Source organism: Glycine max, chromosome 20 (genome assembly GCF_000004515.6).
Source record: "Glycine max cultivar Williams 82 chromosome 20, Glycine_max_v4.0, whole genome shotgun sequence".
In the NCBI taxonomy this organism is placed as follows: domain Eukaryota; kingdom Viridiplantae; phylum Streptophyta; class Magnoliopsida; order Fabales; family Fabaceae; genus Glycine; species Glycine max.
In genome coordinates this window covers 46,854,577-46,906,611 of record NC_038256.2, presented here as the reverse complement: position 1 = coordinate 46,906,611, position 52,035 = coordinate 46,854,577, and the positions used below count along the sequence as shown (strand labels likewise).

The 52,035-nt window shown below is 31.9% G+C and overlaps 7 protein-coding genes, 1 long non-coding RNA gene, 2 other non-coding genes and 1 pseudogene across 12 annotated transcripts; 6 read left to right on the top strand and 5 right to left on the bottom strand.

Annotated features, from left to right (window-relative positions):
* Positions 1-3,502: 3,502 nt before the first annotated feature.
* On the top strand, positions 3,503-7,542 carry LOC100795865 (uncharacterized). Of its 2 annotated transcripts, none has more exons than XR_003266060.2 (8): positions 3,503-3,990; positions 4,073-4,190; positions 4,267-4,674; positions 4,820-5,098; positions 5,543-6,063; positions 6,157-6,281; positions 6,567-6,732; positions 6,826-6,881. XR_003266060.2 is itself a non-coding variant. In XM_006606479.4 (8 exons), the coding sequence occupies exons 1-8, from the start codon at positions 3,794-3,796 to the stop codon at positions 7,366-7,368; spliced, it is 2,352 nt and encodes a 783-aa protein (XP_006606542.1). In that variant the 5' UTR covers positions 3,511-3,793; the 3' UTR covers positions 7,369-7,542. The 2 variants fall into 2 exon arrangements, 1 of the variants encoding a protein (XP_006606542.1); XM_006606479.4 differs by having other exon boundaries at positions 3,511-3,990; positions 6,572-6,732; positions 6,826-7,542.
* A 4,223-nt stretch (positions 7,543-11,765) lies between these two features.
* Positions 11,766-13,220, top strand: LOC100795333 (probable pectinesterase/pectinesterase inhibitor 41; annotated as a pseudogene).
* Positions 13,221-14,033: 813 nt separating this feature from the next.
* Positions 14,034-16,771, top strand: LOC100794799 (probable pectinesterase/pectinesterase inhibitor 21). Its single transcript, XM_003555565.4, has 2 exons — positions 14,034-15,490; positions 15,893-16,771. The coding sequence occupies exons 1-2, from the start codon at positions 14,440-14,442 to the stop codon at positions 16,597-16,599; spliced, it is 1,758 nt and encodes a 585-aa protein (XP_003555613.2). The 5' UTR covers positions 14,034-14,439; the 3' UTR covers positions 16,600-16,771.
* A 1,638-nt stretch (positions 16,772-18,409) lies between these two features.
* On the bottom strand, positions 18,410-18,840 carry LOC106797713 (soluble epoxide hydrolase). Its single transcript, XM_014772568.1, has 2 exons — positions 18,649-18,840; positions 18,410-18,562 (listed from the first exon to the last, which is right to left on the bottom strand). Exons 1-2 carry the CDS (start codon positions 18,838-18,840, stop codon positions 18,410-18,412), a joined length of 345 nt encoding a protein of 114 aa, XP_014628054.1.
* A 7,097-nt stretch (positions 18,841-25,937) lies between these two features.
* LOC100791126 (epoxide hydrolase A) lies at positions 25,938-27,743 on the top strand. Its single transcript, XM_041013483.1, has 3 exons — positions 25,938-26,705; positions 26,985-27,229; positions 27,304-27,743. Exons 1-3 carry the CDS (start codon positions 26,232-26,234, stop codon positions 27,551-27,553), a joined length of 969 nt encoding a protein of 322 aa, XP_040869417.1. The 5' UTR covers positions 25,938-26,231; the 3' UTR covers positions 27,554-27,743.
* A 2,937-nt stretch (positions 27,744-30,680) lies between these two features.
* Positions 30,681-33,170, bottom strand: LOC100791657 (60S ribosomal protein L18). Its single transcript, XM_003556475.5, has 5 exons — positions 32,994-33,170; positions 32,808-32,897; positions 32,036-32,164; positions 31,767-31,949; positions 30,681-31,005 (listed from the first exon to the last, which is right to left on the bottom strand). Exons 1-5 carry the CDS (start codon positions 32,994-32,996, stop codon positions 30,847-30,849), a joined length of 564 nt encoding a protein of 187 aa, XP_003556523.1. The 5' UTR covers positions 32,997-33,170; the 3' UTR covers positions 30,681-30,846.
* LOC113000848 (small nucleolar RNA snoR53Y) lies at positions 32,352-32,436 on the bottom strand. Its single transcript, XR_003266169.1, has one exon. It is a non-coding gene; the product is annotated as a small nucleolar RNA snoR53Y (small nucleolar RNA).
* A 1,959-nt stretch (positions 33,171-35,129) lies between the features above and the next one.
* Positions 35,130-39,064, bottom strand: LOC100792179 (uncharacterized). The gene is made up of 4 exons (XM_003556476.5): positions 38,811-39,064; positions 37,262-37,611; positions 36,577-36,911; positions 35,130-35,410 (listed from the first exon to the last, which is right to left on the bottom strand). The coding sequence occupies exons 1-4, from the start codon at positions 38,905-38,907 to the stop codon at positions 35,284-35,286; spliced, it is 909 nt and encodes a 302-aa protein (XP_003556524.1). The 5' UTR covers positions 38,908-39,064; the 3' UTR covers positions 35,130-35,283.
* Positions 39,065-40,912: 1,848 nt separating this feature from the next.
* Positions 40,913-43,044, bottom strand: LOC100500140 (auxin-repressed superfamily protein). 2 transcript variants are annotated; one of them, XM_026127265.2, is made up of 3 exons: positions 42,822-43,044; positions 42,433-42,602; positions 40,913-41,370 (listed from the first exon to the last, which is right to left on the bottom strand). In XM_026127265.2, exons 1-3 carry the CDS (start codon positions 42,934-42,936, stop codon positions 41,263-41,265), a joined length of 393 nt encoding a protein of 130 aa, XP_025983050.1. In that variant the 5' UTR covers positions 42,937-43,044; the 3' UTR covers positions 40,913-41,262. The 2 variants fall into 2 exon arrangements, with proteins under 2 accessions (XP_025983050.1, NP_001336719.1); NM_001349790.1 differs by having other exon boundaries at positions 42,438-42,602; positions 42,822-42,987.
* A 4,855-nt stretch (positions 43,045-47,899) lies between these two features.
* On the top strand, positions 47,900-49,066 carry LOC106797545 (uncharacterized). Its single transcript, XR_001386787.2, has 2 exons — positions 47,900-47,970; positions 48,160-49,066. It is a non-coding gene; the product is annotated as an uncharacterized lncRNA (long non-coding RNA).
* A 2,311-nt stretch (positions 49,067-51,377) lies between these two features.
* MIR164K (microRNA MIR164k) lies at positions 51,378-51,486 on the top strand. The gene has a single exon (NR_126720.1). It is a non-coding gene; the product is annotated as a microRNA MIR164k (primary transcript).
* Positions 51,487-52,035: the final 549 nt, after the last annotated feature.

Here is a 52,035-nt window from a genome sequence, read left to right as displayed (position 1 = left end):
AAAAATAAACTAATAATCATAAGATTAATTTTATAAAATTATTATTCTCTTTTATCAATTTATTAATTTTTCTTAATATGTATAAAATAATATAGGACCATAATTATTATAATAAGATGAAGGGAGTATGAAATAAAAAAATAATAATATCCGAAGAACGTAGGCATTGAAGTTTCGCGGCAAATTAAATAATACCATACCAAAAATAGATTTTTGGGTTAATTAATAATTCTAAAAAACAATGTGTTAGATTAGTTTTGGGGTCATCGTCACGCACAATTATTTAACCCAATTTGAATTTGGGCATCCGCAAAATATAAAAATAATTAACGTGGAAAGGATCAAAGCACAATTATATAGAGGTTTTAAAGTTTGTTAATATACAAAATTATCTGGGCTGCTTTTAGATTAAGTCTAGTTATTAACATTTAATGAGTCAATTATTAATTAACGACAGAGAGGTCTGTGTGTTGACAAATCAAGAGCCTTGCTGCTCTAAAACACAAACATTTTGTTTTGTTCTACACATTCTCTATATATGCTCTCTTCTATGCTCTTTGCCATCCACTTCTCCTAGATAACAAAGTGAAGCAGAGTGGTGTCCAAATTAACCATACATGCATGCATGCGCTTGGGGGTTGGGGGTTGGCGATAATCCCGCAAAAGTTTCATATGCGTATTATAGAGTTTAAGTTATATCCCAGTCCTTCTCACGCATAATGTGTTTCAGGACTCATTTGTGATGTCAAACTAGGTACCATAGAACAATATGACAGAATATATACATTATAATTTTGTTGAAATTTGTGTATGAGTGCCGTATCTTATTAACTTGGAATATAATTTAGATGTGCTCACGTCACATGGTAAAAGATTTCTATATTTTTGTTTAATAATAGATTACTTTTTGATTCGTTATGTTGCCTAACATGTACCTACGATTAGTTAAATAATTTTTATAATAATTACTTAAAAATATATGTAATATATTTTTGATTGGTTAACATCTAAAAATATTTAAAGTGATAAAGAAAAAAAATTAACATGATAATCTATGAAAATTAAATTCAAAAACATATTCTACAATTTACGTCATAAAAAAAGTCATCCAAATTCATTTTGCTTATTAAAATGGTCCACTGGGACTTTAAGGTTAAGCTGTCCCAAAACGTGTAAAACACTCTTTTTTGCATTAAAAAAATGTTTTTACTTCGTAATAGATTTTTAAAATATTTAATATTAATAATTACTACATAATAAATAAATTTAATTTATTAAGAGTGATTAAATATTGTTTTTCCCAAATAAGCCTCATCATATTAAATTTTCTCTCTTTCCATAAATAGTGATATTGATTACTCGTTAGATAGTAAGAGTTTAAAGAAAAATATCTTAACCTTAAAATTATCTTGAAACAAAGTAATTGCTCAATATTGATGAATTAAATTTATTTTTAGAAATACAATTTTTAGAAGAAAAAAATATATACAAACAGAAAAATGATACACCACATATACTTAATTACATAAAAAAATAGTTTTTAATTTAGAATTTTACTCCACCTAAACAAGTCATCATCAGATTATTAATCATCATATACGTTTCGTCTCACGTCAAATAATAGTTATATCAGTTTACAATGCTTGTCATCACCACGACTTCACGCACCCATTAGCATCTTCATTTTAAATTAATTTGAGTAAATTATGTTTTTCTCTTTTTTCAAGCATATTCAAATTAGGTTTTTGTGTCAGGGGATTTAGCTCTTGGTTGGGTAGGATACGTAAGTTAACCGTCACTGTCTTTAATTTTTATGGATAAAAAAAATTAAGTTTTTGTTTTAAAAAAATATTATTCTTTAGAAAAAAAATATTATATTTAAGTTTATTTTAATATTTTTTTACTTATTGTATACATTAATAATGAGTCATGAACAAATATATAAGTAAATATTGATATTACATATTAATTAAAAACTTTAAGACTCAAGTTTCAATTTTTTTTAGTATGTTTAACCTTTTCATTTTTATTATGAAACTTCACCACATCTTATCTTAAAATCTTAAAATTTTAAAATATTAATTTATGAATTTTCTCCAATGTTAAACCTTTTCATTCTTATAATCTAATATAAAACTTTATGATACACTTATAGTCCAACATCTAACATATAACATCTCAGTCCATCATTAATGTTTATGGACGATGGCATTATATCAATCAACTATTTCTTGTGTGCTTATTCGTCGGATGCCAATTACTCATATCTTACCAACTTATTATTCAATTCGAACTGATCAAATACTCGAATTGCTGTTGGTTTACGTATTTGGGCTTACCCGTAATGAAACCTTTATTTATGTAAGTGACGTGAGAGCAGAGCAGTTAGCAAAAATGGCAGCATGATGCTAATAAAACAAAGACATCCCCATCGTATGTACGTGGGCCAAATGCACGGTGAATAATCGATTGATCACCCGAATATAGTGGTATCTTGCTCCTGTGCCTTTATCCACGTGCTGACATGTGGATTGCATTATAATTTTGCGATACCAGGGGTTGGGACCACGAGACCACAATGACCAGCACACAGAATTTTATCTCCCCGGTTAGCTAGTTTTACTTACAAGTACTCATATGATTAATAGTTCTTTAATTTTATGTTTTGAATGTAATTTTTTTTTTTAATGTTTGGAATGTGGTTTTTGAAAGACTTAAGAAAGTAAATTTGTTAACAGGACAATACTTTTATTGGTATCCTTTTGCTAGTTATCACAGGTATTTTTTATGAAACACAATTCAGCTTGAATTGAATAGGACTATCATAAATAATATAAATTTTAAACCAAACTAGACGAGAAGCCCAAGCTTTGAATGGGAAAACAAAAACAAAATAGAGTCAGTATTTTAAAATGCAAACAAAAGAAAGATAAAAGGTGTAAATTAAATAATACAATATGACAGATAGAGTTTTTGGTTGAAAGTTAGACAAATATATTATATCTATTGATTATATATTCATGATTTAAACTCGAAACAACTACATGTAAATAGTCATAGTTGATCTTTGATTAATATTTTTTTTTATAAAGCACTAAAATACTGATATTTTTTTAACCTCTTTCTTTCTACAATTGACAAACTATCTTACCAAAAACAAATATTCTATTCCTCCTTCCATTCCAATGTCTCATTATAATAAATAAAAGAAAATAATAATTTTATAAATTTAATTTTATGATCATTAATTAAATTTAGTTTTATTGCACTAATAAAGGGCCTTTAAAAAAATAATGTTATAAGTGATAAAAAATTTTATTCTGACACAATGATTATTATGGTAAAAAAGGAAATATTATTTTTTCAATGTGTATGCATTGGAGCTATTTATACCATAAATCTTTAACGTAACTGATCGCACAAACTATAGCAAACAGAAAACCCAAAAGTTAGGTATAATATAATTATCTTGGTTAGAATTTAAATGAAAACTACAGTAGTACTAATGGAGTGGAATTGCAGATGCATCCATGAATGACCATGCCACGGGATCGTCACACGTGGTCAAACAGGGTTACCTTAAATTGCAGTCATTCTTGTCTTCCTTAACTCCATCTCTGCTTTCCGTTCATTCTCTTTGTTCCAATCTCCGACAAAACAAACAACGTCTTGATCCATTTCAACACATCCTAATACCTCTCATTAAAGACGCAACCATCTTTCTCTCTCTGCACTCAACTCAATCATGCGCCTAACTTACTAACAACTCTTCAACTTTACAGCCACCAAAACGATGTCGGAGAATCTCGACGGTTCCGAAATCTCGCCGAGTACTTCCTCCCAAAGTCTCGGCGAGTTACCGGAAATCGCCGCGATACCATTCGGAATCGATCTCGTGTCGGCGGCCAGGCGAAATATCTGGTTCCTGAGGACAGTGGCAGATTCTGTGTGGCTTCACCACACCCCCATTATGGTGGAAGCCGTGAGAAGGTCAACTCTTTACACTAATAGCGCTTCCCTCGTGTGTTTTCTTGGTACAGTAATCTCATCTGACGGTGGAGCGTTTTCACAGGTACCATGATTTCTGGATGCCGTTGATTGCTGATCTCACGCTGCCCTACTCTTCCCCTCCCACGATTCTTCCTCCCCTTGACATCCACTGGGTTTGGTTCTGTCACACTTTAAACCCCGTAAGTTCGTTAGTTATCCTTGAAAAATAAAAAAGTAAAATTTATTCAGTATTTAATGCTGTTTATTTATTTTTAGGTAAGTTACAGGGAATACTGTGAAACGAGATTCTCGAAGCTGATTGGGAAAGCGGGAATCTTTGATGAAGAGAACAGAGAGTACGCGTTGATGCGGTGCAGGGAGATTTGGAGCAGTAGATACCCGTTGGAGTCGTTTGAGAACGAGGCGAGTTCGGATTCGCAGGATTTGGATACTGTGGTTGTTGTTGGGGGGTGTTTGAAGGAGAGTGTGTTTAAGGAAGTTGAAAAGCAGAGGGTGTTGCTGTGTTCCATGTTTGTAGAGCCGTACAGGTCCGAGGTGGTCTACTTGATAGCTGCGAGACAGCGATACAAGGCTTTCTTGTTTATGCTGCTGAGGTTCGCGCGTGACTTCTCTTCGCGTTTGGTTCCTACTTCGGACATCCTCTTAATGTGGTTGACCCACCAGGTGTGTTTCACCTTGTACTTCAATTTCGTTTGAACCAAGTTTACTTACCTATTTATTCTTTTGGTGACTTTCTTCCTTGCTTAATTTTCTCAATTCCCATTTTCTGATTCTATATTACATATATATATATATATTATTGGAGTAGAGCTACCCAACAGTGTATTGTGAAGATTTGAAAGCATTAGCTATAGAAGGTGATCTGGAGAAGGTGGCAACTCTGTCTGAAAAGGTGAAGGAAAAGGAGTTTGAAGAAACCAAGAAGTTGTGGGATAGGGCGTTCAATCAACCTTATGAGAAAGCTGGTGGAGAGGTGCCTTTGACGTTGGAGGGTGTTATCTCAATCAAATCCCCTGTCTATTGGGAGGATTCGGGCACCGATGTAAATACAAAATACAGGTCCATGCTTCCAAGATTTTTACTGGAGGTCAATTTCATATTCTCTTTTTCTATATGCTTCTTTTGTTATCTTTTCTTTTATACTTGCTAGAATGTTGAGTACTGGGTTGCTCTTTTCTGTTCAGTCTTTGTTGTAAATGACCTAAAGTTGTTTTGTGTGGTTAATGTTAGGGAACAACATCATCAGCTTGGTTGTAGAAACAATAGAATCCGAAACCATATTCTTTTGCTTTAGTTTTCCTAAACACGAGGATTTTCTTTAATACTCCATTCAATTGTGTTTGTTTGTAATATTTTCATACATGTATGAGGAAACTACCCCCATAGCTTCTATGTCATAGTGTATAAGTGGTGGTGTTGCAACAATATCTAACATATTTCAAACAGTTCTAGAATATCACGGATATCATGGACATATATCGCAGTGACAGTATTGCAAAAGAATGAAGTGTCTCTAATTTTTACAATGCAGGCCTGTGTGTTTGTGAGGCTTAAGCAAAGAATAACAACATCGCAGAAGGATGTAAACCGTGATTTTCTACGTCTCCAAATAATTAGGTGTCATAGTGAACTAAAGTTAGATAAAGCCTTCTCCAATTTCACCAATGATTCGTGGAAAAAAGCTTGGCACTTTTACTGTGAGTTTGGGACTAAGGGAGTTATGTTTGACTATCGTCGTCATGGTGGTAACTGTCTAAGAGGAAGTAGCCTGCTAGATACTGTGTCGTTCCGCTGGAATGATTTATTGAGAGCAGATTCTTTAACTTTGGAAAAGGAAGTTAGTCAACAGGTTAATGTTGTTACGTCAATAACCCCACCAGTTCAAGCACCATACTTGTTGAAATGTGTGCCTGATCGAGTCACTGATGATTCTGGGGCTATGATATCTGATGTGATTCTGAAGATGAATAGTTATCGTCCACAAGAAGGCCGATGGTTGTCTCGCACAGTTCTTGATCATGCAGGGAGAGTGTGTTTTGTTATTAGAATTAGGTGAAGTTCATGAACTCTACCTTGATATACTTGGTACAGTTAATACTACAATACCATTTTGTACTTGTTAACAGGCAAATATTTGAACTACAGGGTAGGAGGAGGATTTTGGAGAAGAGGGGGTGAAGCTCCTTCAGCTGTAAAATGGGAAGATAGGATTATAGAGATACGCGAAGGATCTTGGTCTTATGTTGCCGGTTACATTGGTAGAGCCCCTGGTATGTTTTATGAACATGTTACATAAATTTAATCACGGTAGATCTTTGTCTTAACTTCCTTGCAGGCATGTGGTCACGAGTAGGAGGAGAAACTAGAGAGTAGGAACTTAAGTTTTTGGTGTGAATAGTTAAAAAACTATACTTCTGCTCAGAAAATATCTTGCTCTCATGTCTTATTTCTTTTATTTTTTTATATTAGTTCAGATTCAGAAGTTGTCTGAAGGTAGTTTTTGCTCCTATCCTTGTGAAACAAATCTCAAATATTCTTTTTTTGTTTCTGTCTAGTACAGAAAAGGTGGTGGCCACTGCAACACCAAAGGAACCTACTGAACAATGTAAAGCTGCATGGTGCTTTTCAACAGGAGATGAACTGACAATACAATGGGACTCATCACAATCAGTGTCAGGTCTCACCTTTAGCTTGCTAAATCAAACATCTCCAGAGTCATCGGTAGTGTCAACTTCTCTACACATTATCTTGAAATCAAACACAAATTTTGCTTTTTAATCAGGCTAACTCCTAAGTTGCAATCATCAATTGTAGGTACTGCTATTGAGAGGGAGGCAGATGCAATATCAAGTAAAGAAAACAAAGTCAAAGAGAAAAGGTGAAGACATGAAAACCGAGTTAGAGGAGAAAGAGGTTGACGAAGAGGAAGACGAGGAGAGTTTTATAACAGTAGTACGTTTCACAGAAGATAACCCAGATGGAAAAGCAACTGCTCTTCTAAATTGGAGGCTATTGGTTGTTGAAGTATTGCCAGAAGAAGATGCAGTACTGATGCTTCTTCTTTGCCTTTCAATACTCAAAAGCGTATCAGAAATGAAGAAACAAGACGTGGGAGGGTTGTTGGTGAGGAGAAGATTAAAAGAAGCAAGGCTTGGAAGTAGGGATTGGGGTTCTGTGATACTTCATCCATCTTCATGGTCCTCGTCCATTGATTCAACTTATCTTCAACCTTGGCATTGGAATGCTGGGGTTTTGATGAAATCTGATGCAGTAGATCAGCTTAAAAGGTATCCAACATTAAGTCAATCGCCAGTGGAAGGTAGTGACAAGTTATACAAACATGGAATTTTAAGTTAAGTCTCTTTAATTTTAGCAAATACTAGTACTATCATTGTTTGCACAAAATTTAGCTTTCTTCAAGTTTACATTTTTTCCGGAATTCAAAATTATGAGCCAGAAAAGTGTGTAGGAGTACAAATGTCAACCTAAAGTTCCAAATTAGGTAAAAAGGAGAACATGTAAGTTTTAAGATCCTTAACGTCTTAAATTTTTTGAAAAAAATGTGGTGTGAGTTCTCTTGTGTAGTGTGGCACTAAACAAATTTTTTCCAATTTTACTCATACACAAATTTTATTCAAATTCAATTGAGTTTAATTGAATTTAGTTATGTAATTTTTTAAATAAAAAAACTAAATATACAACTTCTATATAGTTGAATCAAAATTTTAATGTTTGAGAAATACTGAATTCAATTGAAAGAAAAATTCCATTGATTTGGTATTTTGTTAAATAATATTTTCATTTTTTTTCTTAGTTTCTACTTATATTAAATAATAATTTCTCTCATAACTTATATATGAAAATTGAGGATTTAAAATCAAGGATAAATAGTGCATGCACTACAATGTAAAGTTTTTTTTTTTAGTTTAATTATAAATTATTATGTACAGTAACTTAATTGATTTTTCAATATAACTTCCTTTGTATATTAATTGCCTTTCTGATTAACTTCCTTAAAAGTTATATTTAACTTTGATTTATGGTTTATTAACACTTTTACACATACAATTTACTCTACAACCAATTCTTTGCGGCACATGTTTCTTATTGTGACAGTGCAGCCAATTATTGAACGTTGCAGGCTTTCAGCACATGTTATTTAACGTGATAGTGTAGTCATTTGCATATATATAGTTATGGAGAAATATTAATCACACAATCTAATATTCTTTTGTGATTGATTGAAATTTATTAAGAATAATTAATTTTAATAGGTTTAATTTATCAATTAATATTTTTTTTTCTCCTGATTTAGATATGAGATCTATCAAAATTGATCATTTTAAAAAATTAAGTCAATCACAAAAAGGATCTTGAAAAAAGAGTGTGAGAGTATAGCTAGCATTTCTCATAATTGTTTTTATATTATAGGTCCTTATTTTCCATCACATGTTTTTTTTTAGAGAATTTTATGTGTGTGTATATATATATATATATTTTTTTTCCTCTAATATTATTTATTGAATTTAATTAATCTCAAATTAATTATTAAATCTTGATACTCTTGAAATTGTTATTTATCTCTAAATTTTAAATTTGATGCATTATACCAAATTAATAAATATAGAAACGTTGCATCTTAATTTAAATAATTTATTTTCATAATATCTTCTTTAAATTTAAGTCCTATATTTATTTATATACATAAAATAGAATATTTACTATTATCAATGAAGACATTTACTATTATACTAGTATTTTAGCCAAGATAAATTTTGTTTGCATATAATTTAAATTCATTATAAATCAATGTTTTTAATATATAAATTAAATTATATTCAGTAAACATCTTTGAATATAGAATTTATATTTTAGATTTATAATGAAAACTTAAATTGTCATATATAATTATTTTTTAACTATTAAAAAATTCTTTTAAAAAACTATTAAGTGTATAAATAAAGATAAAAGGATCAATTTGAGATAACGGAGAGTGAAATTTTTGGCTAGTTGTAAGGGTAATGTGTGAAATGCATATATGAAGGAAAAAAGAGAAAAAAAAATATAGAGATTGTCTAATTAAGATAGTGTAGCTAGTTCATGCCTTAGAGATAGATCTAGCCAAGAAACATTCAAGTGTGAAGTGAAATCTATCTTTCTAGGTCAAACGCTAATGTTTATATAGGACTATACAATAACTGATCAATCCGATATTCTCACAAGAGTATATCACAATATTCTATTCGTTGCCCTAAGACCCTTGGACATGTATCAAGAGTGATTAAAGTTGCTTAACGACTAAGCAACACAAAAAGTAGGATGTTAAACTCACAATCATGAACACTCTGTTAGTACCTAAGGATAGTAAACAATGAAAGCCCGACTGGATTCGATAATGGAGATCAACCAAAGTCTCAAGTGCATAAGTACGAAGAGATTAAGCGTGAAAATGATCATCCATTAAACGATCAAGAAGATACACAGTTTTATCGTCTTGAGTATGTAAGCACAAAAAGAGCATGAAAGTGGTTGCCCTTTAAACTATCGAGGAGAAGAGACTCAAGGGATATGCAGTTTTGCAGTTGTGTGCGTAAACACAAAAAGATTAAGCATGAAGTGATCGGCCATTAGATGACCGAGGGATATTAGTGAGAAGAAAGAAAGTCCTATGCTTCAAGTTCTGCATTCTAATTTATATTATAGAATTAAATTTATTTTAATTAAAAAAAACTATTGAAGTTCAATTTGGAGATTGAAAGAGATTGATGGTTAAGAAATCAAGTATGTGAATAAAGATAAATAGAAGGTTGTTTGAGATTATTGAAACATAATTTTTTGACTAGTTACAAAGGTAGTATATTTAATACACTTATAAAAGACAGAAGAATGAGAATATATTATTGATGATGTCTAGTTAAGGGATAAGGAAAGAGAGAGATATCACAATAATAATTTATGTAAATTATAATTTATAATGTAGAATTAGATTTTATTTCTTTTCAACATACATAATTTCATTTTTGTTGAAATGATATATGTATATTTTTATTTTTAAATCTTAATAACCATACAATGGGTGAGTACGTTAGTTTAATCTAATAATGTGTAATTAGAAAAACAAAATAATGGTATTATATATTCAGAAAAAAAAACTAAGTACTACTATATTTAAAAAGTTTAAGTGACTATCGTAGATTAACTTTCTTCTACTACTTGTTAAGTTAAACAATTCTCTGACACAATAATGAGGATATGGCTAACTTTATACTATTTTGTCAATTTTTCTGTGTTAAAGGCTTGGTCGTTATCGTTATAGCTGATGATAATCTTTACAACTTGAGAGTAAAAAAGAGAAATATATTTTGTCATTGAGAGCTGACAATGTTAATTAACAATTGAATAGGGACTGCTGATTGTTAAATGATTGATTGAATTAATAAAGATGTACGCTGATACGCATAGAATCTATCCATTTGTGAATTGTGAATCTGTGATGGTTGTGAAGGCCATGAAATGGAGACGTATCACGTAAGTAAAATATTTACTCCTACGCATTTTGGAATTTAAACATGCCTTCCACTAACTCAAGCTTTTGTTCGTTTTGTTGATTGAAATCAAGTTACAGCGAGAACCATAACTATGTGGCCAATTGGCCATGTCCATTCGTACAATACGACACCGTTTGTTCCTCTCGACCAGATTTTATACCCTGAAGATGTAGTCAAGTTAATGCAGCTTATAAATATAAATGTGCAATAATAGCATAAGTTAATTCTTCACAAGCATCAACCCATAGCTATGGCCACAAACATGTAAACATGGACTACCTTGTACACCCTTGTTTTTCTCGTCACCCTCTTTCTTTCTTCATCTCATGCAGCTTTCTCCTCCACTCCAAATGACACATGCGACACTACACCCTACCCATCATTCTGCAAAACTACTCTGCCAGCAGCTTCTCAATATTTATCCATACAAGACCAATGCCGTTTCTTCCTTCAGCAATCCTTATCAATCACAAAATCCATTTTCAATTTGGTCTCTTCTTATCTCAGAGACCACTACACCATTCCTCATTCAACAGTACACGCCCTTGAAGATTGTCTCAATCTTTCAGAACTTAATACTGATTTCTTGTTCAGTGTCCTCCAAGCCATTGAAAACACCGTGACTGACTAGTTATCAGGTCTATGACTTGCAAACCTTGCTTAGTGCCATTTGAACCAACCAACAAACATGCTTGGATGGACCAGTTTCCAATCTGCGACTTTCGGTAAGCTAGGTCGAAAGCTCGCGTTAGATATCATGTTCTAAAATTTCACATATTATCTGTTAATGCATGCGCATTAATTCCAGCACTTGGGTCTGATAAGGACTGAAATCAAGTTAGTTAGATATTATTCTTAACACAAAGGTCTCAAATCCAACACTGATATATATGAGCGGGCGATTTTTCAGAGTAAAATGTTAAGAAATCCCAGCCTCAATTCTCGAGATGCTTTATATATCTGTTAAATAACTTTACTCAATTATTTGTTTGTTTAACACTGAAATCTAACATAAAAAAGTGAAACTTAACTACTTAAAAAATGATGACTTTTAAAAATCTCATGATGAATGATCAATATTTTTTTCTTTGACTCTAACTGGATACTTTCTATACATAGTCTTATTAGAGACTATTTTCCTATGAGACATTCAATTCGACCTTCTGTACTTAACTTTTAACTTTTTCTTATGCCAATTCATAAAATTGTCACATATTAGACCAATCTGCTTGCTACAACCGAGTTGTGTGTTGTGCAGCTGTAGTTGGAAAAGGTTTTGTTGCAGTGAACATAACATTTCGCAACACTGCGGCGTCCAGCAAGCATCAAGCGGTGGCTGTGAGAAACGGGGCAGACATGTCCACGTTCTACAGTTGTAGTTTTGAGGGTTACCAAGACACATTGTACAAACATTCCCTAAGAGTATGTTTGGATAAAGAATTTTAACTAAGGAAAATAATTTATCAGATAATTTAAATTTTTGTAATCTAGAATTCATTGTTTGAATGTTTTTTGTGAAGAATTTAAAATTTTAGAATTTTAAAATAGAATTTTAAACAACTAAAAATCTGGAATTTCAATTTACTTCTAAAATGTGAGAAATTGAAATTCTCTTTTTACCGTCTTCTTCAAGAAACACCGTCTGAGATTGTGAAACATCGTTCGGGCCTGAGAACGTAAAGGAACACGTATAACTAGTACACCAATTATATCTTTTCTTTTTTTCATTCATTTTTTTCACCCTCATAATTTTGACTTTTTTTATCCAAACACAAAATTTTGAAAATAAAATAATTTCAATTATTTGAAATTTTTAAAATTTAAAATTTCTCAAAATTTTAAATTCCTCCATCCAAACACACTCTAAGGCAATTCTACAAAAGCTGTGACATTTATGGCACAGTGGATTTCATATTTGGCAATGCAGCGGCAGTACTCCAGGATTGTAACATGTATCCAAGACTTCCTATGCAAAACCAATTCAATGCAATCACAGCACAAGGCCGAACCGATCCAAACCAAAACACCGGCGTCTCCATACAAAACTGTTGCACAATAGCAGCCAGTGACTTGGGTGATGCTACTAACAATTATAATGGTATAAAGACATATTTGGGTCGGCCTTGGAAGGAGTATTCGAGGACTGTTTACATGCAATCTTTCACGGATGGCCTAATTGATCCAAAGGGTGGAGCGAATGGTCAGGGGATTTTGCTTTGAGCACGCTGTATTATGCAGAGTTTGCTAACTGGGGACCTGGTTCTAACACTAGCAATAGGGTAACATGGGAAGGGTACCATCTCATTGATGAAAAGGATGCAGATGATTTCACGGTGCACAAGTTTATTCAAGGTGACAAATGGCTGCCCCAGACAGGAGTGCCTTTCAAAGCTGGGTTTCAGTGAATTTTTTCGTGCTGCTTACGCATTTCTACTTGTATTCTGATTGAATTTATTGTATCAACGAGATACCTTATGCATCTATTAATACCGTTATATGTATGAATGCATTTTTTTTATGTATGCCAAGAAAATTAAAAATAATACTACTAATAAATCAAGTACCAAGTTTTTAAGAAAAGTAGAAAGATCATTTTGTTAGTATTTTAGGGGAATAGGAAATTGGTTAGTTGTTGGATAGTAGTTAGTAGCGTGGGATTTAAGGAGGTGTAGTTAGAAATATTTGAAGAGAAGTAATAGATGATTTAGTGGCTTGTAGCTCTTTTGACAGTGCAAAGTGTTATTGATTTTCTCACAAGTGATTATTAGATGATGTAAATCTTTTTATAGGCTAGTAAGGTCGGTGATATGATATTTCTAGAGATAAATTTTTTTAGATTTACACATTTGTTTAGAATATTATTATCTATTAAGTCCCAAATATTTTTAGATTTTTCTTAAGAATACCCTTATATTTTTGTAGTACATTTGACTTCTAGATAAATCATGACACGAGCTTTTAGGACTTTCTTTTTTTTTCTATAATTTGTATCATCATTCAACACATTTTTTTTATTTAAAAAAATTCAAATTTCATATCAATTAAAGATAATGTAAGATAGAATATATAAATGTGGAACAACCCTTATTATATAGGATGATTTTATAGATTGAGTTAAGCCTAATTCAAATTTTAAAATGATATAAATGTTTATCCTAAATATGAAGGCATTTTTTAGACTCTCCTTATCACCTTATTATTTTGTTAGATATCTGGGCACATTTTTGTCCTTTTTATTTGCATAAGGTTGCCCAAACTAACACATAATACAAGATGCTAAATCCGTGCTCGCCCAAAGTTACGCATGAACGAGAGAAAAAGGAAAGGCCGTGGACTAACGATGGTGTGATTGAGATGAAGAATTCAAATAGGCTTCTAATATGCTAAAATTAGCATGATCCAAGATAAAAACACAAACATCACTTTCTATATATTGTGCGGCTTCTGCGCTTCATTTCTTTTAGAAAAGATATATTGCTAATCTAGTATGTGACTCCAAACGTCACTTTGAGCATTACCAACTTTTCAACCATTCATTCATTTATATATAAAGAAATTTCTATTTTGCCCGCCAATCACACAGATTCACGCTCCAAAAGGGTTTGACTGAGGATTGCCACAGCTTCACTGGCCCTATCCCAGTTTCCCTTCACTTCTTTGCGTGGCTCCTTTTGCACAATACGCGAGGAATCAAAATACAAGTTAAGACATATAAAAAAAAAAAACCCACAAAGTTCAATTATATTTGATTTGCATGTAATTCTTCTTGTCATTTAATTACTCTAATTTGTTTTAAAAAAAATGTTATTCACAATGCGTTACTCTTATGGTATTGCATAGATTTAATTTGAAGGTGTTGATAGGGGGCGCTTAATAAAAAATGATGGAGGAAAACGGACAAAAGAAGAGGAGAATCGTCATCATCGGCGTCTCTGCCATCTTCCTAGTGGCTGTGGTCGTAGCGGTCGCAGTTGGTGTCAACCTAAATATAAAAGGTGGTTCCAACGATGATGCACAAGATAACAAGTCCCACGTTGCTTCCTCTGTGAAAGCGGTGAAAACCCTTTGCAAACCCACGGATTACCCGAAAGAATGCGAGAAAAGCCTGAGTGCAGAAGCTGGGAACACCACGGACCCAAGAGAACTCATTAAAATTGCCTTCAACATAACCATTAAGAAAATAGGTAACGGGCTCAAGAAAACGGATATCATGCACAAGGTTGAGAATGACCCTATATCCAAGATGGCACTTGACACATGCAAGCAACTCATGGATCTTTCCATTGATGAATTCAAGAGGTCACTCGAGAGAATGGGAAAGTTTGATCTCAACAACCTCGACAACATCCTCAATAGTTTAAGGGTGTGGCTTAGCGGTGCAATCACGTACCAAGACACATGCTTGGATGGCTTCAAGAACACCACCAACGAAGCAGGGAACAAGATGAAGAACCTGTTAACGAGTTCCATGCACATGAGTAGCAATGCCCTTGCCATCATCTCAGAGGTTGCAGACATTGTTGCGAAAATGAATGTGAACAAAGATGGGCATCGCGAGCTTGTTGAGGATTCTCGTGGGGGTGAACATGTTTTTGGTCACGAGGAGGTTATTCCCTCGTGGGTTGAGGAGGATGGTGTTGGTGTTCGTAGATTACTTCATGAAAGTCCTCACAAAGTCAAGCCTAATGTGGTTGTGGCAAAAGATGGTAGTGGAAAGTACAAGAGCATCAACCAGGCATTGAAGAAGGTGCCTGCGAGGAACCAAAAGCCATTCGTGATTTATATTAAGGAAGGTGTTTACCATGAGTACGTTGAAGTCACTAAGAAAATGACCCATGTGGTGTTTGTGGGTGATGGTGGCAGCAAGACACGAATCACCGGCAACAAAAACTTCGTAGATGGAATTAATACTTACAGAACAGCCTCTGTCGGTACGTACATATATCCACCTTTCGTTCTTATATATGGAGCTAATAGCATCTAGCTACTACTATTTACCAAAAATGAAAAATGATACTAGCTACTATATATTCCCCCCCTTAATTTGCAGCCGACTCAGAATATGTAAACAAAAGAAGAAGAAAAAAATTAGATTCAGTTTCAAATATATATAGTTCTATTGATATTTATTCTTGTTCTACAATTTATGTCAACCTTTAATGAAAACTTTTATTACAGAGATTAATAAGATAAAATTCTAATTCTGATTGAAAATAGTACCAAAAGTATCAATGTAAGAAACAGCAAATCATTTATTAGGAGATTTTTGTAAATATATTAAATTACTTGGGGAGTGATCATGGATTGCAATTAATGTTGATTAATTTATGCAGCAATTCTAGGAGATTACTTTATAGCCATCAATATAGGGTTTGAGAACTCTGCTGGCCCCGAAAAACATCAAGCAGTAGCCATAAGGGTCCAAGCAGACAGATCAATTTTCTATAAATGCTCAATGGATGGGTACCAGGACACATTGTATGCTCATGCCATGCGTCAATTCTATCGGGATTGCACCATTTCAGGCACAATAGACTTCGTGTTTGGTGATGCGGTGGTTGTTTTCCAAAACTGCACTTTCGTGGTCAGAAAGGCATTGGAAAACCAACAATGCATTGTGACGGCACAAGGCAGAAAAGAGAGGCACCAACCATCAGGAACAGTGATCCAAGGGAGTTCCATTGTGTCAAATCATACAGAGAAGTTTGATAACAAGGTTTACCTAGCGCGTCCATGGAAGAATCACTCGAGAACCATCTTCATGGACACTTACATTGGGGATTTGATTCAACCCGAAGGGTATATGCCATGGCAAGGACCAAGTGGCCTTTCGGGTATGGATAGTTGTTTCTATGCCGAGTACAATAACACTGGTCCTGGCTCAAACAAATCCAAGCGTGTAAAATGGCGCGGGATCATGACCCTCACCTTAGAATCCGTAAGCCATTACTTACCATACAAATTTTTTCATGGAGATGATTGGATTAAAGTCACTGGGATTCCTTACTCCTCTGCTGTCACAGCCCCCAATAAGCACTAATTATCTTTCTTAGGGAGGAGCATCCGTGCTAATATGCATCCAGAGACTAGTTATTTTTAATGCTTGTGTCTTTCACATTTATTTTATTTGTTTCAAGTCTTGTATATACTGTAATTTTGCCACAGTTCCCACACTGCAGATAGATGCTTATCTTCCTGCAGGATACATAGAATACTAGGACTCTTTGGTATATTTACATTTAACAATTAAATTAAATTCTTCTTTCTGAGATTTTATTGTTAACGAACTCAATACTAGCTAGGTCTCTTTCGTATCTTAAAAATCTTTTTTTAAAAATAAACACTGAAAAATGATTTAAAAATAATCAAATCTCAAAATTTATAGTTAAAACTCTATAAATTAATAATGTAAGGACGGGATAAATTTATTAATTTAGAGAGTTATTAATTTATTGATAAATTAATAATTATTAATTTAAAGAGTTTTTAAGTAATTATACTGTACATATCAAACAAAAAGGTAAATTAGTCTATGTCTCTTAGAATTACGTTGCAGCGAACCTTGGACGATAGATGTTCGAAAAAAAACAATAGTGAATTGCTTTCGACACTGTAAAATTTGTTCAGCTAGTGACGTTGCAAGAAATTTGGATGAATCCACTTTTGATGAAGAAACTCAAGACCTCGAGACTATGATCAATCAATGTGACTATCGTAATAAGATGGATATCGGCAATCTAATGAACTACTCAGGTGAAAATGAAGTATGTTTGGAGGTTTAGAGTTTAAAAGATATTGTGGGTACTATCATTGAGAACAATGCAGAGGATGACGGCGAAGATGATACGGTGTCTTTAAAGCCTGTTACGCGAAAGGAAGCACTTATGACGTCGAACACTCTTCACAACTTTATGATACAATACAAAAATACAACACTTGAGCTATTGGATGCAATAAGAAAAGTTAGAGATGAGTTCCAAATAGACTTAAACTTTAAAGGAAAATAGACAACTATTGAATCATATTTCGATAGAGTGTAATATATTTTGTTCAGTTCTATGAATTATTAATTTATGATTTTTTTGGGACCGAAAATTATAAAAGAATCTCACGAAAAATTATTATCTTATTATTTTATTAAGTTTTTCAATTTTTTACATTGGCCCAAGTCTGGACAAATTTATTATTTTAGAGAGTTTATTAATTTACCGAGTATTAATTTAAAGAGTTTCTAGTGTACGTGATTTTTTAGACTATCAAAAAATCTAAAAAATATGTAAAATATTGTATGGGATTATTGGTTAGATTTTGTTAGTTGTTTTAGATTTTAAATACTAGCCGGCCGGGTCTGTTTTGTATACGGTAAATAATGATTTTGATCACAATTTTTTTTTCATGTAACAAATATAATATTATGCGGATTGGATTGGTTCAAGTTTGATAACAAGATTTGAAAAAATGAATCAAAACATGTGATTTTTTAGATTTTTTTTAAAATGTTTTAGATTTAAAAAAAAAATTGACAAATCACTAAGTATCTGGTTCAATTTTAAACATTCTCAGTTCTGTTGTAGCTAGATAGATGAATGGTGAGACAAAATGCAATTGGCACACAGTCATATTAATTTATATTATTCAAATTCCAAACAACATTTTTTTATAAAAAAGTACTTGACGAAAGTTCACAACTATAATAACTTGTAACTTGACTCAAACTCCATGTTGACCAAATTAAGTTTACAACCATAAGTTGAGTCAAACACAGAACACGAGCGCACACACAAAGGTGTGATTTTATTCGAGTTTCAACGTAAAACACTCGGTTGCGGAGAGAAAGAAACGATGATCGATCAGTTTGGGAACTTGTGAATAAAGTTATAAATTTCAGTGTTGACTCTGTCTGCTGCCTCTGCTGCGATGCTGAAGTGTCCAACCCCAGGAAGCACTTTCACTTCCTCCAAAGATGGCACATCTTGCTTGAAACCACCGTTGAAGATATAGTCCTGCGTTGTCTCGAGTGAGTATAACAAGCCAAGGTTACCTGTAATGAACTTAACCGGCACTTGGTCGACTCCACCAGCTCTAGAACTGTGTATCTGCTCGCTTTATCATGATCGTGGCCTAGGACTTGGGTGTCACCGTAGCCTCGGAGATCGGGGGCCACTGCATGGTAACCCAGTTCGCTCAGATTCAGAATCTGGTTGCGCCAGCAGTACCAGAGATCAGGGAAGCCATGCAAGAACAACACCACTGGCCCTTCCCCTTTCTCCGCAAAATGCATCTTTATCCCATTCACTTCCACCCATCTCTCTCTCTTTAATTAGTTATCTTCTGCTAGCTCCCGTCGCAATTCAACAATCCAAATACACTTATTTATATTCAATTTTCCGATACCTTAACCTCCGTTAGTTAAACATGATATATTTATTTATTGAGTATAATTTGTGATGTCCCTTGTCATTTAGCGGGACGTAATACCCCGGAATTCTAGCTTCCAACCAACTACAAATTTCTTTTTTAATTTGGTCAATTCCAAGAAACTAATCGGTTCACACTAATTAATTGTGTCAATTCCAATAACTTGTTGGGTTGATTCACATAAGTTATGTATATGATCACATAATAATCGTATTATAATGTAAGAACGAAGGAGCACTCGTCACTTATAAATTCGATGCTAATTATAACTTATATATATAAACAAAGACGACTTCTACAGTTATACGCATATAATTATAATTTTACTCTCCTACTACTAAAATAAAATAAGTGTGGTACTAAATTATTTTATACAAACAAAATAATAATAAATAAATGAAAGATAATAATATTAATATTATATTTAAAAATTAAAATTACATTTATTGGGAGTATTAATGAAAAAAATAATACTTATTTTGGGACAATTTTTTTCCCAAACTAATGCAGTAACTTAGATCCCATCTCATGTGTTGGATATGCTGTCCAAGTAAATGAAGTACTTAAGAATTCCATGTTTGGTTGGGAGAAAGGAAAAAGCTACTTTGAAGGAGAGAGTCTGGAAGTGTATTGGATGGCATGGGAAGTCCATATCTAATCTGGATGCATGCTCTGACATTCATGGGGGTTGCTGAGTCCTCCAGTTTGGAGGAGAATTGCTGATGGCTCCAAAATCTAGACCCTTTACTCCTCCCCCTAATGAGTTTGCATAATTGAAAATGCAGGATCTTATCAATCTCTGGTTGAAAACATCACACTTTCAACAGCTTAATTCATTTGTGTGACGGTTAAAATATCCTTAGGTACTATAATATTAAAAATTTTCAAAATAATTAACGTTAATAGATCAATAAAGTAATGGTTAAAATAAATAATTTAATATTAAACTGTTAAAAAAATAAAATAATAAAAAAACCTATCATCCAACAATATTATATAATATCTTGAAGTATAAGTTGTTATAATAAAATAAATATTTTGAATAATATAATGGTTAAAATAAATAGTATAATATGAAAATATCCAAATAATAATTATTATAATAAAATGAAAATAATTTTATTATCTATCATTATTAATATTTTATATAATAAAAAGCTAAAAGTGAGAATAATATAATGAACATTATCTTATATATATCATCAAATTAAGAATAATATAATGGACATTATCTTCTTCTTATACTTACAAGAAGCAATCCACTTCCTTTTTTCCCGTAAAAAACAACAACTAGCTCCTTTTTCCGGTTCTCCTTTTAATCTCATTTTTCTCAAAAGTACTTATAAATACTAATTTTACGAATATTAATTTTACGGATCATCCCATCATAAATTATTATCGGTATGATTTTAAGATAATTTTATAAAAATTAATAAATATACAATTTATAATTAAATGTTTAAAATTATTTTACAAAGTTATTTTATTTTTCACAATTGGAAAAATATACATAACATTCAAAAATTTATTCAACACCTAATAAAACATATATAGGTATAATAAATTATATACTATTATAAGACGAGGGATAAAAAAAATATTGATAAAATATTTAAAATAATAAAATATCCACATATTATTACTTTACAATTCAACACTAATAATCTCATCTCTAGCACCTAAATTTTTTTCACCATTGCGTAGTTTATCCTCTACATCTTTTTGTTTTTTAGGAAAGTCTATTCGCTACATCTAACTATATATACTATCATTTTCATTTCTTCACTATTTTGATTTCTTCACTATTTTAGAAAATTATAAGAGTTTAAAATTTACTAAAAAAAAAATAAAATTATAACTATTGCAAAGTATATTTTTTTTCAATTAAGTAAAATTAAAATTTATATAAAATATCATATAAATATGTCCATATCAATTGCTTTAACAAATAATTTTATTAAATATTTATAATTTAATAAATTAACTTAACAATATTCTTAATTTTTTAAATTTCAATTACTAAACCTTTTTTTTTTCAATTTCCAACTAACTTTTAAACTTTTAATTAGATCAAACATACTCTTGTTTCATAATTTGGAGAATAGAAGGAGCAAGTGTGCGTGCAGTTTTTATTTTTTATTTTTTGTGCTAACAAAATTTTAAGGAAAAGGAAATAATGTCTAAGTACAAGTTTGAGTGCAACTTTTGTTTTTGTAATTTAAATCCGGGAAAAACCTTATATTAAAAAAGCAATTGTAGGGAATTTTCATTTATGTTAATATATAGAAACCGGGAAAAGTATGAAAACATGCAACTTAATTATGAAACTAACATAGTATCTTTTGCTGCATCTCATTGCGTTGTCTGCTTGCAGGTTCTAACAAGAGGTCGGCGTCCCATTCATTATTATAATTTGTTATACTCGACTTTATCACAAACTATATTATATTAGCAAAATGATAAGCGACTGATAGAACAAGAACAACACACCAAAGACTTTATTAAAAGGTAAAATATTTTAATTTTAGATATAGGAATATCAAAATTTTAAAATTATATTTATATTTTAAAGTTTATTCCATTTTATTATTTAGATAAAATAGTTTTTAAATTTCTTTATCTTTTTCCATACAGATATTTTTTTTAAAGAAACTAATTCTTTCGCTAGCAACTTTTTAAAATAAAAATCGTTAAACGATGCATGTTTATGGATTTTCATGTAAAAAGGTCCAAACTATGGTGTGAACGAAAGCTTATCTATTTTTGTAAGCTAAATTATGAACCATAACCTGATCTCAAATCCATGAATTTAATTGGTCACAAACGAAATAGTCTACATTCTAAAACATGTGATTTCATACTGGCTTCGAAAACTTATTCACATAATACGAAAATCCTCTAAAGATTTAACAAGCTCCGGCCAACTTTTGTTGAGGCAGTAAAACTAGCAAAATTCATTTTTGTTTAATATCCTTTTGGTCCCTAGTATTTTTGGATTTTTGCTTTTAATCTCAAATAATATTTTAACATTTTTTGTATATATACTTTTCCTATATTAATCGTTTTAGATCTCAATGCCAAGTAACATTATTACTTGATGTAATAATGACACCAGGAGTCTCATGACTCATTACATTATCAAGAAATTTAAAGAAAAAATTACATTTATAAATCATATTTTTAATTTTTCTTCAACTGATTTAGACAAATAAAAAATTAAAAACACAACTTATCAAAAAGACCTACATGCGTCTATCTCTTTAAATTTTTTAAAGATAGTGATAAGTAGAGGTGGGTAAGCCCCGACCGCATAAGACCCGACCGCATAAGTTCGCATTGGCAGCGATCCGGGTTAGTCCGTCCCGCTTCTTACACGGACCAAATAAATTGGTCCATCCCCGACCCGCGGGTCAAATAGGCCGGTCCGCGGGCCTAATTTTAAAACAAAATTGAATTTTAATAAAAATACAATACAATCAAATTAAGTTCAATATAAATGTAAATAAAAATTTCAATAATTAATCAATTACATTAATAAAATAAATAATGTCTTAACAAAAGAAAATTCAAGTAATAAATCTAAAATATGAAATTTAAACATCTCCAGTAACAAATGATTCCATATTTGAAGTAAGTTGAGCTTTCTCCATCTCCACATCTTCATCTTCTTTTCCTAAAACTCAAAATAATAATAAATATTAGAATAAAGTCAAGTTAAGTGATTAAAAGACAATAATTATTACATATTATTTACCTTGCATATCAAATCCTAGTAACTAATTTTTAATACATTTCAAGACTTGTACGTTGTCAACAAGAAACCTAATTCAATATTTGTTAAGTACCCGTAAGCCAATACTAAATGCTGATTCGAAAGTCATCGTTGTAATTTTGATGCTTAAAATATCAGAAGCCAATAATGAAAGATCCAGAAACTGAGCTTGATTATCCTTCCAATATTGCAAAACATCAAGATTGGGATGATATTTATTTGAAAGATTTGCCTCTTCCAAATATGTATCTAGTTGAGATTTACCCATTTGTGACACATCTTCATCTTCAAATTTTATAAACTCCTACATTAATTCCACAAAAATAAAAAATAGTTAGACAAAGTAAATAAGAATAAATGATTGGTAGTTAAAAAAATTAAGAGAAACCTTGACTTACATCCATAACATCAACTTGAGCAATACTACTAGTAGTAGTCATAGTCTCTTGTGATGAACCTTGACTTAAACCAGCATTGCTTCTTGTTTCTTTGGAATACATTTGAACATACTCATTATATAGAATATACAACTCGTGTTCCACAACTTTCAACTTTGCTTGACAAGATATTGGATCAAGATTTGAATAACAATACTTCAAAAGTTTGATTTTACAATGTGAATCTAGAATGCACCCAAAGGAAAGCACATTGTTATAATCACTCCAATATTTATCAAACTTTGTTTTCATATCAATTGCCATTGTTCTAATCAACTCATCTTCATTACTCAAATTTTGAAGCAATAAACATTCAATTTTCCACACTTGCATGAAATACAAATTAGACGTTGAGTAAGAGGAACTAGATATCAACTCTGTGATTTGAAAAAAAAGGACGCAAAAAATCACACATTTTTTGTCCTCTCTCCCATTCTTCATTAGTAGGGCAACTTGAATAGCTCCTATCATCAAATGCAAGACTACAAAAAGCACGTTGATATATAAGGGCACTCTCAAGCATCAGAAAAGTAGAATTCCACCTAGTAATGACATCTAAGCGCAAACCCATCTTTGTATGAATACCACCAACTTTTGCAACACAAGTTTTAAAAACTTGCATTCTACCCTCTAATCCCTTAACATACTTAATGCTTTCTCTAATTTTGTTTACAGCAGGAACGATTACTTTCAACTCCTCTTGAACAATAAGGTTTAAAATGTGAGCACAACATCGTATATGAAAAATTCACCACCACTTACTAAACAATGCATGCAAAAAAAAAAAATTCCTCAAATAGTCTTGCATTTTATCATTCAAAGAAACATTATCTAGAGTTAATGAAAATATTTTCTGCTCAATCCCCCATTCTTCCAAAAAAACCATATATAACTTTAGTCATCTCACGCCCCAAGTGTGGAGGAGGAAAATGAGAAAAATTAAGCATTTTACTATTCAACTTTCAATTTGCATCAACATAATGTACAGTTATTGAAATATAACCCTCAGAAGTACAAGATGTCCACACATCAAATGTCAAGCTTATTCTACTAGGGACTTTAGACAACATGCATTTCATTTTTTTCTTTTCAAATTCATACAGATTGTTCACATTCATGGTAGCAACACACCTAGAGGGTACCTTCACATCAGGATGCAAATATTGTAATAACTCTTTAAACCTTCTATGTTCAACAAAAGAGAATGGAAGATCCTGCTCAATAATCATCATAGATATCATCTCATATACCACACTTTGATCTATTTTTTTTATTTCATAATCTCCTAGCATGATCGAGAATAATATTTCCAACATCACTATTAGAATGCGTCTTCAAATATACATCACATTTCCCCATATGACGTTGTAAGGTTGAAGTCTCATTCTTATTGTCACCGCCCACATAATCTTTCAAACAATATTTGCATTTACTCCTCACTTTTTCATCACTATGCATGACAGGTTTCTCATAAAAACTCCACACATGTGATGAATAATTTCTAGCCCTTTTTTTTTTTGCATTTTAGACTCAATAAGTTTATCTTCATGAATAACATTTTCATGCACATCCACATCAATACTCTCATTGTCATTCTCATCAACATTAACTTCAAAAGAATCCATATTTAAAATCTGAAATAATAAAATTAAATGAACTCAATTCTAAATTCAAATAAATCACACAAAAACTCAATTCATCATGTTCATAACTTGCAAATCAAGAGTTTCGTGGTTCATTCCCTTATCCCATGATTTTATCATATAATAATAATTAAAAAATTACTAGTAATAGAGAACATATTAAAGAATCAACTAAGTATAATTCGGTTGATCTCTATGTAATATTGTAGAAATAGAAAGGAAATAAATAATTGACAAGTGAAGTGTGATGGGTGTAATAAGTTAGTGAAAACAAAAGTATCTCTGTGACAAAATTAAGAAAGGAGGCATAGAATTTAAGAGTTCAACAATAATGAATCAGTCCCAACAAAAATAGGATAAAAACAAATTTTAGGGAGAGAAAAAATGTACTTTGCATGGTAGCGTGGTGGTGGGCCGAGACTGTGCCGTTGTGGTGTGTCGCGTGACTGCGTGAGTATGAGTCGCGTTTTATTTTTCTTGTAAGGAAAAAAGTCGTATGTCTTGCGTGACTTGCACGCATGTGTGACTGCGGGGTGGAGAAAAACCGTGAGGAGAAAGAGTGTTCTTAGCCTGCTACAATAATAATTACTAAATATGATGAGCTATTTTTTATAATAAAAATATATTGAAATATCTTTAAAAATATTTATTTAACAATTATTTTTGGCTTAAATGATAAGAATTAATATTTTTATTATTTATGAGTTGCAGCTATGAAAAAATGATAGATTAAAAGAGAAAATGATCGAAAAAATATCAAAAAGGAAAATTTTTAGTAGATTATCACTTATCTTTTTTTTATCTTAATCTCTTATTTATGTTATTTTTTATTTTTCTTATTTTATCCTTTCTTATCTTTATCATCTTTTAATTTAAATCTTTTATTTTTATCTTTAAATCTTTATCTTATCTAATATATTTCTTTCTTTATTTGTTATTTTAAAAAGAAAAGTTTAAAGTGAAAAAAAGAGAATCAAACATAATGTAATTGGATCAGGGTTACATAAATCAAATATAACACGGACTGCGGACAACCCGTGGGATCCGCGGACCAAACCCGCATAATTTGCGGATTAAGCTGGGCACACCAAAAAATATGACATAACCATATATCATTTAAAAAAATTGGTCCATAACCATGGGTCCACAAGCCGTCCATGAACCTAAAATGTAAAAATATGATAGCATGGTTAGGCCGACTACATTGAATGATAGCAAAGAAAATATTTTGTAATAACATTAAAGGAGGCATGTTTGGATTGTTGAATTGCCCAGTTTATAGCATGGTTAGGCGGACTACATTGAATGATAGCAAAGAAAATATTTTGTAATAACATTAAAGGAGGCGTGTTTGGATTGTTGAATTGCCGAGTTTAGCTGCAGAAGGTAGAGAGAGAGAGAGATGGAGAGCATAGAGCACAGAACGGTGGAAGTGAACGGCATAAAGATGCATGTTGCAGAGAAAGGAGAAGGAGCAGTGGTGTTGTTCTTGCACGGCTTCCCAGAACTCTGGTACTCATGGCGCCACCAGATTCTAGCTCTGAGCTCCCTCGGTTACCGTGCGGTGGCACCTGATCTCCGTGGCTACGGTGACACAGAGGCCCCTTCTACGGTGAACAGCTACACGTGTTTTCATCTGGTGGGTGATATCATTGCTCTCATCGACTCTCTGGGTGTGGACAAAGTGTTCCTGGTGGCTCATGATTGGGGTGCCATCATCGGTTGGTACCTCTGCTTGTTCCGACCAGACAGAATCAAGGCTTATGTGTGCCTCAGTGTCCCCTTCCGCCCCTTCCTCGGAAGAAACCCCAAACAGAAAACCGTTGACTTTTTCCATTCCTTGTATGGAGATGACTACTACATCTGCAGATTCCAGGTAAATCAATCACTCTGTCTCTTCTTTCCTTATTATTCCACACAGACAAAAAGTATTTTTGATTGAGTAATTACTTATATGGTACACACATCAATCGGGAATTTTACCGTGCAATCTTTTTTCGATTTTTTTATATGGATAGTTTTTAAATTATTTTCAAAAAAATATGATGAGTTATAACAGGTATCCAAAAAAAAATTAGACCCTCCCCACATAAATCATTGTAGATCCGATGGTACTATGTTTGAATTTTGATTTGATGTCACTGTCGTGACATAGGAACCAGGGAAGATGGAAGCTGAGATGGCTGGCGTTGACACTGCGTATCTGATGAAGAACATACTTACAACGCGCAAAACCGGTCCACCCACTTTTCCAAAAGGGGAGTATGGAACTGGATTTAATCCAGTTACTCCAGACACCTTGCCCTCTTGGATCTCTCAAGAAGATCTTGATTATTATGTTACTAAATTCAACAAGACTGGCTTCTCTGGAGGCTTGAACTACTACAGAAACCTCAATTTGTGAGTTCCTATTCTTTTATACGGGGTTATGAATCTTGTTTATTGTAGCTAACAGAATTTTGAATGGTTTGTAGAAATTGGGAACTGACAGCACCATGGACTGGAGCAGGCATCGTAGATGTACCGGTTAAGTTCATCACAGGTGGCGTTGACTTGGTGTACACTTCTCCGGGGATGAAGGAGTATATCCACAACGGTGGTTTCAAGAAAGATGTGCCAACTTTAGAGGAAGTGGTGGTGCAGGAAGGGGTTGCACACTTCAACAACCAAGAAGCAGCAGAGGACGTGAGCAATCACATCTACGACTTCATTAAGAAGTTCTGATTCTCATCAGTGCTTAATCATTCCATTATGTCCACAACTTTGTGCCGTTTTCTGTTTCAATCAACCCGAATAAAATCATACCGTTTTAGTGCGCGTCTAGATTGCAAATTTGGAGTTTGACTCAAGTATGTAATCTTTGGTCAAAATGAATGCTATCCTGTATGATATCAATCAATATTACTTTTTATCACATAATTACTTAAATAATGTCTAACTTATTTAATAGAATAATAATGTTATTCTTTTATTACCAATATTACATAGGTGCAAGGAGAATCAAGTTCGGATATTCATCAATCAAGTTCTCTATTGATGGATGAATTGAACATAATAAATATGCAATGTAAAATAAAATGAAATAAACCAATTTATGTTTAATTTAAAATATTAAATTATAGTTATACCAAATATATTATTTTGTTGCATTTTTAGATCGTTCCATCTTACATTTTTTAATTAAAAGTTGAAAACAATCATATCATTGGAATGTAAATAATATATTTAATTCTAAATAAAATAGAATAAGACAAAAGTGATTTACAATTTCATATGTGAGTTTTTTAATTATAAAAACACAAAATTAGTTGAACAAATTAAATCTTATTAATTAATAAGTTAAATGAAGTAAAAAATATTCTATAAGTTCAAAAAGTCACATGAAAAGAATTATCTGAACACAATATAGTGTGATTGAATCACATATCAACACTTTGTCCATTTTCTTTTGTCTCATCCCTTCTACTAATCTAAATCTCTTATATGTAGTGTCTTTTTTTTTTCTCTAGCTCAATTCATTAATATAATAGCTCTTATAATTAGTACTTGAATTTAAAATTTAATTAATCTTTGAACATCACAACACTGTGTATGTTTAAAAATTATTTATTTATTTAAGTTCCCAATAGACACGAATGATTTCTTTGGGTGATAGAAAAAACACAAATAACAATACTATTTAATTGAAGAAAAATCATTAAAATAAAATAGTAATTTCTTTATAAATAAATCTATTTTTTTATCTCTTTTCTATCTTATTTTTTAATTAAAATGTTAAAACTTTCGCTTCCCTCTACTTTTCTTTACCCTGAACCTAACACAACTAATTTTATTGTGATGAATCTTTTCTAATGAATCATACATAACTAATTAATAAATTGTCACGAACATTTTCTAATGGCATGGAACCTTCAATTGTCATTTTTTTTATGTGTAAGAAATGAACACTATACTATTGGATTTTCAATACTTCCATACCTACTATACCCCCTTGGTTCAATTGTTATGCCTAAATGGAAGAAAAAAGAAAAGTGGTCACACTAAAATTAAATTATTATATATATATATATATATTAATACATAATAAAATACAATTATTATAAAGCAACAAGAAGTAAAAAAAGTATATCAAAGAAAATTGGCTCAGTTTTTACTTCATTTTGGTATTTTAATATTTTCTTCACTTTAATAATTGTTTTTATAACTCGTTTTATTGTTTTATTCCTATTCATCTATTTATTTTAAACATTTATTAAACAGCTCTCAATTTCATTTTTTTTACATAAAATAAAAAGGCTCTCAATTTTTCTAATAATAAAATTCCAAACCACCCCACTACATACTACCAAATAAAACCACCGCACACTATTCTCTTCTGTCTTCTTTTTACTAAATCACTCTCAGTAAACTAATTATTTTTATTTAGAAAGAACAATAACTTTTTAAATTTAAGATTTCAATATTATCTCACTATTTTCTTAAATAAAACAATATTACTTAAATATTTTCATTGGGATTTTAAAAATTATTCCACTACTTTCTTTAAATTTGTTTATTCTGAAAAACTTGAAATATGTTTTTTTAAGAAATATAAGAAATATTTTTTTCCAAGAATACATGAGTTTTTTCTCTTTAATTTATATACAATATAACACAATGGAAATGCGGATGTAGAAGCGTTGTCGAGTCTATCTTTCCGCTGATAAGAGATATAAAAAAACATTGACGGTCGGGGAGAGTTGGAGACTGATCGGTGATATTAGAGCTTCTATAAGGGTTTGCAGAAATTGTGGTTAATAGCATCTTCAATGTTTTTGCAGAAATTGGGAGCTCACAGCACCATGGACTGGAATAGGAATCATCAATGTACACTTTCCCGGGGACGAAGGAGTGTATCCACAACGGTGGTTTCAAGAAACATGTGCACACTTCAACAACCAAGAAGCAGCAGAAAACGTGAGCAATCACATTTATGACTTTATTAACAATTTCTGAAACTGAATCATTCTAAAGGCGAGGATGCAAATCAAAAGCTCTCTTATTACCACCTACATAATAAAGCATTCTCATTTGAATGTAAATAGTATAAATTAAGTCCATAAATCAGTGATCCCAAGTCCCAGCTACATTCTATATTAGAGTTTCAGATACCACTTGTCCGTGCATAAAGAAATAAAACCACAAAATTATCAGATTCATAATTAGTATTGAAGAAGCAAATGACCATTCTCTAAATCTTGTACTTAGTATTCCAATTGATAACAATGTATACAAAATTAAATATTCGATTTCAAACTAATCACGGTAAAGCTAAATGCTATGTCAACTTTGTCGAGGACTAGAGAGTTCAAATTCAATGTAGTTTAAGTCAATTTCTAAAAAAGGATAACACAGCACATCAGCAATGACTTTATCATTATCATTTAAAGTGATTTAGAAAATGCTAGCAACCTTCTCTAATATATTATTATTGACTAATTTTTTTTATGAATCACACTTATTTAATGAATTATTCCGTACTTTTATAGTTTTTAATTAATTTTAATCAAGAATAAAATGTTTTACTGGCACGCAGCCAAAGTGTATGACTGTTGACTACTAAAAAAATGTCTGCAAACTATAGATGAGTCCCGCACATCTACCAAGCATTGGGGTGAAAATTAGTAGCTCAGTGGTCGAGAATTTCGTAATTTACTGAGTTACGTAAGAGTAAAAGAATAAGGGTGTACACTTTAGCCATGCCAGCATATTGTTAATAGGTAAGTAGAAGACAAGGTTCATGTCTGATTCTTAAAGAACAAGCATGCATCACATAACTAACGACTATCCATTTTCTAGCATCAAAACTGAGTTAAAGCTTGACAAAAAGACACTTCATTGGAGAATAAAGGAGCCAAGAATGAAAACTTCATACAGAAAATCGTATTATCAGAACACAAATAACAAGAAAACTGCCTCAACTGTCTAAGATATAAGGAAAATTTGAATTTCAGAGAATAGCACGCTATTTTATCACATCAAACCCTAAATCCTCGGCTGTTCCTCCTTCCTCTAGCCCTCTCAAACTTCCTTCCCTTTGCTCGAACATAAGGCTTGGTGTGGCTGTGAGGGACACCAGGAGCAGGACCAAAGTGCTTCACAGCTTCGCGAGCATTCTTTGGGCCTCTAAGAAGGACCTGCATCCAATAATTTTTTAAAATAAGATCATGGCCTCAGCATATCCAAGTTTGTTCAATCAAAATACACTCAACATTTACACAAACAGCCAAGGCAATAGAGGAAATGCAGAGCATATAAAAAATCTTAAGAGACCCGAACAAATAAAAATTAAGAAAAACTTTGATCAAATACAATAAATATTAAGTAAAGATTTCACCAATTTCAGTAATCAAATGTTTTAAGTAACTGACTGCAAAAGAAAAGTAGTGATTCTTATGCTAGGGATCAGAGAGACAACAAATTCCATAACCTAAAAATTTCAACCAAGAGCATATGGTCAATAATCTGGAACAGAACTAATACAACTCATAAATAGGTTTCAGGTTCTAAGTATCCCATGTTTCTCATTTAATCCCTCGTTTTTTTAAAAAAAAAAAACAATTTAGTCCTTGTAAAATTTTCCGTTTGCCCATATAGCCCCTTCATTACTCTTTGTTGTTTATTCCAAATGGGAAATGCATGATACTTGGATATTTGATAGACCAAATGAGTAAGCAAATGTGACACTTAATGAACAAAACAGACAAAGGAATGGAGGATTAAAAGTCATACATGAAAAAATTGAGGGCTAGATTCTTTTTAAAAATGAGGGACCAAATGCTAACTTGTGATATCAAGAAAGATCAAAAACATATTTGAACCTTCAATCATTTGGCAAGTACAACAACTCATAATCACTCAGAAAATGACAAATGCCCATAGTGCCATCTCTACATACCGTGTTCTGTCCCAGAGGAGCCCTGAGAGCCAACTGATCAAACGTCAAGCATTCACCGCCTGCCTTCTCAATTCTTGCACGGGCAGTCTCTGTAAACCTGAGTGCTGTAACTTTCAATGGTGGAACTTCATAAACACGAATATCATCGGTTATAGACCCCACCACCACTGCAATCTTATCTTCCTACAAAGATTAATTTTAAAAAATAAACCAATTGAAACTGTGACAAATCAAACCACAAAAATTACTATGGAGAAGAAAAGACAAACCTTCCCCTTCGTATACTTAATCAACCTTGACAAAGACAATGGGGGTTTGTTAACCTTGCTCATGAACAATCTCTTAAGTATAACAGCATTGAAGTTGCTGCCAGTTCTCCGAACAAGGAAGCGATAAAGCTGGTCATGTAAAAACTAATTAGAATCATTCAAAGCATAACTAAAGGAATAAATTATGTAAACATACATTCAAAAGTAAGAAAAAAGAAATCTTTAAGAACAAATGCTTCTGAAACTAATAGAGGATATCTCCAAAAACATGTGTAAACTTTTACATCAATAATGTTAAGTAACAATGAAATAGACTAGCTCCCTCAGTATAACAATCTAAAAGCATTAATCATATGTAATCAGAATTAGCATGGTAAAAGAGCAAAAACATCATTGGGAACCTCTATCCTTTACAGGCACAAAATTGTCACAAAAAGATTTAACGCAGATAACGTTAAGCAAACTTTAGGCTAAAATATATACAGATTACAGTGGATCTGCAAAGACGTGATAAAAACAAGGCAGACAACAACAAAAGAATTGCAGTTTCACAAAAAAAAAAAAAAAAAGTTCAATCAAACGGTCTTAACTGGTTTTAAAAACATCACATGTCGAGTAGTTGAAAATTAAAATAAAGAGTATGTGGCATCTAAGAGAAGGTGGCTGAGACAAATGTGGAAAAATATATTCCCAGACCTTGCAATGGTGAAGGTCTCATAATATTTATCATCATTGACCAGAAAAAACACAAGAGAAGTGATTTGAAACAAACCTTGACCAAGAGCTTGAGATAGATATCATTGGACTTGGGTGCTGTTCTTTTGGTCTTTTTGCTCTTACCTCCGGCCTTGAGATCGATCCCCTGTGTGTCCAATTCAAATGAAATTTGTTAGAAACAGAAGAAGAAGAAGAAGATCCCTCAAGAAACAGAACAACAAGAGAGAGGAAAAAGAACAACCATGGCTGCTTCGGGTCTCGGAAGAGCCTACCGCACTCTCTGCTGCTACACCTGCAATTTATTAGATATCAAGGAAACTAGGGTTTTTGACTCCTTTTGCTTTGCATAATTCCTGGCCTCAGGATGGGCTGGGTTTTAGTTCCGAAATATAAGCCCAGCACTTCACCTAGTAGATTTGGCCCGTTTTTTCACGTATGGACTTCGAATATATGTTGCCAAAACCTCTGAGAGGGAAAAAAAAAAAAAAGCAAGGCAATTGTTATTTACTTATTTTTATCTTCTTTTTCTTTCCCTAAATTAACTTTTTCTTTGTTTCTCTCTTATAATTCTCTTTATTCGTTTTTCTTCACACAAAAAATATATATCCTCTCTTTGGTGGTGATAAAATCATAGAAACCATGGCAAAAGGAAAACAAAAGGGCAAAAAAAATTAAAATCAAATTCAAAACTAATTTTAAAAAGAAGAACATCCATACCCATCACAGTGGAAAAATGAAACATGCATAGAAAACTGATACATCATCCTTGATTATCCTAGATATTTTTTAGATAGTCTTATTCCAAAATGTATCCAAAGTAATGAAATATTCCCTCTGGCCCTTAATATAAGACATTTATAATATATAATTCAGCAAACCAATAAAAATAGGTAAATAAATTAGTTTTATTGGGTTTTTAAGAAAAATATTACTAATGTACCTATTTTACCTTTACTAATAATCACTAATTTATTACTGAGTGATGTAAAAATATTAAAATTTAAGAGTATTATGTTTCACTATCAATAAATACCATAAATATTTAGAGTATTTAATAAGAATAAATAGTGGGGAGAAATTAAATGTTTCATAAGAATTATAAAATATCTTATAGAATGGACCAACAATTCCTTATGAATGATGTCTTATATCAAGGACCCCAGGAATATAATCTTGCCTGCGTGGAGAAAGGTGTTTAGTGTGCGAGACAGAAAAATAATTAATGAGAAGGAAAACCATAGAAAAGTTGTAATCAAATTAAAATGCAAAGGTAATGTAATTTAATCTAGTCCGTCAAGATAGAGCCAAATCACCCAATAATCCTTGTTTAATTATTACCTTAGTGGACAAAATGAAACCCCAAAAATCTCAATAATCCTAATCTAATCTAAAATGAGTCTCTCTCTTCTCACTTATTATGAATAATTTTGACATTAAAAAAAAGAATTTAAAAATAATGTTATGGAGGTTATTAGAAAATAACTAAATAAATTATTTTTTTACTATGTAACAAACGGGCCCACAATGTAAAGATTTAAGCAATAGTGAAGTGGGTCACATAATAAAAGAGAGATAAAGATTGTAGACTTTGCAGTGACTTATTGTCTTATATTTTGTACAGTGACTTCGTACCTCATTTGTTACAGTTAATTCTTCCTTCTTTTTTGGGTTCCTTCTTCTATTCTGTTTTTTGTTTCTTTCTTGTTCTTGAAGACCGTGAAGCACGTAGGTGGTCATGGTGAAACCTTATGTGGAAACACTAAAGCACATTATTCTGGCAATCATTTTTCCGTTTACGTTCGAATTTATCATTGATGACAGGGTGATTGGTATTGTGAAAGTAGAGGTTGAGCTAGGAGAGCTAGAGTGCGTCGATCCTACAAAGCAATTCAAAGCATTGCAATGCTTCATGCACTGGTGAGGGGTTAGAGGAAACATCATTAATCGATTATACATGTTTAAGTAAAAATAAATAAATAAATTAGGCATAATCGTTTATATCACCAATTTTAACAAATTTACTCTCGGATTGCCATATTATTATGTATGCATTAGGATAATATATTATATGTCTATGTTATAAAAATAAAATTTAAAAAAAACATTTTGTCATGGAAATAAAAGTAAAAACATGTATTCAACAAGAAGCATAATAAGAATTATCTTTAATAAAGCTATTTTTTTTCTTTTGTTTATCTAGCAACCAACTTTAATTTAAATATTTCATCTATCTTTACTCTCTTTCACTATTTCACTTCTTTTTATCCCTTTCAACCAAACACAATGGTAATCATGTCCTTAGTAGTGAAAATAGTACAGTTTAACGAGAACGCAGGTTCTATGCTGTATTTTTCTATAGAGAAAAGCCACGAGACCATGCGGAAAACTCCTTTATAACCAACTTATACTTTTGTCTAAAATCATATGGCAAAAAGAAGATAGATCGTGAAAGCAAGAGTACGTACAACTCGAGATTCACCTACAAATTAGTAAAACTAATTATGTTCTTAACATCACATACAAGGTAACACTTATCTAGAAACTCTTCTATTTTCTTGAGCATTAGAAGGCCGTTGTTCCATCATCCTGCTTTCAAGCTTCCTTGCAGTTCGCTTTATAGCTGCTAGTTTCTGGCGTTGGTTATGGCTTTTCCTTTTGCTACATGATTAGCATACATAAATAGAAAATAAGCATCATTCCAACAATAATTATAGGCCTGTTAGAATAAAATTCTTTATAATCACTCGTAGGAAAAAAAAAAAGAAAAAAGGAAATAAGTTTTATCATAAGCTAATAGAAGAGGAAATTGACTTCTCTGTTGTCCCTTTTTAAGTTGTCCCTTCAAAACGATGTCTTTTTGAATGGACAACACGGACACAGCAGAGAAGCCAGGTCAAATAGAAGAGAACTTCTACCAATTAACTTTTTATAAAAGAAACATTTCTCAATGAATGTACACTAAACACTACAAAAAGAAAGTCAATAACAAATTCCAAGATTCTGTTCAAGATGCAACTGTATTTGAATTCGGCACTATGTCAAAGGGGAAAATATTAATTCCATTAGACAGCATGTACCGAGTAAAGAAAAACGGGATTAAAACAATACTTTGGAAAAGGAAATATTAGGAAAAATCCAAGTCACATATTCAAGATTAATCAAAAAAAGGGTCATCCACCATTGTTGTTCACGCACCAAGCCCAAGAAATACGGGACGTGAGGGGATATGTTGGGAAAAATCCAAGTCTCACATTGGCTAAAAATAAAGCCAAGTTAGAATATATAAATGAGGGATGAGGGACCCTTTGAGCTGACTTTTGAGGTTGAATTAGGCCTAAACTCACATTCTAAGATTCTAAGATGATATCAGAGCATATTCAAGATTAATCCAAAGGATCACCCACTATTGTTATTCACACACCAAAAAGCCCAAGAAATGGTGGGCATGAGGGGGTGTATTGGGAAAAACTCAAGTCCCATATTCAAGATTAATCAAAAAAAGGGTCACCCACCATTATTGTTCACGCACCAAGCCCAAGAAATGCGGGGCATGAGGGGGTGTGTTAAGAAAAACCCAAGTCCCACATCGGCTAAAAATAAAGTCAAGTTAGAATATATAAGTGAGGGACAACCCTCACTCCTTGAACTAGCTTCTGGGGTTGAGTTAGGCCTAAATTCACATTAAGAGGAAAAACATGAAGAACCACTCCTAATAATCCACATTTCCAACATGTTTTGTCTTTTTGACTTGCCTGACATTGATAGGAGCATACAAAAATGCACAGCTACTCAATAATTGGAAAGACAAAGGACTACATTCTGACCTTATAAACATCAAGCCTGCTGTTAGAACCATCCCCCCTATAGCCCAAGAAACTCTTTCACCAAATGGCATTTCCCTTGCCCATTGCTGGAAATCATCCAACATCCTCAAGCTCTCACCTTTCTCGGTCAACTCAAACTGTGAAGCCTTCCATGAATCGACAACAGAACCTAGACTTGCTTTATCGCCATAGCAAGAAGTTTCTTCTGAGGCAATATCTACAATATCGGATGGTTTCACTCGAAAACCTGCAGCAAGACAAAGATCTGTACCATTGGAGACCCATTCAGCAGCCCTACCACATACAAAGTCATTTACTCCACAAGGTGCTAGAATCTGGTATTTCAAGTCAATCAAAAAATGGGTATAAGGTGACAAGTTAAAATTCCATGTTCTGGTATTAAAAAGGAAAAAATATACATGCTGAACTCTCTATCCCTCAAAAAAATACTGAAGGAAGATCTAAAAACTTAAAAACATTATGTTATGAATTATTAACAACCAATCCTGTGAACTGTCTACACTGTACAACAGCTTCTCAAATGAATGTTTGGGAAAAGAAAAGTAAACAAAATGACTCCCAAAACTATGCAAACTTTTGTTTCTTTACCAGCTGATGCAGGACACTGAACTTATTTTCATAATCTTGTACAGACAATTTTGAAAAGTGACAGCCATCCATGTACTTGTGTTTTCACATCCATAGAGAAGTAAGCATTTGAGCATGCCTCATAAATTCTCTCGCATAAAGATGCACAAATAAGAGGGGGTCCAGGCTGAGTACCAACACGTGGATCGCATATGGAACACTCCAACAGTTCCCATAAGTGTAAGCACTCTTGGGTAGCTTCCCCAGTAGAAGCAAGCTTCCTTACAGACAGAAGTGCAGGATGAGTATGGGTTACATCGCAGCAAGTCTTTTTGCGAAAAATCCGGCAAAGAGTCAAATCTTTAGGACCATTTTTGGGAGCACCACCTTCGGATTTGAAGGGAGGAAAACGACCTCCTTGAGAAACACACACTCCACTGGGTTTACCTGCATTCAGAAAAGATAAAGAGAATTGAAAACTAAATGCATAGATGAATCCTATTCTGCAAAGGAGCAGTAACAAGTTAGATAAAATGAGATTAAAACATTGAACTACGAAAACAATTTTTTAGACATCCCATTTGAGTAGTTACTTTGTTCAACTGCATAACCAGCTGATTGCTATACTTATACATTTGATCACAAGATGCAATACCCCCCCCCCCCCTTCCTTATTTAAAGAGGCACTCTCTACTTGGTTCTATGTACATTAAACACATTATTACTTGCAAACAAAGAATGTAGAAAATGTAATAATAATTACAAGGAAGATTGTGATTATGACATAAAAGTAACACCTATACATGTTCTGCCAATTATGACCCACAATATGCTTACACAAAACAAAGTAGTTAACTACTCATTGTGAATTTATGATCAGGATTTATTACCATGATAAATTTCCAACAAAGTCATGCTTACTAGTTACTATATGACGTGCATACAGTAATGAGAAGCTTGCCCAATTGCCTAGCTTTAGTTGATGAAACAAAAAGTGTGCAGAAACTAGAATGAAAAACTGATCCCAACAAGCTAAGCCAAATGATAAAGACAAGAAATTGATAGATTGCATTGATCCATGTGCGTTTCCGTGAGGAAGAAGGAAAAAACAGAGGGACAATGCAAGTACATACATGATATACATGTGTTTTTAAATTGTATAACACCAGTTTAAGGCAAGTTCCCAACAAAATTAAGGTTCCTAGTTGGCTGGAGAAAGCTTGTCCGATGTAAAATTTGGAACCTCCACAGGACCCTTTTTCCTTTATATCAACACCTGAGCCCATAAATTAGTCCCATTTAGTTGATTTGGGTCTGATAGAATTCCCTATCTGAGAGAGATGGAATCATGCACATGAGATCAAAGATCACAATTTAAGAAGGGGGGATTCGTAAGTCATAACCACTCCAGAGTATGAGAAAGGAACAAAATTTAAGAATTGGCCGGATCCTAAACTATCACACAACTAACTAACTAACTAACTCTTCAAACTACACAAGGAATAAAAGAAATTCCCTTTTTTTTTATTTGTGTGTATCCCCCTGCTTAAGCTTGACATCATGATCGAATAATGAATAACAAATAAAAATTGCAAATCAATAGAATAGAAGATTTTTATGTTAGAAAGAGAGAGAGGAAGGTAAACCAGAGGAGTGAGGAAGGAAGAGATGGAAGAAGAGGAGCAAAAGCAGGAAGCCACAATCCATGTTCTTGGGTCCGAGTCGGTACTGCTTCCAATCCATACCCGCTAAACCACCATTACGACTGCACCCAAACACGGTGCAATTCAATCCAATGGAAAAGCTTCCAACTCTTTGATTTTTTTTTTGTAAATACTTCAAGGCCGAAAAACTTTAAGCCGAAATCTGAGAAACAACGTATTTGGGCCACTGTATGTCATACCTACGAGCCCACACCCAAGCCTGAACAAAACACATTTTTATATGGAATATTTTCTAACAGATTACAAGAATTAAACATCCTTGAAGTTGGTAGAATCTCTCTTTACTCTGGAGAGATTTTTTAATTGACACAAATAGGCATGTTTAAAATATCAGCCTTATTGATTATTTTCTGCATGTAGATTATATATGTTGTTAGTATAAAACACTACTCAAACATCTAATAAGAATTTTGTTAGGACTTAAAGTATATGAGGAGAGTCTAACACAAAATATAGTCCATTAAGTGACATGCCTTAAGTTTAGTATCAAATAATTTATTTTACTCAATATAAAACTCTAACATTATTATCCCTAAGAGACATTGCCTAATAAACATACTCCTTCACACCTACAAGATTTTATTTTCTTTAGATAAACAAAATCAATATCATTAATTACATGAAAATTGTATGATAAAAATATATTAATAAGAGATGTGATAGGCATACAATAATTTATTCAACATTATTTATGTTTATCTCTCTCTACTCATTATTTATTATATTTTAAATTTCTCTTTTCTTTTGTCTCTTCCTTGTACGACAACAATGAGTATCAAAATTAAGTTATGTATATATCCCAAATTTCATGTTACTAAGACAATCCTAGTAGCAGTATTTTTTTAATAAAAGGTCATGTGCAACAAGTTAAACTATTTTTTTAACTGTTTGAACGACTATTATATATAAGGAGAACAATTTAGCTTGAAAAAGACTTGCCTCCAGATAGAGAAAATACAGTTCTTGCGGGCGACTGAAGCGAGAAAAAGTTTAACTAAATAGGTTATTACAAGACAACGCTTCAATCATTATATCATCATATATATTAAAAAATTAGATTAACAAATAACAATGGATGGATTGCAAACTAATTCAGAACATTTTTTTTAGATAAACTAGTATACATGCCTATCATATATTAATAAGAAATATACATCTTACATTCAAGTATTCTTAATCTAATCATTATATCTTAACTATCTACCATATATTCATATTGATTATTTTGTATAGAATAGCGCTCATATTGACAACTCCGTCCACTCGTATATATTTTTTTATTTATTTTCAGTCTTCAAAAATAAAAATAAAAATAAAATCTGCCTACTAGTTACTAATACTACCCATGAAAAGTAAAAAAAACAAAAAAAAACTTAGAAGAGTATTATACATACAACATTTTTTTGTGTCTATTTCTTTTTAACCCATCACTTATTGCATCTCATTGTGCTCTCTCTTTCTCTTTTTCTCTTTATTAATTGTATGCAAATAAGAGACCAAAAGAAAAGCCACATTTTCAGTTATAAAACTTGTTTAAACGTGTTGTTTAAAAAAATGAGTCCGACATAAAGACATGTATATATATTCTATAATATCCATGGCGCAGGCCTCAGGTCTCAAGCCATCCCCACAAAGGCCCCATCAAATAGATCTCAGAAGCCATCCTTAAAGACATAATCACTTTCCACATAGGACCACTGTGAACTTTTCATGTTCAGCTCCTCTATCTCTCCCCCCTCTATCCTCGTTGAAACCATAACAGACCATGAAACTCGAAAAGAAAATGGTATACGTACACCACTAAACCTTATTTTAGGGCGTAAATAACTAATGCTATTGAATCGGTTAGTGCATTGATCTATATTTAAGTTGAACAGTGTGTAATATTCATTCTAATGATTCTATCCTATCAAAGTTCTCTTAATTCCCCAATAGTATCCGTAGAAAGAAAAGAAATAGAAAAATAAAATAAGAGAAACAAAATAGGATGCTGATGAGAGCTTGGAAGCAAACACTAGCAAAACTTGGAATGGAAAGGCTTTTATATATATACAAAGTACACGTAACAAAAACACACCTATACTACGTTATTACTTATTTACAGCTTCCGAACCATAAACCAGTTCAACAATAAAACAAGACCAAGCTGTTAAACCACACACAGCTACCTCGATCGTTTCAGGACTTCAATCGCTCAACTGATGAACTCGTAAACATATTCATACATATGCTATATACTATATACTATATATATGCACAAAATTAACATAAACAAAAATGGATACAGCATCATCCGCAAAGGCTAGAGAAAAACAAACTACTATATATATTTTATTTCAGTCATCGATCCATGGAGGATATATAGTGGTCAGGCTCATTTCTCACACATCGAAAGGAGAAGAAGAGCTTGATCTGTTCTGGCCTGTCTTCTCGTACGCATCTGATGTTGACCTTCTCCGAAAACGGAAGGATTCTCTAGCTCCTATCAATACCATACACACATGCACGCAATAACACATAAGTATATCATCATATATATTCTTTATTGTATAACAAAAATTCATTGTCAATATATATATTCTTAATAAAGTTTTGATCATCTAAATTTGAAAAAAAAAAGTTTCACTTCAGTGGATAAAATTGTTGTGCAAGTAAACTGCTTAGTTTGCTACCATTAGTGTTGAGACTTAAACTCTCATATGATTCAATTGAAACCCTTATACGAATCACTCCATCACTTGCACATATATTACATCAACAACAGCACCTTCTATAGTTCTATACAAAATTCCTAATAATTAATATCTAGCTGCTTTTGTTTTTAAATAAGATGTCATGAAACTTTCTAAAACCCTTAAGGTTATGACTTAATGTCTATTGTTTATATATAATAAAGCCTTCCATCAAATTATAAGCAACACAAACTCAATCCAGAATTAGTTACCCCTAGCTGACACCTCCAAAACCTAAATAATAATATTGAACAAACGCCAATATATATAACTATATATTAATGTTTACCGTTGCTAACCTTAATTGTTTTACAACTCAAATTATACAATCAACTTATATCCCTTTTTTTTTTAATCATGTCACTCGTAATATGTATTATGTTTTATTATTTTCTTCGTATTATGAAACGATTGCTGTTGTTGCATTACGTGTACCTGGATAAGCACACTGTGTGCACGTCCTTTTCATTGTTCAGTATGCGTGGAAAGGAAACAAAACAGCCATCATGACTAACCCTACTAAACACTATCTAAGTGTGTATACTACGTGATTGCTAAAAAATTACTTAACTTTATTGTACAACAAGTGAGTTTTCATTAATTAAATTTAAATATAGGATTAGGAAAGATAAACCCCATCTGAAAGGACAGAATTACCCTTGCACAAATTTCTGGAACATACGTTTCAGTCACCCTCTCACTGTCTCACAGTGTCACTCCACTTCCCCGGGAGACATTCACAGTTCCCAAAGCCAATCCAAGGTCTAATTGGACATTTCACAGATAAAAAAAATAAAAAAGTAAAGTACGACCTTACCCGAAAACGGAGACACCGGAGGAGTAGAACCGGCGGGGGAAGCCGGAGCGGATCCACTGGGACTCTGGTTACCAGGTGGTTTCACGATCATTATACTTCGCGTCACTCTCACCGCATTCTTGGGCGAATCCTCACCGTACGATTTCACGCTTCCGCTGTCTGATTCTGATCCACCAAAATCACACAACGAACAACCGCCTTCACGTTAGAATTAATATATAATCATACTTTTCACTTTAATTACATTAAAAACCTCCCAAATCTTGCTTCATTTTTATGATCGTTTGGGATCATAAGAACTAATTTTGCAGCGGTTCTTGTATTATTATCATAATTATTTTGAAGAATAACTCAAATGGATTTGGGAAGGGCATGCATGCGTACCCTTGGCGGAGGCAGATCGGAAAGCGAAGGAGTGGTGCTTTCGGAGCTTGCCGAGGCCGTTCTCCGGGCGAGGACCGGCGAGGGTGTCATCCCACAAGTGATCGAGGAGGCCCATGGTGAGAATAGTGAGGAAACACGCTGCATGAGGTGAATACTTAACGACGGCGAAGAATTAAAGGCCAAATAACTCCTGGGTTTGGGAACAGATCTGGACCGTGGATTCGATCGGGAAGCACGTGGGCGCACATGACGTGGCTTTATGGATCTGGATTCTCCTAGAGATAAGGTTTCCCCGTACGCGTGGGCCCCGCAAATTCTGGCTTTACGGGGTGGAGGAGCGACACGTGACATTGTGTGTATATCAAGTCATTTTCCTCAAAGGGTATGTTCCAAAATACCCATCACTGCTATCCAAATCCCAAAGATAAGCCTTTTCTTTTCTGATATTTACGGAAACATCACACTGTTTTCCACCCATTCTCTCGTTTCATCTTGGAAATTTTAAAATAAAATATTTTTATTAAAATGTAAAAAAATTTATTATTCATAATTTTTTTCTATTATTATATGATTTATATAATAATTTTTTTAATTTCTTAACTAATATTTAAAAACACTTATTAGATAAGATACTTTTATCTAAGTTATTGCATTAACTCATGCACCAATGATATTGATTAAAAAGAAATTTGTGTTCGAAACTGTGTTGTCATTAATGGTTTTTAATAATTTAGTTTGTAAAGCTGATAATGCATTTGGTAAAAAAAAAACATAATTTAGTTATTAATAAAAAAAAACTAGTCTAAAAAGGTGATAATAAAAGTACACTGTTCAAATCAAAATATCAGCAATAAATGTTTCGTGTGTGTTGAACTAAAATATAAATAAATTTTAATTAATTTTCTTCTATTTAATCATAGTATCCCAAAATATCATTTCTTTAATTAGAGTTTTTCTTTTTAATAATATTTTCTTTTTTTCCTAATGTAATTAATGTAAAAAATATTTTAAAAAATGAATTAACTTTTTTATTGATACTATCAATATTAAATAATGTTTAAAAAATTTCTTGACGAGTGTAAGTTGATTTTTTTTTTCTTATATTACAGTGGGGTGTCATTTACTAGATAGTTTAACAAGTGTTTCACACTAATTAAAAATGATAATTAATTATATTTAATTGTATTAATTTCAATTAAAAAATATTTTTTTTTTCAATTTATCTTTCACCGAAACTTGTTATGAGAATAAAAAAAAGTCACTAAAACTAAAATATCAATTATATTAAAGATATTTTAGAGATAATGAAATTAAATAATGTAAAGTATAAAGTTAGTTATTTTTTATATTTAAGACAGAAAAAATGTGTTTTTATATTTATATTTGATATTGGAGGAAGTATTTACACAAGCCAGTTGAAATAGATCCTAAAAATAATGTAGAAGCTATGTCATATTAAACAATTAATTAAATTAGTCAAAATAGTTTATAAATTACTAAAATGACTCACTAAAACACAGTGACAGTAACTTTTAATACGCTCTTTTTCAAGAAAAAATTGAATAAGAAAGAAATTATAGTGTTACTTTATTTCTTATAAAAATGAGTGTAAATAGTATGACATTTTTATATTTCAACTTGGTAGATTAAAAATGTAAAATAAAAATAAAAAGTGACCACTCTTTCTAAAACTTTTACAAAGTTAAATAAAAAAATTACATAATTCTCTTTATATTTTGGTTAATTTATAATTTTAATTATGTTGTAATTTTAAATTCGTAATTTTGATTCTACTATTTTAAAATTAAGACACTTATCCATTTATTTATCAGAATAAATACTTTCTTCATTACATGTTAAGAGGTAATCGACCATCAAAATTCAATTGAAAACAAAATAATAAATCATTAATAACTTGTTTTGTTTAATTTTATAAACACTATTTTACATGTATCATTAGGTAAGAGTTATTATTTTTTAAATTATAAAAATTTATAAATTAAAATAAATACTTAATATTTAACTTTACATATTTTTATTTTATTATAAAACTTTATTTTAATATAACTTAATAAATTATATATATATATGTATATTTTCTAAGTTATTATAATTTTTTTTTAAAAATACAATATTATATAAAATAAAATTAAAAATATATATATATATTAAATATTTTTTAATTTATAAATATTTATAATAAAAAAATTAATAACTCTCGACTAATGATACATATAAAATAATATTTATAAAATTATTTAAATAATAAAAATGTATTAATAATTTATTATCTTATTTTATAATAAAAATTTATGAATTTGAATCCAATTAAAATCATTAAAAATTATAAAGAGATTAAAATTATAATTTATCCTTATTTTTTTCCCTGATATAACAAGATTAGGGTCAACAGAGGCAACTAATTGGGTCGCTTTCTTTTTTGTTTCTTGCTTTGTCTTTTCGTCATCTGTTAAATGTTAATCTCTTCTCCTTGATTGTCCAATATATTTCTCCATTACTGCTCCTTGAAAATTGACAATGGACATGATCGCTATTCGCTAGATGAGAGAGAGAGACATTTAACCACTAGCGAAAGAAGAAGGTGTAGGCAATTGGCAAGCTGCGTTTACTTTTCAGCATTAACAAGTTTTTCAACTTATAATCCACTCAAGATAATTGGGATGTCCAAAAGGGCTCTTATATTTTATTCTTTTGATGAACAAACAAAAAATATAATCTCCACATCAATCATGATCAGCGGATAAGCAAGTGGGTTTTAAATTCGATCGACAAGATAAAAAGAAGGAAAAGGAAGAAGAGAAAAGCACAGGCAACACGACACTCCTAAGGCCCATGATTTAAACCAACCTCATCAACCCTTACTAGTCACCGCATCCAGGTACGCATTATACACCCAACATATATTGGAACAACACAAGTTCGCTTGTTAAGTTAACCCCAATTTTCAGCTAACATTTCAATCTCATGACATGACCATGTTGGACAAATGGTAAACTTTGCTTTAATATATAGTACATGGATCCTGTAAAGTAAGGATAAATCCAAATTAACCTTGTACATGTAGTGACAATCGTATTTCAGCTATAATTCTCATTCAAAAGATCTACAGTAATAAACTGTCATAGTAAAATGTAGAGTTTAGACCTCTTAAAAACTACACTTTTGTAACCAGAAACATTTTGCTTCTTTCGCTTGATTACAACATATCCTTCAGCAGCTACCACATCTCTTGAGCGGAATCCAAACCTGATCTAAAGGGCTTTCCTGTTAATGTATATCACCTCTTCATGATGTGCACCACAATAAGTTGCCAAAGGCTATACAGCAAATATTAGTTTTCACACACCATTTTTTTTTTTACAAACATTTTTCACACACCATATTCACGGAAGTTTTAATAGTGTAAATATATAATATATAATACTTTGATGAGAGATCTTCTAATTAAATTCTGCTGAACCAGCAATTTAAAAATTTGAAAATGAATATCCGGTTACTTCCTTTTTGATGACAAGTTGAACTTGAACATACATTATATATTCAGTTTGTACCGTATGGATCACTAGATTTAAAATGCCATGTTTGATAAGACCTTGGGCAACCCAATTCAGGTATTATTACTGTCTGAGGCGGCTCTTGTGCAGAAAATTACCATAAGAATTTTGGAATCCACGGTAGGCATGGCTTAATTAAAGAGGGTATCGTATCAGCATTGGGACTCTCTGTTATGTTCTGCTAAGCTAAGAAACCTATGCAAACTTCTCCAGGTGTTTCCTGCCACCACCTAAATTTTTTTCTTTCCTCGCATAAACCAATATGTACCCTCCAACACGCAACCTCAAAGGACAATTCGTTACAGATTCTGCGCCACTCCTTGCCGCGATCCGTCTAAAATGTTCGGTGAATATTAAAATAACATGAAAATTATCATCATTGATTTTAATTTTGAATGTTGAATATATATGCAACTACATTATTTTCTTGAAAGACACTTCTAATCCTATACAAAAATAGTAAGACAATAAAGTATCATATTTCAAATAAAAGTTTAATATTTACTACTATATATGATTAATATAGAAAACTTATAATTACATCTATAATCTATAATAATAATAACAAAATAATCCCCAACCACCACTCTTGTTCCTGCCAATTGCGTTCCCCACAGGCCGTCAATTGAGGGTGGATTTGTTTTGCTTTCTGCCATGACATGTAAAATTAGAGTACAGCTTCCTTGTACTCGATCTCTTACCTTTCAACATATTCAATAAAAACTAAGATAGGATAAAAAATAAATTTAAATCACAGAGAAACTTTACCAATAAAAACTTATATTTTAATTTCTAAAGCTATCTTTATATTTTCAGCCAAATAAAAAATAAGATATATATTTGTTTCTATATTTTTTTCTTTCATCTAAATATAAAAAGTCAAGTCACGAATGCGTCACTTGATTTTTTGCTGATAAAAAAATACATAGAGCGGGACTTCCGTTTCTCATCCATTTGGAAAGTAACTGCATTTTTTTAATTTAAGTTTGAAATGTTCTGCATGTGTTTCGACGTAAATATAATAAATAAAAGTAAGAATTTTGATTTTTTGATAAAATTATTTTTATCTCAAAAATATTTTTTTACCTGAAAATCGAACATGTAGTTACTTATTTCACTATCAAATTTATAAAACACATTAACATTGTATTTGGTAGTGATGAATGATTTTTTGTTTAGAAAGAGTCAAAATTGATACTGAATTCAGTCCTCATAAGTAAATGTTGAAATTCAGTCATGTGTGAATAAATAAAATATAATTTTGAGGAAAAAAGAAATGACATCAAGAAGAAATGAGTCAGCTTTCGACGAATATCAATCATTAATAAAATTTACAAATATTTCATACTAATAATACAATAAAAAAATATTTGAATTAAAGTAATTGAGTAAGTAATAAAATAAAATAAAAATTTATTTATTTTATTTTAAAATGTCAATTCTACCCATCATAGATAAAAATGATCATTTTTTTTATTTGACCAAAAGCTTTTTTTAAGGCATAATCAATTATGTGCAGGGAGAGAGCATGCAGGTGAGTGGAGAAAGCACGGATAAGGTTGCAGCGAAAAAAGGTGCTGGCTACGGTGAAAACACTAAAAATAACCGGCAATTGCTGGTTTTAAACCAGAAGAAAATAAAAATAATATATATATATATATATATATATATTAAATCATTAAAAATTAATTTAAAAATAAAAAATAATTATTAAAAGTTATATTTTTTAATCAATATCTCTTTCTCTATATTTTTTTTTTCAGATCTAGTTCGTGAACTTTCTTTCTCCATCGGCAACTTCTTCTCCGATGACGACAGCTTCTTCTTCTTTCTTTCCTAGGGCGGGATCGTTGTTGAGTTGCTCTTCGAAAACTCTCTCCGCTTTCTCCTCGTTCAACACGTTCTCTGTTTTTGTCGCCAGCAGTGAGAGCAAGGCGGCGATGACGAGCGTGTGGTGAAACTGCATGAAGAACACAACCACGGCGATGAACTCCACCTAGATCTGAGATCCGCTCCTCCCTGTGCTTTTTTTCAGGTGGATCTCCTCCGCCGACGTCTCCAACACTATCTACGGGTGGATCTTCAAGTTTTTGATTTTGTAGATCTGGAGGAACTCAAATCTATAAGTCTTCGTTTTGTAGATCTACAAAAAATCAAATCTACAAATTTTTGCAATGCTCCGATCTCACAACGACTTTGAAGACAGATCTTAAAAACCCAGTTCTTCGAAGACACATCTTCAAAACATATTTTTTCAGTATAAGCATGCGGTTATGCTTTTCAGTTTTTTTTTTTAAATGTCTTATGTGTGCTCTATAATATAATGGTTTTGTGAGAACAACAAATACTTGAAGTGAGTTTCTTGTTTACAACTATACAATAATGGTAGCTTTTGTGTTTATTCTTCTTTTTGTTCAAACATAATGATTCTTGTTTTCATGAAGTTGTTTGTTTTTGTGATTCCATTGGTGAAGAAAGGAGAAAGAGGGTATGGTGGTTGCGGCGGTGACTAGTCAGAGAGAGAGCAAACGACAAGAGGAGAGCGCATGGTGGTTGTGCAGTTGACGTTCGAGAGATGAAAACAATTAAAGATTAGTTTGTTCTTCAATTAGATGACAAAATTACCAAGAAAAAAAAAACGAAAATTTTTTATTATCAGAAAAAAACTATTAAAATAAATTACCGGTTAAATAAAGTCTCTCTATTATAATATAATTTGTTTTTTATTTCTGTTTTGTGTTGTTTTAATTTTTTTAATATTTTTTCTTCGTATTAATAACCTGTTATTACAAGTTTTAGTTCCTGACCAGTGGCGCGCACTTTGAGATATCACCGTAGTCAGCACCCAAAAAAAAAATATATATATATATATAGATGCTCACTAACGTGAAGTATCTAGAAATTGCTCCACGGGTGAGGCATTATTTTTACCCTGCTAGAGCAGGTTTGCTATTGGAAAATAAAAAACATATAATTAATTAAAATACTATTTAAATAATCATGAATATAATAATAAGATTTTTTTTCAAATGAATTAAAAATAATACCGGTTAAACAAGTTTTCCTTTTTAATGAAAAACCTTATCCGACAAACTTGCCATCCTTTCCAAATGACTTAAAATTTTTTATTGAAGAAACTGTTGTTTTAATTTATTTTTTTTCTTTCGGTAAGTAACTTGTTATTGGAGGTAATTTTTGGTTTCTCACCGGTGGTGCACTTTCTAGAGACATCACCGTAGCCAACTAAAAAATGAAAAAATAACCTAGGGCAGTAATGGCAAATCATAAAGGGATGGATAACCTGATATAATAAAGAGAGAGAAACATAAAGAAGGATATAAGAAAGTATCATTAGCGCATAAATAAGTTAGAGTAAGGTCCGTGGTACCTATATATGTTGAGTTGAAGATGTGCAAATCCTACCTCCCTTTTAAAAAAATTATAAGCATATATTTAATTTTTTTGTATTTTGCTACTTTATTTTTATATATTTGAACCTATTCTTAATTTCTCATTCTATTGTCAAATTGTCTTTTATTGGTTAGTTTCTATTTTACATCCCGTTTCATTTTCAATTCTTTGAATACTTTATACTTGATTTAGGTAAGTGGTGGATTCAAAAATTCATTCTAAAAGTATAATATTTTCATAGAAGAAAAATATTACAAACTTTTATAAAAAGTACACAATGTGTAGGTAAAAAAAAAATCTAAAATACTTATGTTTTTATAAATTATAATTATTCTTTATATATTTTCATATTTTAAAAATATTGAATGACTTTTCATAATCAATATTATAAAAAATTAAAATAATGAAGTGATAAAATTAATATCAATTTATTATCTCTTTTATTTCTATAATTTTTTTTATATTCATTTAAAGAGAAAATGTTATTATGTATTCATGTAAAAAAAAATTCTTGTGGATTATAGAAAAATTCTCTCCACAAGAATTTAGGTAGACATTTCATTTATTCTCTTATTTTATTTCATTCCATGATAATTATTATTATTTATTTTATTTATATAAAAATTGCCCCACTAACCAGAGTCTCTTGAATCCATCATTCATAAGTGAAGTTATTTCAAATTAACTAATTGTTTTAAATTCAAACTCTAACCCTTAATTTGGTTGAGATCAAATATATAAGAAAAAAAATTCAAAATTTTGATCTCATTTCATACTACCAAACTTGAAAAGAAACTTTTGCCATTCGTAACGAAAGATACACCAGGCGCACAAGCTATGTCAGGTGGGGGCCTAATTGTCTGTTTTGGCGGCAGAAAGTGTCCAACAAAACTGACCTATAGATACGTGATTTATATAAGCATCACACGGTTGATCAACCGCTAAGAATAAGATTCAGTGGGCCATGCATGTCAAATTCAGGGTCAAATCTAGAAAACTACCATGCTTTTTCTAATTTGTTTCTCTAGTTTGCACACAGAACAAAGCGTGCACCACTGTTCAAAAACAGGTTATATAATGATATTGGCGTAAGAATGTAGTATGTTATACGCACTTACGAAATCTTGGTAGAAGAGCCATAATCGACACCAGAATCAAGTAATTAAAATATAAATTTTAGGTACACAAACAAAAATATATATATATTTTTTAATTTTTATAAGAAAAATTCACATTTATTAAAAATATATCACATATATTAAAAAAATCTTGATATATAATATTTTAATTTAAAATTCTTAAAATTTATTTTAAGTCCCAGTGTTGGTGAATCTTAGAGTTTGATGAGTTGGGTTTGGAAATGAGGGATTGCTTGCTTGCTTGTTTAGGTCATCATATCATATAGATATTGGTCATAGGTGCATTACTCATTAAAGAATGTCCACTCGAAGACTCAATGCCTTAAACTCACCCAGCAACTCTCTCTTGACGAGCAGTATATAAATGCACCAGCTTCTGCTTCTCTCTCAGCACAGCAATGCATGGTTCACCATATTCATGATTGGTGGTTAGGTCCTGTTGGAGAAGCAGGGCACGTGCAACTCAGTTCTAGTTCTAGCTCTATTATAGCTGCTCTAGTTTATCTGATTTTGCACGTGCTCCCCTTCTCCAACACGATTTTCCTACCTCATTTTGTTTGGATTTTCCTGGAATGTAGACCTTCCTAGGTTGTTCAATGTTGTCGAACCAAGGTTAGCTTATTTAACTTGTCTTGCTTCACAGTAGTATAAGTGAAAATAGAGAGTTGCATTGCATGCATGCGATTTACACTTTATATAACTTGAATATGCTTTTTTCTTCTTCTTTTGTTGCCCATGCTGTGTTCTCTCCAGACCAAGACATTAGTTCGTCGAGATGCAGAAATTTGTTTAAAAGATTGACCTCTTCTACATAACCATATCACACTATGTTGGTAAATGTGCTTTGCTTTCAGAAACAGAGGATTAACATACAGGGCTATGGGCTGAGTGACCGAACTAAAAGGAAGTTAACTGCAGCTAAGGAAGACATGTGCTGCTCTGCATTGGCCAGTGCAGAGTATATCTCCATTTCTTGGGCTTTTCCGTTACAACGAGGACAAAAGTCAATTTAAGCTATATGTACCTTCTTTTCATAGTTCAGTATCTAATATCATACATATTTGTTTTAAGTGTTTGGGCTATGTACTC

Coding starts and splice junctions, on each gene's coding strand:
- LOC100795865 (XM_006606479.4), top strand. CDS start 3,794: ATGTCGGAGAATCTCGACGGTTCCGAAATCTCGCCGAGTACTTCCTCC. Junction 4,191..4,266: donor TCTGTCACACTTTAAACCCC/GTAAGTTCGTTA, acceptor ATTTATTTTTAG/GTAAGTTACAGGGAATACTG. Junction 4,675..4,819: donor TAATGTGGTTGACCCACCAG/GTGTGTTTCACC, acceptor TTATTGGAGTAG/AGCTACCCAACAGTGTATTG.
- LOC100794799 (XM_003555565.4), top strand. CDS start 14,440: ATGATGGAGGAAAACGGACAAAAGAAGAGGAGAATCGTCATCATCGGC. Junction 15,491..15,892: donor TTACAGAACAGCCTCTGTCG/GTACGTACATAT, acceptor TAATTTATGCAG/CAATTCTAGGAGATTACTTT.
- LOC106797713 (XM_014772568.1), bottom strand. CDS start 18,840: ATGCATTTTGCGGAGAAAGGGGAAGGGCCAGTGGTGTTGTTCTTGCAT. Junction 18,563..18,648: donor ATAAAGCGAGCAGATACACA/GTTCTAGAGCTG, acceptor GAGACAACGCAG/GACTATATCTTCAACGGTGG.
- LOC100791126 (XM_041013483.1), top strand. CDS start 26,232: ATGGAGAGCATAGAGCACAGAACGGTGGAAGTGAACGGCATAAAGATG. Junction 26,706..26,984: donor ACTACATCTGCAGATTCCAG/GTAAATCAATCA, acceptor GTCGTGACATAG/GAACCAGGGAAGATGGAAGC. Junction 27,230..27,303: donor TACTACAGAAACCTCAATTT/GTGAGTTCCTAT, acceptor AATGGTTTGTAG/AAATTGGGAACTGACAGCAC.
- LOC100791657 (XM_003556475.5), bottom strand. Junction 31,950..32,035: donor TTAAGTATACGAAGGGGAAG/GTTTGTCTTTTC, acceptor TAATCTTTGTAG/GAAGATAAGATTGCAGTGGT. Junction 31,006..31,766: donor CTCCTCTGGGACAGAACACG/GTATGTAGAGAT, acceptor TATTGGATGCAG/GTCCTTCTTAGAGGCCCAAA.
- LOC100792179 (XM_003556476.5), bottom strand. CDS start 38,907: ATGGATTGGAAGCAGTACCGACTCGGACCCAAGAACATGGATTGTGGC. Junction 37,612..38,810: donor CTTCCTTCCTCACTCCTCTG/GTTTACCTTCCT, acceptor TTCTGAATGCAG/GTAAACCCAGTGGAGTGTGT. Junction 36,912..37,261: donor CTATGGATGTGAAAACACAA/GTACATGGATGG, acceptor TTGAAATACCAG/ATTCTAGCACCTTGTGGAGT.
- LOC100500140 (XM_026127265.2), bottom strand. CDS start 42,936: ATGGGCCTCCTCGATCACTTGTGGGATGACACCCTCGCCGGTCCTCGC. Junction 42,603..42,821: donor CCGATCTGCCTCCGCCAAGG/GTACGCATGCAT, acceptor TTGGTGGATCAG/AATCAGACAGCGGAAGCGTG. Junction 41,371..42,432: donor TGTCTCCGTTTTCGGGTAAG/GTCGTACTTTAC, acceptor TGGTATTGATAG/GAGCTAGAGAATCCTTCCGT.